The following is a 72,089-nucleotide window of genomic DNA, read 5'->3' on the forward strand; positions in this document are numbered from 1 at the left end:
CTGACACGGTAGCACCGCCGGACCAATGGGGGCAGATCCTCACCTATATCAGGCCACCCTCCCTTAGGGGAGGCGCCTGATCGTTGTATCTTCAGCCTTAGGCCCCCGTGCCTTGTCTGTGCACGGCTCCTGCTCTCACCCCTCTGTGCTTCCTTGCAGTCCCACTTCGTTCCTGCCAGCCTGTGCCTTCCTGTGCCTGTTCCTTGCAGTCCTGCTTCTTTCCTGCCAGCCTCTGCCTTCCTGTACCTGTTCCAGCTGTCCTGCTCCTGTCCTACCTGCCTGTGCCTTCCCGTGCCTGTTCCTTGCAGTCCTGTTTCGTTCCTGCCAGCCTCTGCCTTCCTGTACCTGTTCCAGCAGTCCTGCTCCGGTCCTGCCTGTGCCTTCCCGTGCCTGTTCCAGCAGTCCTGCTCCGGTCCTGCCAGCCTGTGCCTGCCTGTACCTGTTCCAGCAGTTCTTCTCCGGTCCTGCCAGCCTGTGCCTTCCTGTACCTGCTCCGGCAGTCCTACTCCACTCCGCCTGCCTGTGCCTGGTTTCTGCAGTCTGGTTCCGGTCCTGTTTACCCGCGTTTCAGCTTCCTGCCTATCTCACTCCAGTCCACTCCGAGCCGCCCCTCTTGGTTCCGGCTAGTGTGGTATTCGAACCCCTGGACTTGCGCCTAACGCTCCCTGTATAGGGGCGGTTCCACCAGGTTGCTCGTCCGGGGTCCCTCGGTGCCACGGTTCAGAGGGTCCACTCCGGGAAAACCCCTAGTCAAGCGCCTCGCTAACAGTACTTATTTTTCCACGATGCGATTCTGCCGTGGAAAAATATGCAGCATTAGCACAGCATGTGCAGAATGCTATTGTATTCAATGGGTTGCTTTGTGTATGCGTTTTCACGGCGAAAAAATGCGGCAAAAAAGCATAAAATCCGCAACGTGTGCACATAGCCTCACCGTATAGTGAACATGGAATTTTCCCGTTTACCAATGCATCACATGATAAAATTAATGTCATTCAAAAGTACAACTTGTCCTGCAAAAACCAAGCCCTCAGATGGGTATGTGGATAGAAAAAATAAATAAGCTATGGCTCTTGGAAGATGGTGAGATAAGAAAAAAAAAACGGAAAAAAGTAGCATATCGCGGTCGTGAAAGAATCATAGAATCATAGAATCGTAGAGTTGGAAGGGACCTCCTGGGCCATCTGGTCCAACCCCCTGCTCAAAGCAGGATTCACTAAATCATCCCAGACAGATGTCTGTCCAGCCTCTGTTTGAAGACTTCTATTGTGTTAGGGTCGGCGGAACGCACCAGATATAAATAATAGGAGGTGCGTTCGCCACCCGGGGTCCACCGTGCAGTTGGTGACAAGACTGCTGCTGAGTAATGGCGGATGCACCGAAAGGTGAGGTACTGCGCTCGGGTTAACGTCACCCGAACGCTAAGTACGGCTCTGTTCACACACAGAGTCGCTAAGACAACAGAGTTGTATGAGGACGCTGGCCCTGTTTACTTCACAGGATACCCAGCGAATGACGCTGCAACCGCAGACGCCAAGAACGCTGCAACCGCAGCGCGGCAATAACTATCGCTGCTGAGCGACGGCGCCGGAACGACCGAGCACCGTCGGAAGCTAGTGTGTCGTGCAGGAGGCACAGTGGCGTGTAGCTGGCCACAACCTGGAGCTGACTACCCAACAATCTGTCACCATTCGTAATAACCGAGGGAAGGGGTTTCAAATGAGTCAGTCACCAGTCCATGCATCCATCACCATACACACACAGCATAATATGCTACACTAGCGCATGGCCGAGCCGCCATGCGGGCTTTTTATAGCCATGCGCTTCCGGGACCTTCCAGTACTATAGGAAGGACCAATCAGATCCGACATAGGACCTGCACATGTGACCCCTGCTCTCCACTGAGAGGACAAGTTGTGGGCATGCCTAGTAGCACGGCATGAGGACTTAGCCTCGGGAGCAGTTCCCTGCAAAGCAGGTTGCATCACCATTGCTGCACCAGAGGTGGCAGCAACATCCAGGCTCACAGAACAAGTCAGAGGGAGATGCCTGGCCAGCCGAGATTGCTGAGCATGAGTCCGAGCGGTCAGAGCGGAATGGGAGACCGCAGGATGTCTGTCTCTGGATTCCTGCTGTGCAGTGTCAGGAATCCAAAGCCTAACATATTGTAGGAGAACTCACCATGTCTCGTGGCAGCCTCTTCCACTCATTGATCACTCTAACTGTCAAAAAGTTTTTTCTAATATCTAATTTGTGTCTCCTCCCATTCAGTTTCATCCCATTGCTTCTAGTCTTTCCTTGTGCAAATGAGAATAAAGATGATCCTTCTACAATGTGACAGCCCTTGAGATATTTGTAGACAGCTATTAAGTCTCCTCTCAGTCTTCTCTTCTGCAAGCTAAACATTCACAAATCCTGCAACCTTTCCTCATAATACAGGGTTTGCAGACCGGTCACCATTCTGGTCGCTCTTTTCTGAACTTGCTCCAGTTTGTTGATGTCTTTTTAAAATGTGGTGCCCAAAACTGGACACAGTATTCCAGATGAGGTCTGACCAAAGAGGAGTAGAGGGCAATAATGACTTCACGTGATCTAGACTGTATGCTTCTGTTAATACATCTTAGAATTGCATTTGCCTTTTTTGCTGCTGCATCACACTGTTGACTCATATTCAGTCTGTGATCTATTAGTATACCCAAGTCTTTTTCACATGTGCTGTTGCTTAGCCCTATTCCTCTCATTCTGTATTTGCTTTTTTCATTTTTATTGCCCAGATGTAGTACTTTGCATTTTTCCCTGTTAAAAACCATTCTGTTAGTTGCTGCCCACTGCTCCAGTTTATTTATATCTTTTTGAATCCTCTCTCTCTTCTCTAGTATTAGCTATCCCTCCTAGCTTTGTGTCATCAGCAAATTTAATCAGTTTACCCTCAAATCCTTCATCTAAATTGTTGATAAAGATGTTGAACAATACAGGGCCCAGGACAGAGCCCTGTGGTACCACACTTGAGACATTCTTCCAACTGGATGTGCAGCCATTTACCATCAATCACTCTTTGGGTCTGATCACTAAGCCAGTTATGAATCCACCTAACAGTTGCCTTGTCCATTCCATACTTAGCCATTTTTTCAATAAGGATTGTGTGAGATACTTTGTCAATTGCTTTGCTGAAGTCAAGATATACTATATCTACAGCATTTCCCTGATCCACCCAGTCAGTGATTCTGTCATAGAAGGAAATTAAGTTAGTCTGACATGACTTATTAGTTACAAACCCATGCTGACTCTGTTTAATCACTTCATTCTTGTCCATATAGCTCCTTTTGGATAAAATATTTAGGCTTACTGTGCGCTGCTGAGACCAGGATAAAGTCACCACATGAGAAACTTTTTAACTCTTTATTCCCTGGGAATAAAGAGTTAAAAAGTTTCTCATGTGGTGACTTTATCCTGGTCTCAGCAGCGCACAGTAAGCCTAAATATTTTATCCAAAAGGAGCTATATTGGCGGTCACGGTTGTGAACCTCGGGCGTGCAGCAGGCTGACATTGATTTACATGCTTTTATCCGCTCTGGGAAAGGTGAGTAGATTCCATTTGAGTTTATTCCATCTTCCACCCAGATAAGACCCTATTGCGCTTTTTCTTTCCTTAGTTTTATTCATTCTTGTCCAGGTACTTACATACATGTTGTTTAATAATTTGTTCAAAGATCTTTCCTGGTATAGAAGTCAGACTCACCGGCCTATAGTTGCCTGGGTCCACCTTCTTCCCCTTTTTGAAGATAGGAACAACATTTGCTCTTCTCCAATCTTCTGGGACTTCTCCTGTTCTCCAAGAATTTTCAAAGATTAAGGAGAGGGGTTCAAAAATTTCTTCTGCTATCTCCTTCAGTACTCTGGGGTGTAATTCATCTGGACCTGGAGACTTGAATTCATTTAGGTTAGCTAAGTGTTTCCTCACTATCTTTCTGTTTATAGATATCCTGGATTCTTCTATTCCCTTAATAGGACAGTGAAGGACAGTTGATGTTACATTTCCTTTCTGAGAGAAAACAGATGCAAAATAGGAATTTAAAAGTTCGGCCTTCTCAACATCCTGTCTTACCATTTCATCATTTTCATCCTGTAAAAATTCGATAACATCTTTCTTTTTTTTCAATCTAACATGATGAATACATCACTGATATTTCATTTAATCCTCAATAACCTCTGAAAAGCTCTAAGGATTTCACTGCTTCTTAGACTGTATATGAGCGGGTTGACCATGGGCACCACTGTGGTGTAAAGCGCTGATAAAATCTGTTTAATGGTCACTGTGCCATCTGAGAACGGCATCATGTAATCCACTGTACCTGTGGAGTAGTAAGTTATCATGACAATGAGATGGGACAAGCAGGTGGAGAAGGTTTTTCTTCTTCCTTCCTTTGACTTCATGCGTAAAATAGCACGGATTATTCTTACATATGACAAAAAGTTGCAGAAAAGCGGGAAAAATCCAAACAACACAAGCTCAACATACAGTAAGATATAAAAGTCACCGGAGTCACCACCGGATGTATTAAATACGTCTACGGAGTCACAGAAGATGTTTTTAATAGTAACAATCGTATTAAAGGTCATTTTAATTAGAAAACATACAAATAGTGAAGAATTTACAAAGGCAGAGATCCAAATAGCAACAACAATCAGAACACAGGTTTTCTTGTTCAATATCCGGTGGTAGGACAGAGGATGACAAATCGCAACGTATCGGTCAAATCCCATGACGAACAAAAGTATTTCTTCCACGCTGGCTCCTGTAAAGTAAAAATACATCTGCGTGAAGCACTGGGTGAAGGATATCACGCCGTTCCCAGATAATAATATATGGAGAAGTTTTGGGATAATGACTGTGGTGTAGCAGATGTCTATGATGGATAAGTTACAGAAGAATAGATACATGGGGGTGTGTAGATGGACGTCCAGACATATCAACGCAATAACCAGTGAATTCAAAGTGATTCCCATCAAATAAATGGCTGAAAAAATCCCGGCAATCAGCGGCTTATTAATGGTATTTGATGAGAAAGGCAGAATATGAAATGTTGTATATGTGTTGTTGTCCATGAGATGCTCACATAAATCTAGAAAGAAAAAAAGTCACAGAATAAATCCAATCACTTTCTACTTACAATGCTTCAAAAATTGAAAGTAAAATTGATAATTTTCTGAATAAAATGTTAACATAAGGGTTGAAATCGGCAGAAATAGCAACATATTTGAAAATGTAACAATAATACCAGAAAAAGAACATAAAAAATCAAGAATATTAAAAATAATATGACCAGATATACTCACTAGATTCAAGAAGTTGACTCAAAATCAGCTTTTTGGCTTATCAGTCAGATGTATGAAGTTCTGATTCCGAGTGATATAATTTCCTTTCGTTACAATACTGGGTTTCCAGTGCTGCAGACACCGACCGATCCGACCTCAGTGACTTTTTTTTGCAGAACTCAAGTAAGATCCCCGGTTACTTCCTAGACAATATGAAGACAGTAAGATGGATCGCAGCGCTCTGTGGCACACACCTGTTTGTTTGCTGGGAAGGAGCTCTTTATACTCGGCTTATATAATATGTGATTCTAAAATGCAGGGAGAAAAAAATATAGAAATAAGTGATTATGTCCCACAGGGAAATGTCCCTTTGGTTGTGATTGAAATAATGACTTCAGACTTATAAGGAAATTAGATTTACTTTTAATTTAATCATCTTTAAATTAAATTTAATTAAATTTTACCTGAAATAAAATTTTAGTGTTTTCAAGGTGCAATGTTGCTCTCCAGGACAGGGACGTGTCCATGAAGTAGGAGTTGGAAGAGGTTTGTGAAAGTGCACCACCTGATGTTGGAAGCTGTGAAGACATGGGATCAGCGGCCCTTATCCGCTAGTCGAAACTGCATGGACCAAGGATCATTCCACTGAACGCCCGTTTTTGTTTTTTACCGTGTGCTTAATACTACTCAAACAACACAGGGTGCGGGTAAAATAGTGTGGCAATACTTTATTGAACCACAAAAAAGGCAGATTACACATAGAACAGTCCCAGCAAAATACCCAAGATGGTGCAAATTAGAGAGTTTCACCCTTCTGCTGACTCGCTGGGATAAAAGCGAACTGTAACTACAGAGCTTTTAGGGCCAACTACCCCATCTGTCCTTCGCACAGAGAAGAGGTAACAACAAGCTTATAGCCATGAAATAGCCAACCATTACTATGTAATTTACTATAAGAGATGGGTTCCCTGGCTTAGCTTTACCTCTTGATATCGAGTAATATTAATTCTCTCCAATTATGAAAAGTGTTTTATTATACCGAAATGGAAGTGTAAATCCCTACCCACATTTAAAAGATTGTAAATGCTACTATTAAGTTATAGTATTGTTCCTTTTCCTTTTTTTTTGTGTCTTTCTTTTCCTCTAATTATTTTATTTCTGTCAACAAGAAGCGAATGTACAGTATATTGTATTCACCCCCTATAAATTTGTGTCAAAAATTTTAATAAAGTTTGTTTGAAAAAGGAATCTGACAGTCCATTGAGGTACAAGGCCAGGTGATCGGAGGGTCACAACCTGGCTTCTCTGAACATCTCCATGCAGCCAAGTGACCGGGGGGTCACATTCCTGGCTTTCACAAAAGTATTCATGGGGCTCAGTGATGGTCAGTGGAGCAAATCTATATTGTTTCAGCCAGAGCCATGGTCTCCTAAGCTAACATCCTGTAGAATGATAAATCTGTGTCTATGGTAATGGAGCCACGATGTGTTTGTCTGCTGTCCTGTAGAGCGTTCCTGGCTGTGGTTTTGTAAAGAGTCTCTGGTTCTTTGGATCTTTGGATCTCTTGCTACAGAGGCATACATCCCCTTTTTATAGTAAAGGGGAAGAAGTGATGAAATTAACTAGCATTGTTTAATTATTTAATCTATTTGCATATTTTTCCTCCTCAGATTTGCAAGTAAACAAACTGCCTGGCCTGGCATAACGTGTAATCAACAAATCAGCAAACATCATTGTGCAGCAACCCTGCATCCCTGTTTTGCAAAGTAACAGTACAATAGACAGTAGGAATTGATATAAGAGGAAAATAACAACCATTCCTCAATTTACAAATATCAGTTTAACCTACATGAACAGTCAACATTTCAGACTCTTGACCAACGGGATAGAAACACATAAATTAAAAAGTCAATATATAGATAACAGTCCGCCTGGCTTACTCAAAACAGATGTCTGGTTAAATAAGCCATCCAGGGTTCCATGGTTGTGGAACCCTGGATGGTGTCTGAAAACACCAGTCCCCTGCAGCTCCTCCAGTTTCATTTGACTGAGTAGTATCCCACCTCTGCCACTAAGTGTGTAGAAACGGGGTCAGGGGGTGCTCTAGTCCGGTAGCCAAAACCACATGGACCAGGGATCACACCACTTAGCGCCAGCTCTCCCTTTATCGTGGGCTTAATACTACTCAGACAACACAAGGTGAGGGTAAAAAAGTGTGGCAATCCTTTATTGAACCACAAAACAGGCAAATAACACTTAGAAACATCTCAGCAAAATACCCAAGATGGTGCAAATTACAGAGTCTCACTCTTACTCTGAATCGTCCTGGATAAAAGTAGCTCTGATTCCAGATCTTCCAGGGCCAACTACCCCCCTCCTGTCCCATGCACAGAAAAGATGTTACGACAAGCTTAGGAAGCTGACAGTCCATTGAGGTACAAGGCCTGGTGACTGGAGGTTAACAACCTGACTTCCCCGAACATCTCAATGGAACCAGGTGACCTGTGGGTCTCATTCCTAGTTTTCATAAATGTATCAATGGGGTTCAGCAATGGTTAATGGAGCAAATCTGTTTTCTGTCCCCTAAGCTGACATTCTGTAAAATGACAAATCTGTGTCCCTCATGATGGAGTCATGATGTCTTTGGCTTCTGTCTTGTAGAGTGTTCCTAACTGAGGTTTTGTAAAGAGTCTCTTGTTATGATTGAGTCACCGTAGGAGGCAAAAACAGAAATGCTAGCTAAGTCCAGAAAACCAGAGAAGTTGGCAGCTATCGGATTGCAGACCCCTGAACCTAACAACACAACTAGCAGTAGCCGTGGGGGGTTCCTACGATGCCCTAGACCCATCGATCACAGCCGGAGAATTAAATAGGCCTAAGGAAAGAAAGGTGAAATCTAAACTGCCCCAGAGCAGACCCCAAAGCAATAGGCAGTCCCCAACATATAATGACGGTGAAGCAAGACGAAAATACTAAGACAGAAAGATAGACTGAGCAAAGAGGGGCCCAAGCTAACTAAATAGAAAAGGACAGGAAGGCTGCTGTCTGCAATCCGTGAAAAACCCTATGAAAATAAGAGCCAACAGACTGACAGTGAAAAAGGCCCTGAAGACGCTAGGCTTCAAAAAAGCTATGTCAGTACTCAGGAATATACTTAAGACAGAGCTACAGGCAAAAGGAGATTCAGCTCACCCCAGCAGGGAATAGCAGAATACTGAAAAGCAAGGAAAACAAAAAACAAAACAAAAGCTAACAGGCAAAACAGAAACAGCTTTAGAGGAGCAGGAATCAGACTGGTGTCCTAGAAGTCCACAGAGAAATCACCCGCAGGGCAGAAGGGCGTCGGCAGCCTTATATCCAGTCCGTGACTCCACTCAGCCAGTCATCCTTATTAGACTCAGGTGCCTGATAACCAGGCTCATTACCTTCCTTTACCAGAATAGGGAGTTCACCAGACCCCAGTGACGAAGGGGAAAATGAACTCACAACAGTCTCTGGTTCTTTGGATCTTTGGATCTCTTGGATGTCTTGGATATCCTATTACAGAGGCAGATATATATACGTTTTTATAGATCACAACTGTTCTTTAAGACATCATTCACAGGTAAAGGGGAAGGGGTGATGAGATTAATTTGCATTGTTTTATTATTTAATCTATTTGCATTTTTTCCTCTTTTGTTTTGCAAGTCAGCAAACTACATGGCTTAGTATAATGGGTAATCAACATATCAGCAAACATCATTGTTCAGTGACCCTGCATCCCTGTTTTGCAAAGATAATAGTACAATAAACTGTAGGAACTAATATAAGAGGTAAATAACAACCATTCATCAATTTATATATATTAATTTAACCTACAAGAAGAGTCAACATTTCAGGCTCTTGACCAACGAGAAAGAAACACATAAATTCAAAAGTCAACATATAGATAACAGTCTGTTCCTCCTGGCTTACTCAAAATAAAGGTTTGGTTAATTAAGATAAAATGCTGTGTCGTCACAGAAGCATTCCTAGTACCAGTGCCCAATCATGTGTAACTAGCACCTTTCTTGTGTCAGTGGTGCATCATCAACACTGCCATGCAAAATGTTAGTGAATGGGTCATGACTTATGAAAGATATGTACCATTCTTGGCCATAATTACTGCTCCATTTGTCAATGGTAATGTACTCCTCGCCGCACTACAACAATTACAAGGATCGGCCAACAGTCATTGCCATGTAAGAATACAAAGCATAGATTGCTTTTTTTCAAGAAATGCAGCTAGGTATCCTCAAATTAGGCTGCATGCATGCCATCAGGCAGCTAGAAATATTACAATGGTGATGAGGAGGAGCAGGACAGTCTTGCTTAGTTGGCGGGGAGAAAACCAGGAGGAATTTTGCTGCTCTGTATAGAAGAGCATCTTCTATACTAAATAGCTCCTTTCACCCTTGGTGTCAGTTGTAGGAAAGCATATATTGAGTGGTAAAAGGAGATGTACAGATGTACAATTCTGGTTGACCACGCTGCAGCTGGAAAAGTAGTCTTTCAATGTTGTTTTAGTATTTTATAGTAGATATATTACGCATTTCAGTTTGTACCAAGCTCTTTTTCAAAAATAGACTAAATGCCCAGTAGTCTATTTATAAAAGAAAATTCAGTATGAACTTTAAATGAGTAATAAAGCTAATAATTAAAATATTACCTTTATTTTGCTGATATAAAAATATGTCCAAAAGACAAACAACAATTACAATAAAAAGCCTAGGGAACAATTGATGAGGTATCACAGGAACTGTTTCTATTTAAAAGTCCGGTTTGTTTATTTCAGTCCACAAAAACCGCACCTCAGGAAAGCTGAAACATAAAGTAAACAGTCCATACAATAGTGCGGGTTCTTAGTCCATTAGCAAAGGCACACAATCCTGGAGGTCTGCACACCTCCACACACAAACATGTGTGAGACAAACAAACCCCATTTTACAATGTGAAACACACCAAGGGTGGAGATATGGTGAGAAGCTGTCTTGCCCAACTTGTCAGCTGCTCACATTAAAACCTAGCCCTGTAATGGTCGATTAACCCCTTTTAGTACTATGTGTACTACAGCATTACTCCATGTTTTACATCACAGAGGACATCCACCTCTGTGATCCATATCTCCCATTCACTATGTGCCTGCCAGCCACTTTGCATACCTCCCCCTCTACCTAAATCTGTTGGTCTTAGCACCTTCTACCACTCCATACAGGATTCTCAAGAGAGGATCTGCGTTACCATGTAACTTCCACCTGGAAGCAGAAATACTGTAGGGTAAGAAACCAGGCGGTAACACAAACATTTTTCCCATTTTCCTTCCTCATCCACCTGAGTGGTGCATGGTCTGACACTAATTAAAATTTTCGCCCTTACAGTAAGTAATGCAATGTATTCACCACCCATTTCATGGCCATGCATTTCTTTTTTACAATGAAATAATTTTTCTCACATGCTGGCAGTTTCCTACTCAGGTTGAAAACAGGGTACTCCTCTCTGTGTATCTACTGAGAAAGGAACGCTCCTAATCTGACTTCTGAGGAATTCGTCTGGAGCACAAATTCCTTCTTAAAGTCCGGGGCTACCAGGACCGCCTGCTTACATAGAGCAAATTGAAGTTCTTGAAAAGCCATCTCTGCTTTAAACATCCTTTTGGCTATAACTGATTTTGTTACCTTAAACAGGTCAGTCAGGGGCGCGGTCACCATTGCAAAGTCTGGAATGAACTTACTGTAGTACCCCAAAATTCCCAGAAAGGCCCCAACTTGCTTTTTTGAGAGTAGTCTGGTCCAGTTCTGGATTGCGTCCACCTTTTTGATTTGGGGTTTTATTTTGCCTCTACCTGCTACATACAGGACTGGTTTTAGACAAAATGGGACCCTAGGCAAAAAATTAAAATAAGGACCCCGATGTTCATATATTCCACCATGACACTCAAATATTTTGGTTGTGCTTACATGCGCTGAGTTCAGGTCGTTAAATGAGTGTGATCAACAATATTGAAGTCGATTGGCTCTTGTTTCTCGACCTCTTTACACCGGCTAATGAAGAATGATGGGGACAGAACACTTGTATCTCAATCCATCCTCATACAGTATCATGTTATATGCAGCAGGGCTGTCGAGTCAGAGTCAGGGTCCATTTTGGTGGAGTCAATATCAAAAGAACAGACTCTAAACAGACTCTAGCTCCCTAAATACAGTATATGATTAGAGATGGGCGGACATCTGGATGTTCGGTCCGGCGGGTTCAGCCGAACAATTATAAAAAGTTCGGGTACCAGAACGGTACCTGAACCTGAACCCCATTCTCTTTAATGGGGGACCCAAACATCCAGGGTTTGCCAAGTTATCATGAGCATGACAGCGCGGCCAACACCGCTTCTGATCAAATCATCCCCGCCGGTTAGAGAGCCACGGTTCCCACGCTGTCAAAAGACTATGAGATCACTCAACTGTGATTGGAGGTATAAAGTTTACCTCTGGTCACTGGTGTCAGCTGATGGGACTACAGCTCCCATCATCCAACACCCGCTACTGCTAATAACAGCAAGAGCAAGAGTGGCTGATGGGTGTATTCTTTAGCTGGCTCCTGTGCTGTAAGTATATGATTTAAAAAAATGGTGTGCCCCCCCCCTTATTTTTGATAACCAGCCAGGAAAACTCTCAGCAGGGGGCTGCAACCCTCAGCTCTCAGCAAGGCTGGTTATCAAGAATAGAGGGGTCCCTATGCTGTGTTTTTAAATTATATAAATTTATATATAATATTGTCAGGTGACATCAAGCCCATGGCTTAGTAATGGAGAGGCGTCTATAAGACACCTATCCATTACCAATCCTATAGTTAGATGGTAAATAAAGATACAACCTGAATAAAGTCCCTTATTAGAAATAAGACAAAACACAGTTTTCCATTTTTATTTAAAAATAACAAACACAGTTATACTCACCTAATGCGTATTCCACCGAAGCCCTCTTTCTCCTGTAATACAACTAAAATAAAAAACAATATACCTCACCTGGCGGTCATTCTGTACCACGATCGATAGCTAAACTAATAGAAAACAGGGGTTGGAGAAGTAAACTACTAAACAGCTATGATTGCAGAACTAAACAAATTAACACCAGAACATGGAGAACTAAACTAATAGACAACAGGGGTTGGAGAACTAAATTAGTACACACCAGGGGATGGAGAACTAAAGCAGCAGACACCAAGGTGTCACTATTCACCAAGTCTTGGAATCTGCAGGGTTTGCGGAACAAACCTCTGTATATAGCAGTTCCTGAAGTGCTTGTGCCTCCTCCACCTCCTCTAGGGCCTTCGCCAGCACTCTCAACCTCTTAAACACATGTTCCAACACTGCAGATAGAATCCCACCTCTGTACTGTGCAGCCAGAGCTCACTGCAATCAGGCAGTGTTTACATTAATATGCCTTGAAAATCACAGTCATACAGATCAACAGTTGTATACAGCTATCCATGCCGAGTTTGAGCAATGGCGGTCTACACTCAACCTGGAGCCAGTGAAGGCCATGCGCGATAACGGTGCAGACCTGGTGGTGGCACTACGCTGAGCAAACCTTACACTTTTGCCTTGCATGGCTTGCATCCTCAGCCTGATGGTAGAGCAAATCTTCCGCCACTATCCCAGCCTGGATGCACTGCTGCAGAAACTACTGTAATGCTGACTTCCACCATTCCACTTCAGTTGGTATAAAGATTTTTCTGACTTCCGGTTAACCAGTTGGTATGCAATATGACCGCACCATGGAATTAAACTCTGCACATTTTGCAGCGATTGTGGCAGCAATGCCGAGACCTGGTGAGGTATGGCATTTTTCATAGCCTGGCACAATTCAGTACGGACGTGGTGCAATTCACACTTGTGTACTGGATACTGATGAAGGACCTCTGCACCCTTCTGCATGTTTTCTTAATGGCTACTAAGATGGTTAGCGGTGATGATGCTATCATCAGCATCCCTATTTACATGCTGCTGTACACTTTAAATAGTGTGGGCGAGGAGGTGGTGGTGGTTGTCCTGGGGAAAGAAGAGGAAGCAGAGGAGGATACTTTTAGAGCTAACAATATCTACAAGTTCAGGTCTTTCATTTCACCGACATTTGCCATGAGAGGAAAAAATGCAGAAGGACCATGAAAAGGACGAGAAGGAAGAGTTGATGAAGAGGTGATGAATGCGCAATAGTTAGGAGATGAAGACGATAATGATTCCCTCTATGTTGTCCGTGGTTCTCAGGAGGGGATGGAGGAAGAAAGCTTGAGTGTTATAGCACCACCAACACACTGTGAAGTTGGATCTCATGAAAGAGACCGACCTATGAGCGCCTTCTTGCAGCACTATCTGCAACATGACTTTTACCCATATAGTTATGATTCCAAATAGTGCTGACTGTTGGGTTGCCCGTGTGTTCTATCCACAATACAAAAGTAAATTTTGCCAGTTGCTTCCCCACTGGAAAGGGACGCGCCCTTGCTGTAGTATCAAAACATGCTGGAAGACAATTTTGACAGTGGTTTTCCCCAGCACAGCAGTGAGGCACACAGTTTGCATTGCAGTGATAGCCTTCCAACCACAGAAACATTCATTTGTCAACGCAAAAACATTAGCAGCCTTGCAGAGTTTGTATGTTCTACCCGTGTTTCCGAGGGTTTCCTCTCGGTAATTATTTTTCTGCCCACGCTACAAAGACATACAGATAATAAATTTAGATTGTGAGTCCCAATGGTGCCAGTGCCAGTAATGTCTGTTAATGTCTGTAAAGCGAATGTCGAATTATTAAAACCCCCTAAAATATTGAAAGTTATGCTCAGCCACATTCAGGTGGCACACATATCAGTTCTGTAGATTACTATTGTAAAAATGTAAGCATAATAACATGGGTGGTTGACTCAAATACAGTGGAGGACTGCCAGTATCAGAGGCCTATTGCTACAGGCAACACACATGAAGGAGACCCATTGCGGAATCCACACATTTACTAAAATTTATTTGCACACACCAACAAAGTGACATCAATTTCACCACAGTAGAAATAGTCTAAAGCCCCCGTTACACATAGAGATATCGCTAGCAATATCGCTGTAGCATCACCAATTTTGTGACGTTGCAGCGATATTGCTAGCGATATCGGTATGTCTGATACTTACCTCTGACCGGCTCCCCCGCTGATTATCGCTGATCGCGCAAGAACGTCCTGGATCATTTCTTGTCGGCCACTTCCTGCGGCGCTTCCTGTGGCGCCGACGAGCGACGTGTGGACGCGGGCGGGAGGACGTCAGGATCGCCTCATCTGACAGGTAAGTAACGACCCCCGACCCCTGCTATGTCGCTGGTGAGATCTGCCTGTGTGGCAGCTCACTAGCGACCACTTAGCGATGCACCAGCGATCCATATCGTTGTCGGGATCGCTGGTGCATCGCTTAGTGTAACGGTACCCTAATAGACTTTTCTGATAAGATATATTATAAAGTTTCTTATTTGCATGTGAACTATTGATTTATGAAATAAAAAATAAAAGTACTGCTACACTTTAAGTCAGTATAAAAAGAGTGATATGAAGCGATATGAGATGTGACCTCAATAAAACCTTTTTTTAAAAAAAATTAAAAATTGCTAAAAAGTAATACAACATTTTACCCATAATTAAGCAGAAACAAAATGTCTAGAAATCTTAAAATACTTAATATAAATTACATTTTACTAACATTGTTGTGAATTCGATGGCAGAAGGAATTGGTATCTACTACTGGAACTGGAGAGAATATCTATTTACACACTGGAGGATATGCTCTCACCCACCACTTGTATATCAGGGGCGGTAGACCAAACAGATTTTATAATGTGACCATCTGTCTATTCTATGGAAAGTGATAATACATGAGAGTCCCACAGGGAGATCTTACATTTTCTGCTCCGTCATTATTCTGAGGATTCTTTGTGTTCTCTACATCTATTCCCCATTTATTATTTCTTTATTATTTTATTACTTCTTATTCTCTCAGCATCTTATTTTTTTAACAACTTTTTAGAAAACCATAAAACTTAAGTGGATAGGTAATCAATATTAAATCATTGTCTAGGAGGGAGTTCCACTGCCGGCTGACGGTTGGGTTTGTCGGCTGTTGGACCTGCATTGATCTAATTTTAAAGAACATTTTGTATACCTCCCTCAGTAAGAAACAAGCCTCAAAACAGATCTATTAATGGAAAAATTAAAAAAAAAAACCTATGGTTGATACCACTTATACCATTCATACATAATTGTATTATATTCATGTTTTTCAGCAGGTCATGTTGCGGCACAGCTCTACATCATTGCTCAACTCACAGTTTCTCTCATTGGAAACACCGAGGCACAACCTAGACATCGTGGAAACCAACTTGTCCATTGCCTTTCCGTTCTTCTGCTCTGTTACTGGTAGAAATAGGAGGAGAAAACGTCATAACCTGTAAAGAAGCCATACAAACCCCCCCACTTTATTTCCAACCGATCATGCGTAGGTTGCCACACTCTCTCTGGCCGGACCGCTAATGTATTTTTCGTTACATCCTCAGCTTGGAAGCCTCCATGGTGTCCTTACTCAAAAGAGATGTCTTCTAATGCGTCGTAGGATTGAGCCATCAGCATATGTCAAGTACAAGCCAATTTACACTGGGTGCTTGACCATCTAAAATACTTTGTTGACCTAAACTGGATAAATCTCTCGTTCTTGTATGCCATGTAGGATTACTCTTGACTTGGTCCATTTAGACCATCACAAGCACAACATCACTGTAACAGAGCACACAGTTTACCTCCTACTATCACCTTACTTTCTCTTAAAAGCTCCCCAATCTAGAAGACTAAAAATATGTCTTTAAGAAGGACGTATTCTCTCTACACTTCCTACCAATTGTCTTAGCATCACCAATTTAAATGGCTTCCTGCTGTCCATCATCTTGCTCCTCTCTTCCACAAACTATTCAGGGCCTCCTATATCTTAACTGACTTAGAGGCATCAGGTTTACCCAAACCCTTAAGTAAAATGCCAAAGCAGCAAGCATCCCGGCTAGGGCAGAACTTGTTACCACACTGCAGACATGTCGCTCTACAAACTCTGAAACCAACTTCTCACCACCTTATATATATGCTAACAAAGTACCACTAAGCAAATAGTCAGAACTTGTTTCATGGTGGACAATACATACAGTGTAATACATACTGATTACTAGTTATTACTGGTAAAACGAGAAATAGCCAGTTCATATGCTGGAAAGTGGGATATTTAATCATCTACTTACAAGACATAATTGAAGACATAAAATAGAACATAAATAAGAGCTTATATTGACTCCACAGATGGAAGTTTCCCCAAAGTCTTCATCACTGTAACCACCTTCTGTAAACAGATAACAGTTTTCTATAACATTTAATCATTTTTATAATAATGGCCCTGGATATTCCTACTTTATAGCTAATTTTTTACTAACTTATTCAATACGTTTTTGCCTTTCTCGATAAATTCTTGGAAATCTTGCAAAAAATCTGACAATTTCTTTGTAACACTTTGGAATGTCCAAGTGATTCCCAAAACATTTGGAAAATCCTGGTTGATAACTTACTTAAAAAGCGTAATTTATTAAATATTTAACAGCCTTCAAGTCAATCTCGAGCTATGGTAACTTGATGGATGAATAAACTCTAGGAAGATCGTCCACTATCTTGATAGTATCAAGCCATCAGGTTGCTAGTCTTCTTCGCTTTGTTCCTTCTACTCTTTCGACCATGATGTCCTTCTTCAGTGATTGATCTCTTTGTATGGTGTGTCCGAAGTAGACAAGTCGTAGATTGATGATTGTTGCTTTGAGTGACATTTCTGGCTTGATTTGTTCTAAAATTGATTTGTCTGTTCTTCTTGCCTTCCATGGTTTTGATAACATCCTTCTCCAACACCACATTTCAAAGGCATAGATTTTTCTGTCTTTATTTTATCGCCCAGGTTTCACATCCATATGTTACCACAGAAAAGACCAAACTATGCACGAGCCAGTGAATTGTTCCTCAATGTGAAGACCTTGTCCAGTGACTTCATTGTTGATTTGCTCATAGCTATTGTCCTATTGACTTCTGGTTTCATCATTACAACTTCCAGTTAGTCGTCGTCCATCTCAAATGTGTCCCACACATACCTGGCCGTAGTCAATATCTTTATCTTCTTTGTAGTGAGCAGCAGTCCCATGTTCGAGTTTTCCATCTTGACCCTCCATAATAAGTCCTTCATTCCATCTTAGCTGGTTGCTATCAGTGTTGTATCTTCTGCATATTTAAGATTGTTGATGATTCGTCCAGCCATTTTGATTATGTGATTTTCTAAATACTTTTATCTATATTTTTTAATCAATATACAGCCATACTATCCAAGTTAACAACCACATACATTTAACCATCAATATCCTTCCCTTGGGCAGAAATTTTTACATTTGTTTTTGGTTTATGATTTTATTTTTAATTTAACATAATAAAAGTTAATGTAAATTTAAGCCTAACTTAGAATAATGCAAAATGGTGCCTAGTAGATAGAACTCATCCTACAAAAACCCCCCACAAACCTAAATCTTATAAAATAATGGTTTCATCATAAAAGTAAATAAGTTAAAGGGGCATATTTGTCAAACAGAATTCTGGCATAATTTGAGCCAAAAAATTGTCATTGCTTACTTGGATCTATATGTATTATGTGTTTTAGCTAGACACTGACTTGAAACGTTGTTGTTTAGTGGAAATGGATGTGAGTCACCAGAAAAGAGTGCGGCCTGATGTTCGGCATGGTGCAGCAAAATATGTGCCAAAACTTGTGTTGCACATTTCTGTCACAAAGTAAGATATCTGTCATGATCTCAGTGCGGGTTTGACTCACACACGTGGGGTTAATGTCTGGAACCAGTGCTGATGACTGGCATTTCTGGGGTTGAAGGTTGTGATCCTGATGCAGGCTTACCTGCACACCTGGGGCTATGATTGTGACCTCTCCCTGGTTCTGGGGGAGGTTTCTTATAGACTCAGGACGCTCCCATCCCCGTCAGTTATACTTTCGCCCTTGGCATTTTGTGGTGACCCCTGAGTGTGTTTGTGCTGTGTTCTGGTTGCTTGATTCTCTGTGTACGACTCGGTCTGTTCTCTGGATATTGCTTTGGATTCTGCTTGGTACCTTCTATGTCTGTTTGGTTTTGACCCCTGCTTGGCCCTGACTATCCGTTCTGTCTCATCCCTGGTACTTTACTGATATCTCTGTGTATGACCTCCGTTTTGCATGACTCTGAGTATTTCTGTATAGTGTCCTGCCATCTCTGAAAGCAGGATGCTAAGCCCCGCCCCCTTGCAGTCACATGACCGTAGGTCCTGTGACTGCTTGCTAAACTTCAGCGTCCACAGGTCCTGTGTATCTGTACTTTCCGGCTGTACCTGACCCCGGGCCCCCCTACAGTGCGGGTGAGTCCCTGCTCAGCGGATCCTGACAGTATCTAATAGATAGTTTAAACTTAGACTACTTAGACTAGAAATATGGCAGATTGACCAAACAAAATGAACAGCTTTGGTAAATTTGGTACATTTTAATTGTTTAGCCTAAATTTGCAATGCTTAAGAATTAAACAGTATTGATAAGTCTGCCCAATACTTGTTAGTCCTGTGACTTGTAGAGAAAGCAAGAAAATTGTGTGCATCACCGACATTTCCAATAATATAAGGATTAAACCACGCATTTTGCAACATAACGCAGAGTCCCTCATTTTTACAGTATGTTCACACATTCTGGGTTTTTCTGTTATACTTTGGTTGAAATTCATCACTCCATCAATCAAGAGCCTGCGCAATACTGGATCTAGCCCTGATGGTATGGAGGTTATGGAGTCAGAACAGAAGTTTTGGCAAGGTCACTGTCCATTGATGGTTCTTAGAATACAATGCATACGATATCCTACATAGGGATTCCTAGCTATGTGTTAAAAGGATACATACCAGTAAAATTACAGGCTATATTATTCCAAAAAGTTGGACATTGTATGCTCTTTTCTACTTGGTATATGCTTTTCTACTGTAGTAATAGGATGCCTCATGATAGGATCATGTAATGACTACCTTGATGCACCACGACGTCCTCATTGTAGACACTTCTAGAGATGAACAAATTTTTGGGAGTGGAATTGAATTCTACCTGAATATACATGTTCAATGATGACATCGCACCAGCCTGGCTAATCAAAAGCTGCAACCGGGGATCCCGGAAGGGAAGAAATTTGCGATCTTCCCGTTTAGTGGCCAGAAACTACTGACTTGGCTAATAGCTCAGAGTTCCACGAATCCATCCACCCAAGTCTAGTTAATATTTTTGTTATTGATTGAGGTCGTTGGCTTTGCTATAAGTCAAGACTAGGAAATTCAGGGATTTCACTATTGTGTAGACTGCAGAGAAATTTCTTCTCATGGTGATGTGTTGCAATTTTTTGAAAATACCATTCTTTGCTTATGACCATAGAGTTTTCTGAAACTTTTTTGAAGTAAAAATTAAGATGAAATAATTTGATGCCCTTGGTCAAGTTTTGGAGGAAAACCTAAAAGCTTAAGTCATAGGGAATTTGTATATTTAGAGATATACTATATCCAAGTTTATGTCTTTACAGAAGAGCATTAGCTGAATTTTTTTCAATTTAAAATAAGTTCCTCCTCCAATTGTCACTGCCCCACTGATTCTGGAACAGTTTTTCTTTTTCCTCTCTGACCCTCCATTCCAAAGTTATGCCCCCTGGTAACAATAGCACAAATTTTCGCTACAACTAACTGGGCGTAAACCACAGAACTTCCTTGCGGGCGTGGCTGTGTTTTGATTGGCCAATGTCAGAAGAGTAAAAGCAAACAACCACAGAAAAGTTCCGGGGGTTGTAACTTTGGAACGAAGGGGCAGAGACGAAAAAGAAAAACTGTTCCAGAATCAGTGGATCTGTGGCAATTAGAGGAGGTACTCAGTTTAAATTTACAAAAATCCAGTGTAAGGTTCCCTTTAAATATTACAGACATATTTTATAAGGGAAAAAATGTATGTTTACTGTTTGCTAGTAGATAAATAAACATTTCTCAGGGGTTGTAAAGTGTCTTTAGTCCCAATTTTTATTTTTATTTTTTCTTCACATGTCTGAAAAATTCAATAATCAGAGCACAATTTCAAAAACTATTCCCAGAGACAGGAGCACGGTCATAAAAATCAGTTTGCTGCCACCAGCCGGTCTACCTTCTGTTAAGTTTTCCCATGTGGATTCCATAAAGTGGGTTTATTACCATGGGAAGCGTTTTTAGTGATGTATTAATTTGTCTTCACATTTCGTGGTCTGTATACACTGTGATATTCAAACTAGCGGAGTGTTCGGTGACCAGAACTTGGCCGCCTCATGCATGTGTTTGAGGCCACTGACTTTGGGGTAGGAGACCCCTGTGTGGTGTGGACATTGTAGACGCCTAAAGTTGGTCTCACTACTTCCAATAGAAAACTTAATTATCTGGCTGCTCAGTTAGGAAATTTGATAAAATGGGATATTTGGATTTGAAAATGGAAAATTGTTTGCCGAATTTGATTCGGTAAATGTTTAAAAAAAATTGTAAAAATATTGGAGAGTGCGATAAATTCAAAGAGAAAATTAAAGAGTAACCGGCATTTTATTTATTATTTCATAAATCATTATTACAAATGGAAATAAACTTTGTAACATATCTTATCAGAAAAATCTGGGTTGAGCTCTCACTCTCAAATCAGAAATACAATCTGTATTAATTGAAGAGAGATTTTCCCATTACTGAGATAGGAGATGACAGTTGGTGCTCAAAAGATTCTATGAAGAAGGGAGGAAAAGGGAGGAGCTAGAGACCGAGACAGACATCCTGCTGCAAGTTCTCCTGAAACGACAGTTACACTTTTCTTTTTTTCTTACCACAGATTTAAAGTGTAACTGTGGTTTCAGGAGGACTTGCAGCAGAATGTCAATATCTGCCTCTAGCTCTTCCTCCTCCCTCCTTCCCTCTCCATAGAATGTTATGAGCACCAATGGTAATCTATCTCAGGGAGAATCTCTTTTTACTGAATACAGATTTCACATCTTTTACCCTTAAATTGAGAAGGAGAAAGAAGCAGATTTCTTTGATAAAATATATTACAAAGTTTCTTGTTTTCTTGTAAACTATTGATTTATGAAATAAAAATTTAAATGACCATCGCTTATTAACCCCTTTCCGACATTAGACATACTATTCCATTCATGTGACCTCGGACCTAAGTCCTGAGGACGGAATAGTACATCCAGCGCGATCAGCGGCGCTCACGGGGGGAGCGCCGCTAATCGCGGCCGGGTGTCAGCTGATTATCACAGCTGACACCCGGCACTATGTGTCATGGACCGCCCCCGACACATTAACCCTCAGCACACTGTGATCAAACATGATTGCAGTGTACCGGAGGATCAGGGAAGCATCGGCAGGGAGGGGGCCTTCGGGGGCCTGCAGGGAGGCCCTGAGAAAGCCTCCAGCAGTGCCTGCAGATCGCCGATCTGACACACTGCTGTGCAAGGTGTCAGATCAGCGATCGGATGATATGACATATTACAATAATGTCCCCCCCGGGACAATGTAATAAAGTAAAAAAAAAAAGTGTGTAAAAATAATTTATAAAAAATCGCTAAATAAATAAAAAAAAATTCCGTAATAAATTTATTTTTTGAAAATAAAAAAACCCCAAAACAATAAAAGTACACATATTTAGTATCACCGCATCCGTAACGACCTGCCCTATAAAACTGTCCCAGTAGTTAACCCCTTTATTGAACGCCTTAAAAAATAAAAGTAAAAAGCGAAGCAAAGAATAGTGCTTTATCATCATACCGCCGAACAAAAAGTGCAATAATGCGCGATCAAAAAGACGGATATAAATAATCATGGTACCGCTTAAAACATCATCTTGTCCCGCAAAAAACGAGCTGCCACTCAGCTTCATCAGTGAAAAAATAAAAAAGTTATAGCTCGCAGAATAATGCGATGCAAAAATAATTATTTTTTATATAAAATTGTCACATCATCAGGTGCTCTCCAAACGCAACATGGCGTCTGATCTCAATTCCAGCCAATTCTGCGTTGAAAAAGTCAAACGGTGCTCCTTCCCTTCCAAGCTCTGCCATGCGCCCAAACAGTGGTTTACCCCCACATGTGGGGTATCAGTCTACTCAGGACAAATTGGACAACAACTTTTGGGTCCAATTTCTCCTGATACCATTGGAAAAATAAAAAATTGGGAGCAAAAATATCATTTTTGTGGAAAAAAATATGATTTTTTTTATGGCTCTACGTTATAAACTTGGGGGTTCAAAGTGCTCACCACACATCTAAATAAGTTCCTTGGGGTGTCTAGTTTCCAAAATGGGGTCACTTGTGGGGGGTTTCCACAGATTTGGCGCATCAGGGGCTCTCAAAAGGCAACATGACACCCGCAGACCATTCCATCAAAGTCTGCATTCCAAAACGTCACTACTTCCCTTCCGAGCCCCGACGTGTGCCCATACAGTAGTTTTCTCCCACATATGGGAAATCAGCGTACTCAGGACAAATTGGACAACAACTTTTGGGGTCCAACTTCTCCTGTTACCCTTGGGAAAATAAAAAATTGGGGACTAAATGATCATGTTTGTGGAAAAAATATGATTTTTTTATTTTCAAGCCCGGTGTTATAAACTTCTGTGAAGCCCTTGGGGGTTCAAAGTGCTCACCACACATCTAGATAAGTTCCTTGGCATGTCTAGTTTCCAAAATGGGGTCACTTGTGGGGATTTCCACAGTTTTGGCACATCAGGAGCTCTCCAAAGGCAACATGACACCCGCAGACCATTCCATCAAAGTCTGCATTCCAAAACATCACTACTTCCCTTCTGAGCCCTGACGTGTGCCCATACAGTAGTTTTCTCCCACATATGGGATATCAGCGTACTCAGGACAAATTGGACAACAACTTTTGGGGTCCAACTTCTCTTCTTACTCTTAGGAAAATAGAAAAATTGGGGACTGAAAGATCATGTTTGTGGAAAAAATATAATTTTTTTATTTTCACGCCCGGGCGTTATAAACTTCTGTGAAGCACTTGGGGGTTCAAAGTGCTCACCACACTTCTAGATAAGTTCCGTGGGGGGTCTAGTTTCCAAAATGGTGTCATTTGTGGGGGGTTTCCACTGTTTTGTCACATCAGGGGCTTTCCAAACCCGACGTGGCGTCCGATCTTAATTCCTGCCATAAAAGTCAAAAGGCTCTGCTTCCCTTCCGAGCTCTGCCATGCGCCCAAATAGTGGTTTACCCCCACATGTGGGGTATCAGTGTACTCAGGACAAATTGCACAATAACTTTTGGGGTCCTGTTACCCTTGGGAAAATAAAAATTGAGGGTGAAAATATCATTTTTGTGGAAAAAATATGATTTTTTAATTTTACGGCTGTACGTTATAACCTTCTGTGAAGCCCTTGGGGGTTCAAAGTTCTCACCACATGTCTAGATAAGTTCCTTGGGGGGTCTAGTTTCCAAAATAGTGTATTTTGTGGGGGTTTCCACTGTTTTGGCACATCAGGGGCTTTCCAAACGCGACATGGCGTCCGATCTCAATTCCAGCCAAAAAAGTCAAATAATAATAATAATAATAAATTTTATTTTTATAGCGCCGACATATTACGCAGCACTTTACATTTCAGAGGGGATTTGTACAGACAATAGACATTACAGCATAACAATAATCACATACAGGAGATTATAACAAATACCAAGAGGAATGAGGGCCCTGCTCGCAAGCTTACAGTCTATGAGGAAAGAGGGAGACACGAAAGGTGGGTGGTAACAGGTGCCCTGATTGTATGGACCAGCCATAATGTTAAGTGTGTAACAGTACAAACACCGAGGGCTAATGGATGCATAAAGCATGTGGGAACATGATGCGTGAAATCTGGTTATGGCAAAACTTTTGGCTGTGCCACACAGGGATGGGTTAGGTTAATGTGTTGAGGCGATAGGCCAGTCTGAATAAATGTGTTTTCAGGGCACGCTTAAAATTGTGGGGATTGGGGACTAATCGTATTGACCTGGGAAGTGCATTCCAAAGAATTGGTGCGGCACGTGTAAAGTCTTGGAGACGGGAATGGGAGGTTCTGACTATTGAGGATGCTATCCTCAGGTCATCAGCAGAACGGAGGGCGCGGGTAGGGTGGTATACTGAAACAAGGGAGGAGATGTAAGGTGGTGCTGAGCTATGGAGGGCTTTGTGGGTGAGGGTAATAAGTTTATACTGAATTCTGGAGTGGATGGGTAGCCAGTGTAATGACTGGCACAAGGTAGAGGCATCGGCGTAACGATTGGTGAGGAATATGATCCTGGCTGCAGCATTCAAGACAGATTGGAGAGGGGAGAGTTTGGTAAGAGGGAGACCGATTAGAAGAGAGTTACAATAGTCGAGACAAGAATGAATAAGAGAAACAGTAAGAGATTTTGCAGAGTCAAAAGTAAGAAAAGGTCAAATTCTAGAAATGTATTTGAGGTGCAGATGACAAGAGCGAGCCAGTGATCGAATGTGGGGGGAAAAGGAAAGCTCGGAATCAAGTATGACCCCACGACAGCGGGCCTGTTGCTGGGGAGTAATAGTGGAACCACACACAGAAATGGCAATGTCGGGTATAGGTACATTAGTAGAGGGAGGAAACACCAGGAGTTCAGTCTTTGACAGGTTCAGTTTCAGATATAGTGAGGACATGATATTAGACACAGCGTTTAGACAATCGCCGGTGTTTTCTAGAAAGGCTGGCGTGATGTCAGGAGAAGAAGCGTATAATTGGGTGTCATCAGCATAGAGATGGTGCTGGAAACCAAATCTACCGATTGTTTGACCAATAGGGGCAGTGTACAAGGATGCTTCCTTTCCGAGCTCTGCCATGCGCCCAGATGGCAGTTTACCCCACATGTGGGGTATCAGCGTACTCAAGACAAATTGCACAATAACTTTTGGGGTCCTGTTACCCTTGGGAAAATAAAAATTGGGGGTGAAAAGATCATTTTTGTGGAAAAAATATGATTTTTTAATTGTACAGCTGTTCGTTATAAACTTCTGTGAAGCCATTGGGGGTTCAAAGTGCTCACCACATATCTAGATAAGTTCCTTGGGGGGTCTAGTTTCCAAAATGGGGTCAGTTGTGGGGGGTTTCCACTGTTTAGGTACATCAGGGGCTCTCCAAACGTGACATGGCATCCGATCTAAATTCCAGCCAATTTTGCAGTGAAAAAGTCAAACGGCGCTCCTTCCCTTCCGAGCTCTGCCATGTGCCGAAACAGTGGTTCCCCTCCACATATCAGGTATCAGCGTACTCAGGACAAATTGCACAATAGCTTCTGCAGTCTAATTTCTCCTGTTACCCTTGGTAAAATAAAAAAATTGAACGTGAAGTAATTTTTTTTGTGAATAAAAAGTTAAATGTTTATTTTTTTAAACATTCAAAAAATTCCTGCGAAGCACCTGAAGGGTTAATAAACTTCTTGAATCTGTTTTTGAGTACCTTGAGGGGTGCAGTTTTTAGAATGGTGTCACTTTTGGGTATTTTCTATCATATAGACCCCTCAAAGTGACTTCAAATGTGACGTGGTCCCTAAAAATAAAATGGTGTTGTAAAAATGAGAAATCGCTGGTCAACTTTTAACCCTTATAACGTCCTAACAAAAAAAAAATGTTGGTTCCCAAATTGTGCTGATGTAAAGTAAACATGTGGGAAATGTTACTTATCAAGTTTTTTGAGTGCCATATCTCTGAGATTTAAGAGCATAAAAATTCAAAGTTGGAAAATTGCAAAATTTTCAAAATTTTTGCAAAATTTCCATTTTTTCCCAAATAAACGCATTATATCAATGAAATTTTACCACTAACATGAAATACAATATGTCACGAGAAAACGATGTCAGAATCACCGGGATCCATGGAAGCGTTCCAGAGTTATGACCTCATAAAGGGACAGTGGTCAGAATTGTAAAAATTGGCCCGGTCATGAACGTGCAAACTACCCTTGGGAGTGTAGGGGTTAAGGTTAAAGTTCTTTTTATGTAACCTATATCACAATGATGTCAAAATGTGAAATTAGCCAGGTAAATGCAAAATAAACCTAAATACCTAAATACGAAGCCCTTAATTTCTGCAAGAATGTGGCACATATTTATTGCTTGTTGACACAATATCAAAAGTACAAGAATTATTTAACCATGAAATTGGAAGAAAGTTCTTAATAAGAAATAAGTAATTTGCATTGGGTACATTTATAAATAGGGCGTAATAAAAAGGCAGAACATAAGAAAATGGCACAAATTTCAAAGCAGGTTACCCCCTTCCCTCTCCATTATATCAATCATAATACTATACAACAATTGTAAGAATTAATACACCCACGTGCAGTATAACAATAATGATAATACAAAAAAACTCAACATTTCCTGTTTGTATCGTCCTGCATTCTGCAAAGATTAACATAGTTTAGGAAAAGAAGAAGTTAAAATAGTGGATGTTGTAGCCACTGGTAGATTTCTAGGTTTAGAGACCTAACATATTCTGTCCACTGTCGGGTCCAACAAGTCTGAATTAGACACGTCATCCTTCAGTGCAGAATGTGCCTGAATTCAATCATTATGTGAGATCGTTTTTTCAGCTATTTTGGTTTTCCCAGACCAGTTATTTCGTAAGTTCAACCGGAATAGATTGAAAATCTGCTTTTAGAGACCTGAGCACCTTTTTCCTTCGAGTAAGATATCTACTGACTCACCACTATTTTCAAGGCCTGATCGCTCTGGTGCTTTTCCTCGTCAAGAAGTCATCTGACGAGGAAGGCGCAATCTGACATGGTCTTCTAGAGAAGAACTTGGTCTATTTCAATGAGGAATCCTGTTTTTGGAAATCCCAACACAACTGGGTTGTTGGTGAACAATTGGAGCCAAGTTAGTTCTAGCTGCAGGAAATGGGAGACCCATGATTGAGATTAAGATCAAGTAGCCGACACCATGAGTGGTCACGCCATTCCCACTCAGAAATACAAAATGTTGATCTAATCATTTTATTTTTTTAATTTCCCACTTTATTAGAGTAGTATGTCACTGTTGGTCCTTTGATCTTCAATAACTTTCGACAAGCTCTCAGGATTTCACTGCTGCGTAGACTATATATGAGCGGGTTGATCATGGGCACTAATATAACATAAACCACTGATAAGATCTGCTTGGGGATCCCTGTAGGATCTTGGTTCGACATCAAGTACTCCACTGAACCTGCTGAGTAGTATATTGACATGACAATGAGATGAGGCAAGCAGGTGGAGAAAGCTTTTTTCCTTCCATCTTTAGACTTAATTTGTAGTATGACACGGATTATTTTTCCATAGGACCAAAAGTTAAAAAAGACCGGGGAAAATCCCAGGAAAACAATCTCGATAGAGATTATAATGTTGAACTCCCGAGAGACTCCATAGGATGTATTGAACACATCTGTGGCATCGCAGAAGAAGCTATGAATTATAACAACCCTGTCGAAGGGCAAGGTGATGAGAGAATTTAGGATTATTAAAGAATTTAGAAAGGCAAAGATCCAGATAATGGCCGAAATCAAGAGACAGATTTTCCTGTTCAAGATTCGGTGGTAGGACAAAGGATGACAAATCGCAACGTATCGGTCAAGTCCAAGCGCTAAGAACAGTAAATACTCGGCACTGTTACACACAACGAAGAAATAAACCTGTATGAAGCACTGGGTGAAAGAAATGAGACCGTTCCCAGATAATAATATATGGAGCAGTTTAGGGATGACGTATGTGGCGTAGCAGATGTCTATGACGGATAAGTTACAGAGGAATAGATACATGGGGGTGTGTAGTTGCGCATGCAGACATATCACTGTAATAACCAGTAAATTCAGAGTAATTGAAGTTAAGAAAATGGACAAAAATGTCGCAAAAATCAGCTCATTATCTTTGGCTTTTGAGAAAAATGGCAAAAGGTAGAATGCTATATGCGTCTGGTTGTCCATGGAATGTTGTCTTGCTTAGATATTGGATGTTTTATTTTGAGAAAAACTTAAATTAATCAAAATTATTTTCCACTTTTAATCCATTTGATTCTTGAGGCTCAATGTTATAGTTAATAACAATATACAAAATAAAGAACATTAGGAATAAGAGCATTTGACTATCGAAGGGTTTATCCAAAACGTCACTGCTCTCCCAATCAGGAGCATCCACCAATGAGACCTGTGCAAAAATATATAAATTAATTTATAAAATTATGCTTATACTTTTTTTTAAGGGAACCTGCCAGGTCCACCATGGCCTCCAACCAAGCAGCAGATGTATGACTAAATTCCCTGCCTAACCAGCCCTGTATAATGTTATTCAATGAAATCGATATTTAAAACAAGAATTTATAAGGTCTGCTTTTCCTAGGCTAATTAAGGCTTGACTAGTCTATGGGGCACTAGTTTCCCCAGCCTAGTTGGCCCTCTTTCCATGTTATCACAAGTTCCTTTGGGCGTGATAACATAATTTACTCAAATCGGCTTCACCGACAGCCCCTGCAGATATCATGCTCATGATGTCCCTTCTGAATGTCCGGTCATGCACAGTGACATTGGGGACCTGACAATTTCCCTTTAAGTCTTTTTCATGGACAATATCATCAATAAATTGTGTTTCTATTAAATTCTGTACTTAACATAAAAAAGTAAAATGCGTATAATAATAGTTCATTGAACGTGCACATACGGGTAGGATGGATCTCAGCGCTCAATGTCACGTCCTTTGTTGTGTGCTACAGACGGGTTCTTTATCTTCTGCTTATTTAGTAAATTATTCCCATTGAAACCTATTTAATTTCAAGACAATTTCCCTGTGGGTCTGATTATTGTAATTACCGTAGCAGAGTCATTATTTTATGTTCATTATATTTCTCTACCTTTAATTGAACTTCGGTATTTTCTGTTTAATCGTGGATATTGAATATATATCAATGTGGTCAAGTCTAGTTCAGAGGACTTCCAAAATAGATCAAAAACAATTTTCAATTTAAACAAATTTTGTAGGCCTGACTCCTTATGCATTTTGGTGGATTTCATCCTGTACCCACAGAAAATGTAAAGTCTTTGTTCTCATGATCCGGCTTTTAGAGCAGCACTTACAGTCTGTTGTTTGACAACGTTGGGGAGTTTGTGAACTAGTTTCCTCTACATCTTGCTCTATATGTCAGCCTTGGGATTGACAAGGCTACTGTTAGGTGGATTCATAACTGGCTCAGTGATTGTACTCCAAGACTGGTAATAAATGGTGGCACATCTAATTGGAAAAGTATTTCAAGTGAGGTACCACAGGGCTCCGTCCTGGCCCCAGTGTTGTTCAACATTTTTATAAATGATCTAGATAAGGGAACTGAAGGTAAACTAATGAAATTTGCAGATGATGCAAAGCTAGGAGGGATAGCTAATACTAGAGAAGAGAGAGAGAGGATTCAGAAGGATCTAGAGACACTTGAACAATGGGCAGTGACTAATAGAATGGTATTTAACAGGGAGAAATTCAAGACTCTATATCTGGGCAAGAAAAATGAAAATTACAACTACAGAATGGGAGGAATAGAACTAAGCAGCAGCACGTGTGAAAAAGACTTGGGTATACTAATATATCACAGACTGCACATTGTCACGTCACCGTCAGACTCGGGGCCTGCTGTTCCGCCCTCAGCCACTAGGAGGCGACGGACTGTCACGCCGCTCTCGGGGCCTGCTGTCCAGGCCTCGGCTACCAGGAGGCGCCGGACTGACATGTCATCGTCGAATTCAGGGCCTGCTGTTCCGCCCTCAGCCACTGTGAGGCGCCGTGGCTCGCGCCCGAGTAATGGCGGCAACAGTGAAAGGGCTTCTGCGCAGGCGTCTAGTGGACTCAGACTCCGCTCCTCTGTCAGTCATGAAGGGGTTGGTGCATCGTCATCAGGTCTGGTCCTGGGGGCGGTCCTGATGACATCATCAGCCCGGGAGCCTGTGAGGGATGACCTGATCCCTCAAATACCTTTGGACTGGGCTTGCAAGCCGCCGGATATATTCTTGGTTCCCCTGCGTGTTACTGTGTGAATTGCTGTTGACTGACTCTGACTTTTGCCTGGACTTCTGACTCTGCTTCTGCCTAACGATTCTGTACCTCTGCGACTCTCCTGGTTTATGACTCTGACTTTGGCCTGGATTCTGACTCTGCTTCTGCCTAACGATTCTGTACCTCTGCGACTCTCCTGGTTTATGACTCTGGCTTCGGCCTGGAATCTGACTCTGCTACTGTCTACTGTTTTTGTACCATTGCTGCCTGACTGGTTTAGTCTCGGATATCATTGCCTGAGACCATGTATCCTAAGAACTGTACCTCTTCAGCAAAAAAAACACATTTTTCTAATTTCGCATACAAGGAGTTTTTTCGCAGTCTCTGCAATACCGAACGGACGTGTTGAGCATGTGTCACAGGGTCAGCCGAATAAATCAAAATGTCATCCAGATACACGACGACATACACCCCACAAATGTCCCTGAAAATGTCATTGACAAAGTGTTGAAATACGGCAGGTGCGTTACTGAGTCCGAACGGCATTACAAGGTACTCAAAGTGACCAAGAGGTGTATTAAAGGCCGTTTTCCTTACCTTTTTTTTTTCTTCCTCCTGACTGAGCTGATTCCTGGCCCAAACACCTGTTACATTGCACAGCCTGGAAGGTCACTCTCAGGCTCAAGCATGCTGCAGCCTGGAAGCTTCAAAGAAAATGCTGGCTGTTGGAAATCCACATTCCTGGAGCATCGCCCCCTGGACAGCGCTGGGGGTCAGGTATTGCCCGCAAAAGCGGCCAAACTGTTGTTACCAGTTTCCCTTTCTTTTGCTAAGAAACGTCTGTGTGTGAAGGCTTATGTGGATTGTGGTGCTGCCGGCAACCTTATGGATTTTTTATTTGCTAAGAGTCTGGGTGTACCTCTGCTAAAGCTTAAGGTGCCAAACACAAGGTCACTGTTATTACAGACCACAAAAACCTAACCTACCTAGAGTCAGCCAAAAGACTAAATCCCAGGCAGGCTAGGTGGGCCTTGTTTTTCTCCAGGTTTGATTTTATAATCACCTTCCGCCCCGGGACTAAAAATGTGAGGGCAGATGCCCTCTCTCGCAGTTTCTGCCCCACACAGACCGAGGACTGTGAACCAGTCCCAATATTGGCTAATGGAATCGTCGTGTCGGCAGTGTCTTTGGACCTTCTGGAGGAGATCCGTAGGTCTTCAGAGCAAGTTCCGGACACTACGCCCCCCAAAAAATTGTTCGTTCCGGCTAACCTTCGTCTGCAGGTTCTAAAAGAATCACACGACTCTGTCCTGGCAGGCCATCCGGGTCTCAATAATACCACCAGGTTGGTAACTAGGAACTTTTGGTGGCCGACGGTGGTCAAGGACTGTAAGGACTATGTTTCAGCGTGTGAAGTCTGTGCCCGTGCCAAGTCCCTCCATAGTCGCCCTGCCGGCTGGCTTCAGTCCTTGCCCACCCCTGAGAGTCCATGGACCCACATCTCCATGGATTTCATTACAGACCTGCCGCCATCAGATGGGAAAACTTGTATCTGGGTGGTGGTAGACAGGTTCAGCAAGCAGGGACATTTTATTCCCCTGTCTGGGTTGCCTAACTCTGAGACTTTAAGTAAGTTGTTTATCCTGCACATTGTACGTCTGCACGGCATTCCGGCAAATATTGTGTCCGACAGGGGTACCCAGTTTGTCTCGAAGTTCTGGAGGGCATTCTGTAGACGCATTGGTGTGGAGTTGTCCTTTTCTTCGGCATACCATCCCGAAACTAATGGTCAAACTGAGCGTACTAACCAAGCTCTGGAACAATACCTCCGCTGTTATGTGTCAGGACATCAGACCGATTGGGTGGAACATCTGCCATTGGCTGAGTTCGCCCTCAATAATCGATATCAAGACTCCATTAAAACTACCCCTTTCTTTTGTAACCTTGGACTACATCCACGCTTTGGGTCGTTTTCGGCCAGGATGTCGGAGCTCCCTGGGGTGGAGCAAAATATACATCGGCTAAAAACGATTTGGTCTGAGGTTAATTCAAATTTGAAAGGGGCTCAGGTTAGACAGGCTTCGGCTGCAAATAGACGACGATCTAAGGGGCCGCACCTGGGAGTTGGCGACAAGGTTTGGCTCTCTACAAAAAATATCAAGCTTAAGGTACCGTCCGCCAAACTAGGTCCCAGGTTCATCGGCCCATACGAAATTATCGAGGTGGTTAACCCAGTAGCCTTCCGCTTAAAACTTCCACAGTCATTCAAATTGCCTAACGTATTCCACAGGTCTCTCCTCAAACCTTATCGTTCTCCCATTCACCCTGTTCAGTCCCCTCCTCCTCCTGTTTCGGTCGGGGGAGCTCTGGAGTATGAAGTCCAGGGTATCCTTGACTCCCGCCTTGTGAGGGGCTCAGTACAGTATCTGGTACACTGGAAGGGCTACGGCCCAGAAGAAAGGTCCTGGGTTCCTGCGGGGAACGTCCATGCCAAGGCATTAATTAGGAGATTTCATCTTCTTCACCCTGACAAACCGGGTTTTGAGGGTCCGGAGGCCCCTCCTGGAGAGGGGGGTACTGTCACGTCACCGTCAGACTCGGGGCCTGCTGTTCCGCCCTCAGCCACTAGGAGGCGACGGACTGTCACGCCGCTCTCGGGCTCGGGGCCTGCTGTCCAGGCCTCGGCTACCAGGAGGCGCCGGACTGACGTGTCATCGTCGAATTCAGGGCCTGCTGTTCCGCCCTCAGCCACTGTTCGCGCCCGAGTAATGGCGGCAACAGTGAAAGGGCTTCTGCGCAGGCGTCTAGTGGACTCAGACTCCGCTCCTCTGTCAGTCATGAAGGGGTTGGTGCATCGTCATCAGGTCTGGTCCTGGGGGCGGTCCTGATGACATCATCAGCCCGGGAGCCTGTGAGGGATGACCTGATCCCTCAAATACCTTTGGACTGGGCTTGCAAGCCGCCGGATATATTCTTGGTTCCCCTGCGTGTTACTGTGTGAATTGCTGTTGACTGACTCTGACTTTTGCCTGGACTTCTGACTCTGCTTCTGCCTAACGATTCTGTACCTCTGCGACTCTCCTGGTTTATGACTCTGACTTTGGCCTGGATTCTGACTCTGCTTCTGCCTAACGATTCTGTACCTCTGCGACTCTCCTGGTTTATGACTGGCTTCGGCCTGGAATCTGACTCTGCTACTGTCTACTGTTTTTGTACCGTTGCTGCCTGACTGGTTTAGTCTCGGATATCATTGCCTCTGTGTCCTGTATTGGAACACCTTTCTGGCGACCGTCCTGCTCTGGTCATTGCTCCTATTCAGACAGTGCATCCTGGGCTCTGCTATAAATCCAGATCCCTGTATAGGGGTAAAGGGTATCAGTGTTTCTCGGGGTGCTGTCTGGCTGCAGTCCAGACCGCAGGCAGATGTCACACACATGAGTCAACAGTGTGATGCAGCAGCAAAAAAGGCAAACACAGTTCTAGGATGTACTAAGTGAAGAGCCTAGATCAGTAATTATCCCCTCTATTCCTCCTTGGTCAGGCTTTATCTGGCATACTGTGTCCAATTGTGGGCACCACATTTTAAAAAAGACATTGAAAAACTGGGGAAAAGTTCAGAGAAGTGCTACCGGGATGGTGAACGGACTGCAATGTATGTCCTACGAGGAATTGTTAAAGATCTGTGAATGTTTAGCTTGCCAAAAAGAAGGCTAAGAGTAGACTTAATATCTGTCTACAAGTATCTGAAGGGCTGTCACAGTGTAGAGGAATCATCATTATTCTCATTTGCTTATGGAAACATGAGAAGCAATAGAATGAAACTGAAAGGGAGAAAATACAGATTAGATGTTAGAAAATTTTTTTGGACAGTAAGGGTGATCAATGAGTGGAACAGGAGGCCATGAGAGGTGGTGAGTTCTCCTTCAATGGAATTGTTCAAACAGTGGTTGGACAGACATCTGTCTGGGATGGTTTAGTTAATCCTGCATTGAGCAGGGGGTTGGACACGAGAACCCTGAAGGTCCCTTCCAACTCTAACATTCTATGATTCTAAGTAGAGTTGAGCGATACCGTCCGATACTTCAAAGTATCGTATCGGATGGTATCGGACGATCTTTAAAAAAAGTATCGGTATCGCCGATTCCGATACCGGAAGTCCCATTCAAGTCTATGGGACTTCCGGTATCGGAATAAGAAAAACCCTTTCCTGCCCTTGTACAGCCTCTCTGGGGTCTGTACGGGCCTTTCGGGGGGCTGTGCCGGCCTGCCAGGGGGTCTGTGCAGGCTCCGGTGGTCTGTGCCGGCCTGCCGGGGGGCTGTGCCGGCCTGCCGGGGGGCTGTGCCGGCCTGCCGGGGGGCTGTGCAGGCTCCGGTGGGCTGTGCCGGCCTGCCGGGGGGCTGTGCCGGCCTGCCGGGGGGCTGTGCAGGCTCCGGGGGGCTGTGCCGGCCTGCCGGGGGGCTGTGCCGGCCTGCCGGTGGTCTGTGCAGGCATCGTCCGATGGGACTACAAGTCCCATCGGGCGATGCCTGCTACCATGACAGTGATTGACACATTAGCCAATGATGGGACAGTAGTAGTCCCATCATCCGGCTAATGTGTTAAATGTAAAAAAAAAAAAAAAAAAATTACATGCTACATACATACAACATGCATACTACATACATGCTACATTCATACTACATACTACATACATGCTACATTCATACTACATAAATACTACATGCAACATACATACTACATACATACTACATACATGCTACATTCATACTACATAAATACTACATGCAACATACATACTACATATATACTACATGCATGCTACATACATACTGCATGCTACATACATACCACATATATACTACATACATACTACATACATACTACATGCTACATACATACCACATACATACTACATACATACTACATGCTACATACATACCACATACATACTACATACATACTACATACATACTACATGCTACATACATACTACATATATACTACATGCATGCTACATACATACTACATACATACTACATATATACTACATGCATGCTACATACATACTACATATATACTACATGCATGCTACATACATACTGCATGCTACATGCATGCTACATACATACTACATACATACTACATGCTACATACATACCACATATATACTACATACATACAATACATTCATACAATACATACATAGACATACAGTACATATAACATAGAGTAACATACTTACCAATACTTGTCACATTGTTCCCCGAAGCCATTGTCGTCTACGGAATAAATATTAACATAACAAACCACAAAAATACTCACCGACGATCCGAAGCAGTCCACGAGTGTGTCCCACGACGATCTTGGGTAGAGAACTGCAGCATCAGCTGTTGCTGCCGTTCTCTACGGGCTGCAGGAATCCAATGACGGAAGGTAGGTATCCTTCCGCACTGTATTCCTCCGCCACTTAAAAAAAAAAAAAGTCCCTAGTCTCACTTTATGCCATTGCTGTGTGGGAATTTCCCACGCAGCAATGGCATAAAGTGAGACTAGGGACTTTTTTTTTTTTAAGTGGCGGAGGAATACAGTGCGGAAGGATACCTACCTTCCGTCATTGGATTCCTGCAGCCCGTAGAGAACGGCAGCATCATCTGATGCTGCAGTTCTCTACCCAAGATCGTCGTGGGACACACTCGTGGACTGCTTCGGATCGTGGGTGAGTATTTTTGTGTTTTGTTATGTTAATATTTATTCCGTAGACGACAATGGCTTCGGGGAACAATGTGACAAGTATTGGTAAGTATGTTACTCTATGTTATATGTACTGTATGTCTATGTATGTATTGTATGAATGTATTGTATGTATGTAGTATATATGTGGTATGTATGTAGCATGTAGTATGTATGTAGTATGTATGTAGCATGCATGTAGCATGCAGTATGTATGTAGCATGCATGTAGTATATATGTAGTATGTATGTAGCATGCATGTAGTATATATGTAGTATGTATGTAGTATGTATGTAGCATGCATGTAGTATGTATGTAGTATGTATGTAGTATGTATGTGGTATGTATGTAGCATGTAGTATGTATGTAGCATGCATGTAGTATGTATGTAGCATGCATGTAGTATGTATGTAGTATGTATGTAGCATGTATGTAGTATGTATGTAGCATGTATGTAGTATGTATGTGGTATGTATGTAGCATGTATGTAGTATATATGTGGTATGTATGTAGCATGTAGTATGTATGTAGTATGTATGTAGCATGCATGTAGCATGCAGTATGTATGTAGCATGCATGTAGTATATATGCAGTATGTATGTAGCATGCATGTAGTATGTATGTAGCATGCATGTAGTATATATGTAGTATGTATGTAGTATGTATGTAGCATGCATGTAGTATATATGTAGTATGTATGTAGCATGTAGTATGTATGTAGTATGTATGTAGCATGCATGTAGTATATATGTAGTATGTATGTAGTATGTATGTAGCATGCATGTAGCATGCATGTAGTATGTATGTAGTATGTATGTAGCATGCATGTAGTATGTATGTAGTATGTATGTAGGATGTATGTAGCATGCATGTAGTATATATGTAGTATGTAGCATGTAGTATGTATGTAGCATGTAGTATGCATGTAGCATGCATGTAGTATATATGTGTTATGTATGTAGCATGTAGCATGCATGTAGCATGCATGTAGTATGTATGTAGTATGTATGTAGTATATATGTGGTATGTATGTAGCATGCAGTATGTATGTAGCATGCAGTATGTATGTAGCATGTAGTATGTATGTAGTATGTATGTAGTATTTTTTTTTTTTTTTTAACATTTAACACATTAGCCGGATGATGGGACTACTACTGTCCCATCATTGGCTAATGTGTCAATCACTGTCATGGTAGCAGGCATCGCCCGATGGGACTTGTAGTCCCATCGGACGATGCTTGCACAGACCCCCGGACATCGGCACAGCCCCCCGGCAGGCCGGTACAGACCCCCACAGGGTGCACAGCCCCCCGGCAGGCCGGCACAGCCCCCCGGCAGGCCGGTACAGACCCCCACAGGGTGCACAGACCACCGGCAGGCCGGCACAGCCCCCCGGCAGGCCGGTACAGACCCCCACAGGGTGCACAGACCACCGGCAGGCCGGCACAGCCCCCCGGCAGGCCGGTACAGACCCCGGGCAGTCCACACAGCCCCCCGGCAGGCCGGCACAGCCCCCCGGCAGGCCGGCAGAGACCCCCGGAAGGCCCGAAATGACGGCGCATCATGATGCGCACACACCGCGCATCATGATGACGTCAGTCTGTCAATCAACTTTGAACTTCCGATTCCGATGCCGAATTCCGATATTGAAAAAATATCGGAAGTCGGTATCGGAATTCCGATACAGCAAGTATCGGCCGATACCCGATACTTGCGGTATCGGAATGCTCAACACTAATTCTAAGTGTTTGTGCTCAGTCGTACTGTTGGCTTCCGCCACAGTTAGGTGACTGATTCCTTTTCTGGCACTTAGCCTCTGATAGAATTCAAAGTGAACAGTTTGGTTTTAGTGCACTGCTACTGACTTCCAATCAGCCTCAATTTCCCTCCTTGGATCCTAATCACTCAGTCTCCTCTGCTACACCCAGAGGCACTATCTTAGAACAGGCATTTACTGCTTTTCTAATTCCACTCTGTCCGCCAAGGTGTCACCTCTATCATTCACTGCATTCCTCTTACTAGGTTCTCCAGAAGGTCATGGTGGCCAAGAGTGTAGTCCTTCTCCTGTTTTTGTAGAAGAAACCACAGCTCAGCATATTACCCTTACGCTTCTCATGTGTGAGAATTGCTCCCCCCCCTTCCATAGGAGAGACATCCACGTCTAGAAAGGCTACCTGGGAATGGGGCAGAGGAGAAAGCCCTCTTTAATTACAGAAAGACTTTTTTTCCTCAGAAGTTAAATTCATTACATTGACTTGGCAGAAATAGGAGACACTAGGGTAGAGAAACAAGAAATAAATTGTCAGGAACTGCTGTCAAAACTCAGAACATATTGTACAACCTTAGGCCATCTGAGTACAACAGAAAACATGCCTACAGTTGTGGCCAAAAGTATTGACACCCCTGCAATTCTGTCAGATAATACTCAGTTTCTTCCTGAAAATAATTGCAAACACAAATTCTTTGGTATTATCTTCATTTAATTTGTCTTAAATGAAAAAACACAAAAGAGAATGAAGCAAAAAGCAAAACATTGATCATTTCACACAAAACTCTAAAAATGGGCCAGACAAAAGTATTGGCATCCTCAGCCTAATACTTGGTTGCACAACCTTTAGCCAAAATAACTGCGACCAACCGCTTCCGGTAACCATCAATGAGTTTCTTACAATGCTCTGCTGGAATTTTAGACCATTCTTCTTTGGCAAACTGCTCCAGGTCCCTGATATTTGAAGGGTGCCTTCTCCAAACTGCCATTTTTAGATCTCTCCACAGGTGTTCTATGGGATTCAGGTCTGGACTCATTGCTGGCCACCTTAGAAGTCTCCAGTGCTTTCTCTCAAACCATTTTCTAGTGCTTTTTGAAGTGTGTTTCGGGTCATTGTCCTGCTGGAAGACCCATGACCTCTGAGGGAGACCCAGCTTTCTCACACTCGGCCCTACATTATGCTGCAAAATTTGTTGGTAGTCTTCAGACTTCATAATGCCATGCACACGGTCAAGCAGTCCAGTGCCAGAGGCAGCAAAGCAACCCCAAAACATCAGGGAACCTCCCCCATGTTTGACTGTAGGGACCGTGTTCTTTTCTTTGAATGCCTCTTTTTTTCTCCTGTAAACTCTATGTTGGTGCTTTTGCCCAAAAAGCTCTACTTTTGTCTCATCTGACCAGAGAACAGTCTTCCAAAATGTTTTAGGCTTTTTCAGGTAAGTTTTGGCAAACTCCAGCCTGGCTTTTTTATGTCTCGGGGTAAGAAGTGGGGTCTTCCTGGGTCTCCTACCATACAGTCCCTTTTCATTCAGACGCCGACGGATAGTACGGGTTGACACTGTTGTACCCTCGGACTGCAGGGCAGCTTGGACTTGTTTGATGTTAGTCGAGGTTCTTTATCCAACATCTGCACAATCTTGCGTTGAAATCTCTTGTCAATTTTTCTTTTCCGTCCACATCTAGGGAGGTTAGCCACAGTGCCATGGGCTTTAAACTTCTTGATGACACTGCGCACGGTAGACACAGGAACATTCAGGTCTTTGGAGATGGACTTGTAGCCTTGAGATTGCTCATGCTTCCTCACAATTTGGTTTCTCAAGTCCTCAGACAGTTCTTTGGTCTTCTTTCTTTTCTCCATGCTCAATGTGGTACACACAAGGACACAGGACAGAGGTTGAGTCAACTTTAATCCATGTCAACTGGCTGCAAGTGTGATTTAGTTATTGCCAACACCTGTTAGGTGCCACAGGTAAGTTACAGGTGCTGTTAATTACACAAATTAGAGAAGCATCACATGATTTTTCGAACAGTGCCAATACTTTTGTCCACCCTCTTTTTATGTTTGGTGTGGAATTATATCCAATTTGGCTTTAGGACAATTCTTTTTGTGTTTTTTCATTTAAGACAAATTAAATGAAGATAATAATACCAAAGAATTTGTGTTTGCAATCATTTTCAGGAAGAAACTGAGTATTATCTGACGGAATTGCAGGGGTGTCAATACTTTTGGGCACAACTGTAGTTCCATATGGGGTCCTTGTTGGAGAGGTCTTTTCAAAAAGCCATCTCTCTAATTTAGCATTGGGGGATCTCTCTGGATATAGGTGTGGATCAGTTCTTAGTGAGAGTTTAGATCTGGGGAGAACATTTGTGTACCATCAAGCTACATCACTAAAAAGAAATAAAGGAGATCTCGAAAAAAAACTCAACAAATGGTGGAAGACAGAAGGAACATTTCTGATTCCATAGGGCATAATAAGATACTCAAAGTGACAATGACGAGCATAGAAAGCTGCCTTGCGTTCATTGCCATCATGGCTCGGTAGTCAAATTATAGCCTCCTCTTCGTTTCAGCTCAATGGTGAATACCCATCTCCTTTGTAACCTCATAAAAAGTTCTGAAATCGAAACCAAGGGGTTTTCATTGTTATTTTTACAGTGACCTTGTTAGGCTCATGGCAATCTAAGTCAAAGAGTAGAGTTCTACCTTTATTCTTTACGAAGATGAAGCCTGAACCAGCAGGAAATAAAGACTTGCTTATGAAGTGATAAAGAATATTGTGCACCTTCTGGTGGGGTGGCATTAAGGAACAAGTTCTTGTAGGGAGATATCATGGGATCTGTGTGTCGGCAAAGTTTAGACATTTTGCTTCTAGAAGTCATCAGCAAACTCAAAACTAGGTTCAAAAAAGCTATTTGTTGTCTTTTCACGCTAACAACCTGCACAGTAAATTGATCATTTTTAGTTTTTGGGGAATGTTACAACAATATGAGAAAATAACGTTAGAAAAATGTGTGTTTTTACAAAGGACATTGACTTCTTCCCCTATGTTACACATACTATGAAAAATGTCATATACCACACAGTGCTGCATACAAATCACCATATAACAGGATGAGTGCTTGCATATTAAAATGTATTTCTGCTCATTATTGTTTTCTTTCCTTGCAGTCATTTTCTATTTCAAGAAAACTTGACATTGACTTTCCCAGCATCACTGAATGGCGGAGAGACATCATCCACTTGCATGCACTTATAAGACGCTGTGTTTGGAGGGATCGGGGCGGTGCTGATCATAATGTGGGGACACCGATCGGACCACACCACACAGTTTACACACAGCACGGGGCATGTATAAAACCTTTTTCTGATGTATGCAGGGGGGCACCTCTGAGTACATAAAGGGCTGGCAGGAACCCCATTTTTATTATCTTAAAGTTGATGGGCAGTGTTTACAGAAAAGAGCAAAAGGATAACAATGTTTTTAACTTTTGACTTTCATGCTCCGTATCTCACAATCCACTTCTGCTTTGAACGTGAGACTGCCATCATTTTATAGACAATCATCTTGGATATCGCATACATAAATTTGACTTGCAACTATTTAGCATATGATTAGTTATGCAGATTCTCATCATGTCACTGCATTGTTACCGATTTGCTCCTAAAAATCTAAATTTTCATTTTTATTATTTTGTTAGTATTTTGAAAATCCACCTTTGGCCTTCACCGCTGCCTGAATTCTTCTAGGCTGCTCTCGATCAGATTTAAACAGGTGTGGACTGAAATCTGGTCCCAGCTCTCTTCTACACGTTACCAGAGTTGGTGAATACTGGTCACGTCACTCGGATAGGTATACAGCTTTTCCTTCAATTCTATCTGTGTTTGATTGGGTTGAGGTCAGGGACTGTGGGGGACAATCCAGCCCCTCTACTTCTTTGTCATTGAACCATTTCTTTGCCAATGTTGGCATATGTTTTGTGTTGTGGTCCTGTTGGAACACGTTGTCCTTTTCATACCCACAGCACTAGAGTGTATGATGTAACTCATTTTAAGGATACTCATATATAGATCAGCATTGAGACCACCATTGATCCAGGTCAAGAATCAAATGTCTTTGGCTGTGAAACAACCCCATAGCATCAGGCTTCCTCCGCCGAACTTGACATTTCCTTCAAATTCTTGGTCTGTTAGCCCCCTTTTCTTTTTCTTTCAAACCCACTTGCACATATCCGAGCCGTCGACTTTTGTGCCATCGCTCCAAATCATCCATTTCCAATGTTTAAATGTCCACTTTTCGTACTTGCTTGCAATCTCGAGCAGATGCTTCTTATGAAGATATTAAAGTCAAGACTTGTTCTTTTTTGAGCAACCATTCCAGACTTTTGTAATGAGCGTCGCATGGTGATTGCGACCTCACTATTATGAAGCATGCAAGCCTCTTCCACTGCTGTGTTTGTCGCGCCAGAACTGATAGACCTTGGGCTGATCCAACTTGTTGAATCTGATATTTTGCCTAAACGTCCACCTTTTGGCTTCTGAATGGATAAACAGACTTCATTTTGTATTATTCCAACTGTCATGGCGCTCACCTGTTGCAGTTTGGCAATTTTATTGGCCAAGAGATGGCTATCGAGCTGGATGCTGCTTCTCTTTTCTTGTGAAATTGTCTTCATGGCTGGTCCTCAATTTGAACCAGTGACCTTGTGCTTGGCAATCAACCTAATAACACACTGAGCTATTAGGGAATCTGAGAACAGGTTCTATTTTGTAGTATTCAGGAAGGAAATTATTTTTCCACCACCAGGTGCAAAACAGTAACAATGCAGTGACACGACAAGAATCTTCAGAACTAATCATAGGCTAAATTGCTGCAAGTTACATCCATGTATGAGATATTCAAGATGATTGTCTATGAAATGATGGTGGTCTTACGAGCAATGCAGAAATGGATGGTGAGATATGGAGCCTGAAAGTCAAAAGTACAAAACATTGTTATCCTTTTGCTTTTCACTGTATAAGCAGAAAAGTCGGTGGCAGCGTCCCTTTAATCCACTAATTAAGCAGTGCTTATAAATATGCTGTCATAGAAATGGCACAGATTATGGGAAGGGGAGCACTCTATTTAGAAAATGATACAGTCCTTAGAGACGCTGTATCTCCCAACACTGGACATGGGTTCTAGATCAGAACTTGCTTTTACCAGGTACCAGTCACTCCCACCTAACTTCCCTGGTGAACTCAGATGGGGTCCGTAAATAAAATACAGGCTCAGATACCAAAAATTATGAGACCTCTGGTTTCAATGATTTCTGCTCCCCTCGAAGTCCCAGGTGGGAGATATTAGTGCCATATTTCCTATCACAAGTTTAGCTTTCTATACACAAGAGACATGACATATACAACTTAATATTAATTCTGGGCTGATATGCAGGCTGAACAGCAATGTGAGTGAATACATTGCGTTCAGAAGTGCGCCATGATGCCAAAAATATGTCTCCCATATCTATTGAACCTACACCTGCCACAAAGAAATAACAATACTTATAACTTATACGTGGCTCTGCCAAGAATGTAACATTGCCCTGATGTTGCTTAGAAATGCAGAAGCTGAATTACACCCGGACAGGAAAGTATCACCACAACAGCCTGTTGTTTCATATTCGTACTGACCACTTCAAAATATTTGTCTGCATATGAGACCATCTACTGAGTCTAAAATTATTTTTGACTTTCTCTTTTTTTTAAACACAATTTGATAAATAGATTTTCATCTCTTCTTTGCATGGCCCTGATTCATAGTTCATAGAGACGCCACTCTTCTAGGGTTGATATGACGGTGACGGCTCTTCTTCCCATTGCAATGATTCACAATTCATAGCAAAGCCATGCTTCTACAGTTGATATGAGGGTGAAATATTAATCATACAAAACAGTCCATAACTTGAAAAGAAAGAAAAGATGAAGAAGGGATGATTGGTTTTGGAAAACATACTGTATATAGCAAATATATCATCAGGGAACGATTGATGAAGCATGGCCAAATAAGAGCTATTCTTCTATAACAAAAAGGTTAATCCCATGAGTTACTGTAAATTCATCTTCGTCAATCTTAAATGATGAAAACATAACAGATTTTTCATTTAATCCTCAATAACCTCTGAAGAGCCTTCAGGATTTCACTGCTGCGTAGACTGTATATCAGCGGGTTGATCATGGGCACCACCGTGGTGTAAAATACTGATAAGATCTGCTTAGTGATCACTGTTTGGTCTGAGAACGGCATCATGTACTCCACTGCACCTGAGGAATAGAATATTATCATGACAATGAGATGGGACAAACAGGCGGAGAAGGTTTTTCTTCTTCCTTCCTTTGACTTAATGCGTAAAATCACACGGATTATTCTTACATAGGACAAAAAATTGCAGAAAAGAGGGAAAAATCCAAACAACACAATCTCAACATAGACTAAGATATAAAAGTCACCGGAGCCACCACCGGATGCATAGAATACGTCTACTGCGTCACAGAAGATATTATGAACAGTAACAACCTCACTGAAGGATATCTTAAGGAGAAAACTTATAAATAGTGAAGAATTTACAAAGGCAGAGACCCAGAGAGCAACAACAATCAGGACACAGGTTTTCTTGTTCAAGATCCGGTGGTAGGACAGAGGATGACAAATCGCAACGTATCGGTCAAATCCCATGACGAAGAAAAGAATTTCCTCAGCAATGGCTCCTGTAAAGAAAAAGAACATCTGGGTGAAGCACTGGGTGAAGGATATCAGGCCATTCCCTGATAATAATATATGGAGAAGTTTTGGGATAATGACTGTGGTGTAGCAGATGTCTATGACGGATAAGTTACAGAAGAATAGATACATGGGGGTGTGTAGACGGACGTCCAGACATATCAACGCAATAACCACTGAATTCAAAGTGATTGCAATCAAATAAATGGCTGAAAAAATCCCGGCAATCAGCGGCTTATCATTGGCTATTGATGAGAAAGGCAGAATATGAAATGTTGTATATGTGTTGTTGTCCATGAGATGTTCACATAAATCTAGAGAGAGAAAAAAAAGTGTCAGAGAATAAATCCAATAATTTTCTATTGTTGGTTCATTAAAAAATTGAAACTAAATTTGATAATTCTCCAAATAAATATATGAAGTTCTGATTCTGAAATATAGAAATGTTAGGACTGACGTAACCTCCCTTGATTACAACACTGATACTCTGTACCTGTTATTGGGAGCTTTGGTCTCCAGTCCTGCAGACACTGACTGATCCGACCTTGGTGACTTTTTCTGGCAGATCACAAGTGAGATCCCTGGTAATGTCTAAGACAATATGAAGAGAGTAAGATGGATCGCAGCGCTCTGTGGCACACACCTGTTTGTGTGCTGGGAATGAGCTCTTTATACTCGGCTTATATAATATATGATTATAAAACATAGAGGAAATAAATATCGAAATATGTAATATTATCCCAAGAGGAAGTTTCCCTGTGGTTCTGATTACAATAATTACTTCCAACAAATAGAGACATTTGCTTTTTTTTAGCTTGTTCAAATTTAACCCCATCACCCAGAAGCCTGTTTTCACCTTCCTGACCAGACAATTGTTTCATTTCTGACCACTGTCACTTTATGAGATAATATGAGATGCTTCAATGGATCCCATCAATTCTGAGGCTGTTTTCTCGTGAAATATTATACTTCATGATAGTGGTAAATTTCATGACTTGCGTTTCGTTGTGGAAATATCAGAAATCCGGCACTTTTTTGGGGGAAAAGTTTGCAATTTTTCAAACTTTTCATTTTAATGCCCTCAAATCAGTAAGATAGGTGACACAAAACAGTTAATAAATAACATTTCCCACAAGTCTACTTTACATAAGCACAATTTTTGAAACAAATTTTTTAGTTAGAAAGTTATAAGGGTTAAAATTAGACCAGAAATTTATCATTTTTACAACAAAATTTACAAAACCAGTTTTTAGGGACCACATTACATTTGAAGTGACTTTAAGGGTCTATGTCACAGAAAATACCCAAAATTGACACCATTCTGAAAACTGCACTCTTCAAGGTGCTGAAAACAATATTCACGAAGTTTATTAACCCTTCAGCTACTTCACAGGAATTAATGGAATGTGGATGGAAAAAATTAATAGTTATGTTTTTTCACAAAAATCTTACTTTAGACCCCAATTTTTTTATTTTCACAATAGTAACAGGAAAATTTGGCCCCCTAAGTTTGTTGTGCAATTTCATCTGAGCATGTCAATACCCCATATGTGGGAGAAAAATCACTGTTTGGGTTCACGGCAGTGCTTGGAAGGGAAGGAGCGCCATTTGAGTTTTTGAATACAAAATTTGTTGGTATGATTATTTCACTTTTTATTGATGAACTGAAATAAATTAACTTTTTGATGATGTTCTAATTTTGTGAGATGCACCTGTACATTATGAGCTCTTAAATAGTCCCTCTAAATAAAATATGAACCCTCACATAGCCTCCTATATTCAGTATGTGCCCCCACATACAGTTGTGCTGAAAAGTTTACATACCTCAGCAGAATTTTTGCTTTCTTGGCCTTTTTCCAGAGAATATGAATAACATCAAACCTTTTTCTCCACTCATGGTTACTGGTTGGGCGAAGACATTTATTGTCATACTACTGTGTTTTCTCTTTTTACATCATAATCACAACCCAAAACATCCAAATGATCCTGATCAAAAGTTCACATACCCTGGTGATTGTGGCCTGATAACATGCACAGAAACTGACACAAATGGGGTTGAATGGCTACTAAATGTAACATCCTCACCTCTGACCTGTTTGCTTTAATCAGTGTCTTCATAAAAGCTGAGTGAGTTTCTGGGATCCAGGCAGACTCTGGCATCTTTCATCCAGTCACTGACGTGTCTGGATTGAGAGTCATGAAGAAAGCAAAAGAATTGTCAACAGATCTACGGGAAAAGGTAGTTGAACTGTATAAAACAGGAAAGGGATACAAAACGATATCCAAGGAATTGATAAAGCCAGTCGGCAGCGTTCAAACTGTGATTAACAAATGGAAAATCAGGGGCTCTGTAAAAACAAAACCACGGTCAGCTAGACCAACAAAAATTTTTTCCACAACTGCCAGGAAAATTGTTCGGGAGGCAAAGAAAAACCCACAGATAACATCAGCTGAAATGCTGGAGTCTCTGAAAACTAGCGGTGTGGCTGTTTCAAGATGCACAATAAGGAGACACTTGAAGAAAAATGTGCTGCATGGTCGAGTCGCCAGAAGAAAGCCATTACTGCGCAAATGCCACAAAGTATCTCGCCTATAATACACAAAACATCACAGAGACAAGCCTCAAAACTTCTGGAACAAAGTAATTTGGAGTGATGAGACCAAAATGGAAGTTTTTGGCCACAACCATAAACGTTACATTTGGAGAGAGGTGCGCTAACCTCATCATCACCTACAAAAAACGTCTGACTGCTGTGCATGCCAACAAGGGTTTTGCCATGAAGTATTAAGTCTTGTTTGCCAGAGGGATCAAATACTTATTTCTCACTGCAAAATGCAAATAAATTTATATAATTTATACAGTGTGATTTTCTGGATTTTATTTTTGATATTATATCAATGTTAAAATTAACCTACCATTAAAATTATAGACTGTTCATGTCTTCGTCAGCGGGCAAACTTACAAAATCAGCAAGGGATCAAATGCTTATTGCCTCCACTGTATAGCAATGTGTATCTTTTTTAACACATCTGATGTCTATATCCTGGTAGGTCATACACTAATCTGTATATTGGATGTGATATACAGTATTATATACACAGATATACACTGCACTAATCATACCTGGACTTGCCCACATGACCTCACATATTATATATGAAGCCATATGCTGTAGGTAGTAGTGTGATCAAGGGGCGGACATACCGCCGATTCAACCGGTGCACCTGCATTCGGGCCCTGAAGGAGGAGGAGCCAAAAACAGCTACCGACCATGCTTGATCCATCATAGAGACAGCGGTAGCAGGAACACTATGAGGAGAGGCCGAGGGTTGTCATTAGCAGAAGGAGGGGGCACTCTCTGCTTCACTCTGTAATGACAGCTTCAAGGGCCCCTGCATCTCCTGTTGCTCTTGGAACCACGGCTGACAGGAGTGCTGCAGGAGATGAGCGGTGCTGCAGGGAGAGCACGGTCACACTGAGCAACAGCCCATCTGCTCCTCCTGCTGGGATCTCTGTGGAGTCGGGGCTACTCCGCACTCTATCAGCCTCCATACATACTGTACTGCAGGTGAGGGGGACTTTTTGGACTCCTGTCATCATCATCTGCAAAGTAAGTGACTAGCCAGTAGGGTGGAAAATTGTGCTTAGTGAGGACATTAGCCACAACCACTATAAAGGGGGTGAATGGCGAGGGGCCCTTATACAGTGCTGCAGTGACTCATGCGCCTCACCCCTTCAGCCAATCACAGACTCCGCTTTATTTGCACACCTGAGATTGGCTGATACTTGATAATGGACAGATGTCTGTTATGATTGAGTCACCGTAGGAGGCAGACACAAAAATAGAAGCTACGTCCAGACCAGAGAAAGTTGGCAACTATCAGATTGCAGACCCCTGAACCTATCAATAACACTAGCAGTAGCCGTGGGGGGTTCCTACGATGCCCTAGACCCCTCGATCACAGCCGGAGAGCTAAATAGCCTAAAGACAGAAAAGGAAATCTAAAGTGCCCCAGAGCAGACCCCAAAGTAAAAGGCAGCCCCCAACATATAATGACAGTGAAGCAAGATGAAAAAACACTCACACAGATAGAAAGATAGGCTGAGCAAACGATGGGGCCCAAGCTAACTAAACAGACAGGAAAGGAAGGTTGCTGTCTGCAATCTGCCAAAACCCTATCAAAGACATAAGCCAACAAGCTGATATGGAAAAAGACCCTGAAGAAGCTAGGCTTCAAAAACTAAATCAGCACTCAGGTATTTTCAGAAGACAGAGCTAAAGGAATTCAGCACACCCCAGCAGGGAATGGCAGAAATCCAGAAAAACAAAGCAAAACAAAGTCAAAGCACAAATGCAAAAAGCCGAGCAGAAAACTTAGCTTTAGAAGAGCAGGAATTCAGACTGGTCTCCAAGGATCCCACAGAGAAATCACCCGCAGGGCAGAAGGGCGTCGGCAGTCTTATATCCAGTCAGTAACTCCACTCAGCCAGTCATCATCATCAGGCTCAGGTGTTTGATAATCAGGCTCACTATCTTTCTTTACCAGAAGAGGGAGTTCATCGGGCCTCAGTAGTGAAGGGGAAAATGAACTCACAACAGTACCTCCCCCTTAAGGAGGGGTCACCGAACCCTCAACCACGCCACCAGGGCGATCAGGGTGAGCCCGATGAAAGGCACGCACCAATCTTTTGGCATGAATATCAGAGGCAGAGACCCAGGAATTATCCTCCTGAAGATAACCCTTCCACTTAACCAAATACTGGAGTCTCCGTCTAGCCAGACGGGAATCCAGTACTTTCTCTACCTCATATTCCATGTTACCTTCAACCAATACAGGGTCTGGAGGTGCCACCCCCGGAACAACAGGTTCAACAAACCTCTTCAACAAAGATTTATGGAACACATTATGGATTTTAAATGTGACAGGAAGAGCCAAACGAAAAGAGACTGGATTAATAATCTCCAAAATCTTGTAAGGTCCAATAAATCTAGGCTTAAACTTAGGAGAAGCCACCTTCATAGCAATATTTTTTGATGATAACCACACCATATCACCAACCTTAAACTGGAGACCAATGGTCCTATGTCGGTTGGAAAACCGCCTGGCCTTTTCCTGGGAGAGAGATAACTTATCCACCACTTGGTCCCAGATCTGGTGCATTCTCTCCACCACAGTGTCAACACCTGGGCAGGCAGAGGGCTCCACCTGCCCTGAAGAAAATCGAGGATGAAACCCAAAGTTACAAAAAAAGGTGACATCAAAGTGGCAGAACTAGCTCTATTATTTAAAGCAAATTCGTCCAAGGGCAAAAATGAAACCCAATCATCCTGATCAGCAGAAATAAAACATCTCAAATATGACTCCAAGGTCTGGTTTGTTCTCTCTGTCTGCCCATTGGTCTGAGGGTGAAAAGCAGAGGAGAAGGACAACTGAATTCCCAGCTTGGAACAGAAAGTTCTCCAAAATCTAGACACAAACTGGACTCCTCTGTCAGATACAATGTTCTCAGGAATCCCGTGCAAGCGAACCACCTGTTGTAAAAACAGGGGCACCAACTCAGAGGAAGACGGCAACTTAGGGAGTGGTACAAGATGAACCATCTTAGAGAACCTATCACAAATCACCCAAATAACAATCATCCTTTGAGAGACAAGCATATCAGAGATGAAATCCATTGAAATATGGGTCCATGGCCTCTTGGGGACAGGCAAAGGCATCAACAACCCACTAGAGCGAGAACACGATTTAGACCGGGAGCACGTCCCACAGGACTGCACAAAATTCCTGACATCACGAGACAAGGAGGGCCACCAAAAAAAACCGACTCACCAGATCTCTAGTACCAAAAATACCTGGAATACCAGCCAAAGCAGAGCAATGAACTTCAGACATCACTCTCTTCTTCCACTGGTCAGGAACATACAACTTTCCACTGGGACAACGCTCAGGTTTGTCCTCCTGGAACTCTTCCAGAGCACGTCTCAAATCGGGCGAGATGGCAGAAAGAACTACCCCTTCGCTTAAGATGGTAGCAGACTTGGTCACCACAGGAGAATCAGCAAAGAACCTCCTAGAGAGGGCATCTGCCTTGACATTCTTAGTTCCAGGAAGAAAAGAAACCACAAAATCAAAACGTGTAAAAAACAAGGCCCACCTAGCCTGTCTAGGGTTCAAGCGCTTAGCCGACTCTAGGTAAATCAAATTCTTGTGGTCAGTGAGGACCACGACTTGATGTTTAGCCCCCTCCAACCAATGTCTCCACTCCTCAAATGCCCATTTCATGGCTAACAGTTCCCGATTCCCCACATCATAGTTACGTTCAGATGGAGAGAACTTTCGGGAAAAGAAAGCACAGGGATTCATTTTAGATGTTACAGGATCCTTTTGGGACAAAACAGCTCCTGCCCCAATCTCAGAAGCATCCACCTCTACCTGGAACGGAAGTGAGACATCAGGTTGCCGCAAAACCGGGGCGGAGGTGAATCTTCGCTTCAGCTCCTGAAAGGAAGAAACAGCCTCCGGAGACCAATTTAACACATCAGCACCCTTCTTAGTCAAATCAGTCAATGGCTTGGCAATACTAGAAAATTTTGCTATAAATTTCCGATAAAAATTAGCAAAACCCAAAAACTTCTGGAGGGCCTTCAAAGAAGTGGGCTGAACCCAATCGTAAATGGCCTGTACCTTGGCCGGGTCCATTTCAATAGTTGACGGGGACAAAATAAATCCCAAAAAAGAAATCCTCTGTACTCCAAAAAGGCATTTAGATCCTTTGACATACAGGGAATTCTCCCTCAAGATCCGGAACACAGTCCGAATATGTTCCACATGAGAATCCCAATCCTTGGAGAAGATCAAAATATCATCCAGATAGATAATCAAAAATTTATCGACAAAATTTCGGAAAATATCGTTCATGAAGCACTGGAAGACAGAAGGGGCATTAGTGAGCCCAAAAGGCATCACCAGGTACTCAAAATGTCCCTCCGGAGTATTAAACGCCGTCTTCCATTCATCCCCATGCTTAATGCGAATAAGATTATACGCCCCCCTGAGGTCAAGCTTGGTAAACCAGCAAGCACCTTTAACTCTGGAGAATAGATCAGAAATCAGGGGTAACGGATACTGATATTTAACAGTAATTTTGTTGAGGGCACGATAATCAATACAAGGTCTTAATGATCCATCCTTTTTGGCTACAAAAAAAAACCGGCACCTAAGGGTGACGAGGATGGTCTAATATGACCCTTCTCCAACGCCTCCTTAATATAATATCGCATAGCCTCGTGCTCGGGTACAGATAAATTGAAGAGCCGACCCTTGGGAAATTTGCACCCCGGGCTCAGTTCAATTGCACAGTCATAACTCCTATGAGGAGGCAGAGACGCAGACTCATTCTCACTAAATACATCATAAAAGTCCGCCAAATAATCAGGAACATCATGCGACTGAGGAGAGGTGGAAAACACCGGAGCCTCACTAAAGGCACACCGACAACCCCAACTCACCACAGACACAGATTTCCAATCCAAAACTGGATTATGAATTTGTAACCAGGGAAACCCCAGAACAATAGTATCATGCAGATTATGCAACACCAAAAATCTGAAATTTTCTTGATGGTCTGGGGCGACCCACATTACCACCTGGGTCCAAAACTGAGGTTTATTTTTAGCCAAAGGAGTAGCATCAATCCCCCTCAAAGGGATAGGCGTCTGCAGAGGTCTCATCGGTAATCCACAACCTTTAGCAAAATCCAAGTCCATTAGGTTTAGGGCTGCTCCCGAATCTACAAAAACCTTGGCGGAAAATGTGGACAGGGAGCAGATCAGAGTAATAGCCAGAAGAAACTTAGGTTGAACACCACCAACAGAAAACGTGTGTGCAAAGCGTTTCTCTCGTTTAGGACAGACAGAAATAATATGCGAGGCATCTCCACAGAAAAAACACAACTTATTACACCTTCTGAACTCCTGACGCTGCTCTCTGGAAAAAACACTATCACATTGCATAAGTTCAGACATTTGTTCAACAGGTGGCAACACCACTTGTGCAGCTTTGTGTTCGCGCAAACGCCGATCAACCTGAATGGCTAATGACATAGAATCGTCAAGACCAGAGGGAACAGGAAATCCCACCATAGTATCTTTTACGGCTTCTGACAACCCCTTCCGAAAGAGAGCAGCCATGGCATTATCATTCCAGGTAGTAAGTACTGCCCACTTTCGGAATTTCTGACAGTACAATTCTGCAGAATCACGACCCTGGTTCAATGCCAGCAGGGTCTTTTCAGCCTGATCAATGGCATTAGGTTCGTCATACAACAACCCCAAGGCCTGAAAATATGCGTTCACATTAGTCAGAATAGGATCATCTGGTTTCAAAGAAAACGCCAAATCCTGGGGATCGCCACGCAGCAAAGAGATGACAATTTTAACCTGCTGCGCGGAGCTCCCTGACGAGTTAGGCTTCAAGGCAAAAAATAATTTACAATTATTTTTGAAATTCAAAAATTTAGACTGATCCCCAAAAAATACATCAGGTGTAGGAATCTTTGGTTCAGCAGCAAGTGAATGAGCAAGGTAGGTGGAAATTCCCCGCACTTCCGCAGCGAGCTGCTCCACACGATCAGACAATTGCTTTATCTCCATTGAGAGAAAAAAAAATTCCCCCTACGGCCTCAGAGATATAGAGGAAAAAATATACACACTTTTTTTTTACAATTCTTTCCTGCTATTGAGTACCCAAGGATCTGCGGTATGGCGGGTGATTCTGTTATGATTGAGTCACCGTAGGAGGCAGACACAAAAATAGAAGCTACGTCCAGAAAACCAGAGAAGTTGGCAACTATCAGATTGCAGACCCCTGATGCCCTAGACCCCTCGATCACAGCCGGAGAGCTAAATAGCCTAAAGACAGAAAAGGAAATCTAAACTGCCCCAGAGCAGACCCCAAAGTAAAAGGCAGCACCCAACATATAATGACGGTGAAGCAAGATGAAAAAACACTCACACAGATAGAAAGATAGGCTGAGCAAACGATGGGGCCCAAGCTAACTAAACAGACAGGAAAGGAAGGTTGCTGTCTGCAATCTGCCAAAACCCTATCAAAGACATAAGCCAACAAGCTGATATGGAAAAAGACCCTGAAGCAGCTAGGCTTCAAAAACTAAATCAGCACTCAGGTACTTTCAGAAGACAGAGCTAAAGGAATTCAGCACACCCCAGCAGGGAATGGCAGAAATCCAGAAAAACAAAGCAAAACAAAGTCAAAGCACAAATGCAAAAAGCCGAGCAGAAAACTTAGCTTTAGAAGAGCAGGAATTCAGACTGGTCTCCAAGGATCCCACAGAGAAATCACCCGCAGGGCAGAAGGGCGTCGGCAGCTTATATCCAGTCAGTAACTCCACTCAGCCAGTCATCATCATCAGGCTCAGGTGTTTGATAATCAGGCTCACTACTTTTCTTTACCAGAAGAGGGAGTTCCTCGGGCCTCAGTAGTGAAGGGGAAAATGAACTCACAACAGATGTCTACCTTGCTATGTTTTCATACCAGGCCCTAGTGGACAGGTTCATGGTGGACGTTCATTTTCTGGACTTCTTGACCTGTTCCTTTACTGGCCAGGTAAACTCTGTGTCCAGGCTCAGTGTCTGGAAGCCTCAGTAATTACCGTATATCTTCTCTGAGAGAAAACATAATTCTGTCCAGCAGGTGGCGCCATCACAGATTGATGCTGCTTCCTTGTGAGACTGGACCAGTGTCGGCAGTATGGGGCACAGGAAGGTGCCCAGCTCTCCAGTACGCAGGCTCTGTGTATAAGCCATGTCCCATCCTCTCGGTCTTCACTAGGCAGGCAGTCTGGACAGAGGGAGAGGGAGGATGAACATGGCAGCTGTGTGCAGAGGTAGTGACAGGAAGCTGCTCAGCTCTCAGCCTGCTGTGTCCCCAATATCCTGATGATCACTCATGGCTGCTGTACTGGGAGGGGGCCCGTTTGTGTAGAACCCGACCGCTTCTGAAGACCAACTACAGCGAAGGTGAGTATATCTGTATACAGTGTATAGTGTATGTAAATGTATATAGAGTTTATAATAGTATGAATATGGTATATAGTGTATGTAAGTGGGTATATAATGTGTATATATAGTGTACAGAATAGAATGTGGGTCGCCCTCCTCCCAGGGCTGTGGGGTACTCGGTACCGGGCCGGTGTCAGTGGGATGTGTCTCAGCAGCGGTGACCCGGTCCGTGGCCCTGGGTGCCCATGTAATGGGGGAATGTAATTGTGTAATGGAATAGTTCATGACACCACCTGTGATGCTCGGCAAGGGAGATGTTAAGTCGACGCTGCATGCAGATCCGCTGGGACTGATGGTAGGGTGCAGCAAAGATGTAATAGCTCCCCACAGGTGAAGCTATAGTCCCAGGGCAGTGTAGAGGTGGTTGGCACGGGGATGTAGCAGTGCCGGAAAGGTAGGAAGCAGACAAGACACAGCGGGGAGCAATTTCTGTACCTTTACTTGATAACTGCAGTCCAGGGTCCTGATTACAGATGGTACCGGAGCAGGCTAGCCTGGAAGCAAGTCTGCACACTTCACCCTCGGCAGACTAACTAACTTCCCCTTCCTCCTGGCCCTCAGAGGGCACTCCTCCCCTTAATCCTGGTTCAGAGTTCCCCCTGCTGGCCTGGAGTGGAACTGTGTTGCATGTACGGATTGACTGCGAGAGAGACCCATCATTGCCTCCAAGCCTGGCATTACCCTCCCTGGAGGAAGGCAAAGCCACTGTGGCGACCATACTCCTGTGGGCGCCACACATGTAGTACTGTATACAATGTACATGTGTCACGTGGGGCTTAGTCCCACTAAGGCTGTAATACCCGGGGGCCCTGTGATGTCCCTATAACTAGGGGAAACCCTGTCTGACCCTCAACCCAGGGTTTTTGCTGATGGTGCAAATGCCTGAGCCTCCACCCTTTCCTTGTCTCCTGCTTAGCCCTGCACTTAACCCTCCACCCTCCACCCAGTGAGGAGACACACCACCAAAGCCCCCACACAAATAATGACAGACAGGGAGAACTTAAACTGCACCGCGCCGCATACACACAGGACTATACAGTAATGTGAACAGGGCACAACTAAACACAAATATGGGAAGGAGAAAGGATAACAACGGATCATACGACACCAGATACGAATCTCTCTCTCTGCAACACCTCCACTCCAGACCGGAACCACTTGGTATGAAACACAAGCTATAATCGGCGACGCCCATAGGCCAGCATGACTATTTAAAGACCGTGGGCGTGACTAACCATCCAACCTGGTCTCCAGCAGGATTAACCCCTGAGAGCCTGAAGATCAGGCCGGCGCCACTGAGGCTATAGTGGCTGGAGGTGGAACTACCTCTGCCTGCCGGACGCTGTGGTGTGAACAGCGTCCGACATGACATTACCCCGTCTTCTACGAGGGACCTCCGGACCCTCAAGGCTCATAGGACCCGGCTTGTCCGGATGACGACGGTGAAAAGAACTGACCAGCCGATCTGCATGTATGTCTGAGGCTGGAACCCAAGACCTCTCCTCCGGACAATACCCCCGCCAGTGCACCAAATACTGAAGAGTACGGCGTACTACTCGAGAGTCCACTACCTTGGCGACCTCAAACTCTAAATCGCCATCCACCATGACTGGAGGTGGCATCGGCGTCATGTCCACAGAGCCTACCACCTTTTTCAATAAAGCTCTGTGAAACACATTGTGTATCTTGTACACCGCAGGAAGTTCCAACCGATACGCCACTGGGTTAATGATGGCAGAAATCCTAAAAGGCCCAATAAACCTTGGACCCAGTTTTAAAGATGGAATTTTGAGTCTTATGTTCTTCGTAGCTAACCACACCCATTCACCCACACACAGGTCCGGACCTGGCACACGTCTACTGTCAGCCACCCGTTTGTACCTGGCACTCATGCTCAACAAACGCTGTTTCACCCGCCTCCAGACTGATGACAATTGGGCTCCTAGCTGATCCTCCTCCGGGACACCCCCCGAGTCACCCTGACGTAAGGTACAAAACTGAGGATGTTGACCGTACACACAAAAGAATGGAGACTCTCCTGATGACTCTTGGCGGTGATTATTTAACGCGAATTCGGCCAGAGGAAGGAAAGTAGACCACTCCTCCTGGTTGTCGGACACAAAGCATCGTAAATATTGTTCTAGATTTTGGTTCATGAGCTCAGTTTGTCCATTAGACTGTGGATGAAACGCCGATGAATGTGACAACTTGATCCCCAAACGTGAGCAAAAAGCTTTCCAAAACCTCGCCATAAATTGCGTACCCCTATCAGATACTATGTCCGACGGTACTCCGTGGAGTCTGACCACCTCCTTCACAAATACCTGAGCCAACGTCTTAGCATTGGGCAATGAAGACAACGCCACAAAATGCGCCATCTTTGAAAAACGGTCAACCACCACCAGGATGACCGTGTTCCCCGCCGAGGCTGGCAAGTCAGTGATGAAATCCATGGAGATTTCTGTCCATGGCCTATTGGGTACCCCCAGAGGCTGTAGCGTGCCAGCAGGACGGGTACGGGGTGACTTAGCCCTAGAGCACGTGATGCAATCTGCCACGTATGAGACCACGTCCTGCCGGATTTTGGGCCACCAGAAAAGACGAGATACCAGCTCTAAGGTGCCCCTCACCCCTGGATGACCAGCCAGTACCGAGTCGTGGTGTTCCTTCAACACCTTAAACCGAAGATGCAGGGGTACAAATGATTTGTTGGCGGGAAGTCCTGGTGGTACCTCCTCTTGGGCCTCGGCAATCTCCGCCTCTACCTCCGTCGTGAGAGCCGAGACCACTACCCCTTTCTGGAGGATGGGTACCGGCTCTTCCCGAGGTTCTCCCCCCGGAAAACACCTAGACAAAGCATCCGCCTTGGTGTTTTTAGCCCCGGGACGGTAACTCACTAGAAAATTGAAACGAGTAAAAAACAATGCCCAGCGAGCCTGCCTAGGAGACAGACGCTTAGCCGACTACAGATAGAGCAGATTCTTATGGTCGGTGATGACTGTGACCTGGTGAGCCGCCCCCTCCAAGAAGTGTCGCCATTCCTCAAAAGCCAGTTTGATGGCCAACAACTCCCTGTTGCCGATATCATAATTCCGTTCGGCCGGCGACAGCTTCTTGGAGAAGTAGGCGCATGGATGCATCTCGCTCAAGGACGAGCCTTGAGACAGTACTGCCCCCACTCCCACCTCCGACGCATCAACCTCCACCACAAAAGGTTTAGACACGTCTGGTTGCACCAGAATGTGGGCTGAAGCAAAACTATTCTTCAGACGCTCAAAGGCACGTATAGCCACCTCAGGCCAGTTCGCCAGATCGGCACCCTTTTTTGTCATGTCCGTGAGCGGTTTGGCGATAGTCAAAAAGTGTTTTATAAATTTCCTATAATAATTCGCAAACCCAAGGAACCGCTGGAGTGCTTTCAGACTCTCCGGCCTCTCCCATTGCAGCACCGCTTGCACCTTAGCGGTTTCCATTTTAAAGCTGGCTGCGGACACAATATATCCCAAAAAGGGCAACTCCTGGACAAAAAATAAACATTTTTCCAGCTTAGCATAGAGCTGGTTCTCCCAGAGCAACTGTAACACCTGCCTGACATGCTCCAAATGAGTGTCCCGATCGCTAGAATAAATGAGGATATCATCCAGGTATACAATCACAAATCTCCCCAGGACATGAGCAAATACATCATTAATAAAATGTTGGAAAACGGCAGGCGCTGTGGTCAACCCAAACGGCATAACCAGACTCTCAAAATGACCCTCAGGAGTGTTAAACGCCGTCTTCCACTCATCCCCCTGACGGACCCTTATGAGGTTATACGCCCCCCTGAGGTCCAGTTTGGAAAACCATTTCGCCCCCGCTACCTGGTTGAACAAATTCGGGATTAACGGCATAGGGTAAGGATCACGGATAGTAATCTGGTTTAACTCTCGGAAATCCAGACACGGGCGTAACCCCCCATCTTTCTTCTTAATGAAGAAAAACCCCGCGGCTACAGGCGAGGACGAAGGCCGGATGTGTCCTTTGCTCAGACTCTCCGCGATGTAGTCTTTCAGAGCTTGTCTCTCAGGACCAGAAATATTAAACATCCTGGCCTTAGGTAATTTGGCCCCGGGTTTTAACCTGATCGCACAGTCATAGGCTCTATGTGGAGGCAGTTCTGAGCAACCCTTCTCAGAGAAAACATCTGCGAAATCCTGCAAAGCCTCCGGCAGGCTGGGCGTCACGGCGGACACACATGTGGCCAAGCAATTGTCTTGGCAAAAACCACTCCATTGGACTATGTCCTGAGTTTTCCAATCAATTACCGGGTTGTGTCTGGACAACCATGGAAAACCCAGGACCATTTGTGCTGGGAGATTACGGAGGACCCTACATGTAACCGACTCAGAATGTAGGACCCCAATGTGGAGTTTCACCTCTGCCACAAACTCCGTAATCTCCCCTTGAAAGAGGGGAACAGCATTAATGGTCACCACCTGTATGGGGTGAGGAAGTTTTTCAATCTTAAACCCGGCGGTGTGTGCAAACTCCTCATCTATGAGATTGGTGGCAGAACCGCTATCCACAAACACTGATATTGGTAGCTCTCTGCCCACGATAATAACCTTGGCAGGGAGCATACATTGAGATACCATCATGGAGGATATGCATACGCTCAGTTGGGTCTCCTCCATACCCTCTGAGCTTAACAGTTTTCCGCCGAAGTGACCCTCTTAGGTAGTACCGGGCAAACGTTAATATAATGACCTCTTTTACCACAGTAGAAACATGCTCCGGGCTTCCGGAATCCCGGAGCGTAACGCTTAACCTGTGCCACGCCAGCAATCTGCATAAGTTCAGGGGACTCATCTACTTCAACCACACTTGCACCTCTGCTTTCCCCCAGAGGTAGCGTCTCCTGTGCCCCCTGACGAAAACGGCGATCAATACGTATCACCAAACTCATGGCAGACTCCAACGATGCCGGAGACTCATACATCAGGAGGGCTTGTTTAACCCTCCCTGACACCCCATGCATAAACTGGCTCCGCAGCGCTGGGTCATTCCACTGTGTGTCTACGGCCCAGCGGCGAAATTCCGAACAATAGTCCTCTGCCAAGCGCTCCCCCTGGCGGAGGGCGCGGATTTTAGATTCCGCTAGAGCCAGTCGGTCAGGATCATCGTAAATGAGTCCGAGGGCAGAAAAAACATTATCAACAGAAAGAAATGTAGCAGAGTCAGCTGGTAAGGAAAATGCCCATGCTTGGGGGTCACCACTCAGTAATGACAACACCAGCCCTACCCGCTGGGCCTCATTACCTGAGGAGATTGGCCGCATGCGGAAGTATAACTTGCAGGCCTCCTGAAATACGACAAATTTGCTGCGATCCCCTGAAAAACGTTCTGGCAGCGGAAACTTCGGCTCTGCACCGATACCTGCAGATGCCGTTTGCACTTTCGCTACTACCAGGCCCCGCTGCTGAACTGCCCCTTTCAACTCGGAGACCTGTAAGGACAGCACCGCCAACTGGCGGGTTATGGAATCTAATGGATCCATGGACTCCTGAAAAAATGTGGGCCGATTATAATGTCACGTGGGGCTTAGTCCCACTAAGGCTGTAATACCCGGGGGCCCTGTGATGTCCCTATAACTAGGGGAAACCCTGTCTGACCCTCAACCCAGGGTTTTTGCTGATGGTGCAAATGCCTGAGCCTCCACCCTTTCCTTGTCTCCTGCTCAGCCCTGCACTTAACCCTCCACCCTCCACCCAGTGAGGAGACACACCACCAAAGCCCCCACACAAATAATGACAGACAGGGAGAACTTAAACTGCACCGCGCCGCATACACACAGGACTATACAGTAATGTGAACAGGGCACAACTAAACACAAATATGGGAAGGAGAAAGGATAACAACGGATCATACGACACCAGATACGAATCTCTCTCTCTGCAACACCTCCACTCCAGACCGGAACCACTTGGTATGAAACACAAGCTATAATCGGCGACCCCCATAGGTCAGCATGACTATTTAAAGACCGTGGGCGTGACTAACCATCCAACCTGGTCTCCAGCAGGATTAACCCCCGAGAGCCTGAAGATCAGGCCGGCGCCACTGAGGCTATAGTGGCTGGAGGTGGAACTACCTCTGCCTGCCGGACGCTGTGGTGTGAACAGCGTCCGACATGACAACATGATGGTGTAATGGTATATAGAATATGTACGGTAATATTGTGTACATAGTGTATTACACATGCTACAGTGTGTGTGTGTGTGTGTATGTCTGGTCAGGCCTGGTTTCATGAGCTGCTCTACATGGCAGATTACAGTGGGCCACTCCTGTCGCCAGACCACCCTGTGAAATAATGCTTTACATATGACATGATTTAAAATGCATTCAGGACATTGTGGGCCGAGGCAGCAGCTTCGGACCCCATAAGAGTGGGCACTAGTGATGAGCGAACGTGCTCGGATAACATCTTATCCGATCATGCTCGGGTGTTATCCCAGTATCTTGGGCATGCTCATTAGTGATGAGCAAACGTGCTCGCCACTACTCGTTACTCGCCCGAGTATCACGGTACTCGGTGAGCACTGAGCATTTCCGGGATTACTCGGCGGGAACTCGGGTCTCCACCCAGCATTTTTGGCGGACTTTAGAGTCCCAATCACGCTGCAGGGATTGTCTGCCAGGCAAAGAAATGCTGCAGCCTTCTTTGTTGTGGTCGTGCAGTGATTGGCTGGCCACACAGCATCATCAGGGTTATAAGAGACTGGACGCCGCCCTGCTCGTCGCATTCAGCTCTGGATTGAAATAGTGTAGAGAGAGGTGCTGCCAACATAGGGTCAGAATTGGGGATTTAATAGTGTGTCTACCATCCTAAACTACTCACATCCAGCTAAAACAACAGTCCTTCTAAGTACTAATTCTGGAGTATATAGGTTCCAGTGTTAGGTAGGCAGGGGAGTGTACGTCACTCTATACCCATCAGTGCAAGGCCTGCAGGCAGTGTATATGTGTATATAGAGCCTTGCATACATCAAGAGGGTCCATTCCTTTCCTGTTTTCTGGTGCTGCTGCTGCTTCCTGTGGGATATATTAGCCGTATATAGCTAGCCCCAGGTGTAATTGGAATACAGGCCACACATTTTTTGGTGTGGTATCTCCTTGCCAGCTCATATCTGTGCATGCTCAAAGTTTGGTCAGTTTATGGCAGTTTTCTTTTTTTGGCCTGGGTGCAACCGTACTTATATACAGCACTATGTTGCATTATTTTAAAAAACAGGCCACATTTTACAGTGGGGTCTATCTGTGACACACCTCATACATCCATGTGCCAAAAATTGAGGCATTTTAGGCCTAAATTCCTTTTTGTTCGGCAGTCTGTCACTCTCGTTATATCCAGCACTCTTTTACATCCACCAAAAAACAAAACATATTTTACAGTGTGGTATATCTGTGACACTCCTCATACGTCTGTGTGATAATAATTTGTTAATTTTAGGCCGGTACCCCAGTGCTTTCCTGTCTGGTACTCAAGTTATATACAGCACTATGTTGCATTTTTTTTAAAATAACAGGCCACATTTTACAATGGGGTCTAGATCTGACGCGCCTCATACATCCATGCAGAGTTGAACTGGGGTGTCTGGGGCCAACCAGGGGAATGGACTGTAGGGGCCCACCCTACAGTCAGGCCCGGATTGGTAATATGCCCAATCAGGCATTTTCCCGCTGGGCCGCTGTCATGTGGGCCGCGGGCGGCAGCGCCCGCTCATCTGGCTGCTTGCCAGCTGATGCGACCACTGGCCTTGCTGTTGTTCCTGCCACCTGCTCTCTGCACGCACTGCAGAGAGATAAGCCGCCACGCACCAGATCCTCGCCCTAGCTTGAGACCCCCCCGCAGCCACTCACAGCGTCGCTTGCCTGCTCTCTTCTCTGTACACAGGACCTGTGATGAGGTCACAGGAAGATAGAAGTCAGGGGTCACATGATCAGGAGCCTTTGCCCACACCTCTGATCATGTGACCCCTGACTCCGCCCCTCCTGTGACCTCATCACAGGTCCTGTGCGCACAGCCCTGACTCTTGGTGTCTGCCGGACTCTGCTGTGCTGGTTGTCATGGTGCTGGATGAGGTAAGTATGTGTGGGGTCAGGAGGGGTTTACAGGGTAGATGTAGCAGAGCTGTGTGTGTAGGAGGTGGACGGAGTGGAGCCGTGTGTGTACGAGGTGTACGTAGCGGAGCCGTGTGTGTACAAGATGTACGGAGCGGAGCCGTGTGTGTACAAGGTGTACGGAGCGGAGCCGTGTGTATACGAGATTTATGGAGCGGAGCCGTGTGTGTACGGGGTGTACGGAGAGGAGCCGTGTGTGTACGAGGTGTACAGACCGGAGCCGTGTGTGTACTTGGTGTACGGAGTGGAGCCGCGTGTGTACGGAGTGGAGCCATATGTGTACGGGATGTACGGAGCGGAGGCAAGTGTGTATGAAGCATACAAAGCGGGCTTTTCCCACAGACACAGGAGCACACGGCAGAGCCCCGAGGAGCATTTTAAAACTCACACATGATGTTCGACCGGAAGTGATGTGCTGCAAGCTGACCGGAAATGAAGTAATTTCATGAGGAGATTGTGACGGAACTAGGAATGCTTCAGTTCAATCACCATGTCCTCCTCCGACAGCGCAAACAGCAGGATCGCCTTGGAATCAGGGATGCCTGCCATGTGAGCGGATCATGATATGTCCTGCATGGGGAGGCTCAGGTGGGCACTACAATGGGAGCTGGGCTGCTATAGTATCTTTATAAAATCTTTCTTTATTTCTTTCTCTCTTTTTCTTTCTTTCTCTGTTCTTTCTTTCTCATTCTCTGTTCTCTTTCCCTCATTTTCTTTCTCTCTCTGTTCTTTCTTTCTCTCTCTAATCTTTCTTTTTTCTTTCTCTCTCTCTCTGTTCTTTCTTTCCCCTTTCTTTCTTTTTCTTTCCTCTCTTTCTTTCTCTCTGTTCTTTCTTTGTTTTCTTTACTTCTTTCTCTCTCTGTTCTTTCTCTGTCTCTCTCTGTTCTTTCCCCTCTTTCTTTCTCTCTCTGTTCTTTCTTCTTTCTCTCTCTGTTCTTTCTTTCTCTCTTGCTCTCCTTTCTTTCTCTCTATGTTTTCTTTTTTCTCTCTCTCTGTTTTCTCTCTTCCTTAGTGCCAGTCAGTGTGCCCATAATGCCAGCCACTGTGCCCTCAGTACCAGTCAGTGTGATCAGCAGTGCTAAATGGGTGTGGTTGGGCGTGGACATGGGTGTGACTAGTTGCAAAATGGATGTGGCTGGGGCGTGGCCTAAAATTTGCAGCGGTGCGCACAGCGCGCCGCTGTCTTTCTCCCTCTTTCCCTTATTCAAAGTTGGGAGGTATGATAGGGGCGGCTGTGACCGGGGGGTCTGGTTGCCCAATGGATAGCAGTTCTGCCAGGAATTCTGTCGCCGTGAGTACAAAAGGGGACAGAGCTTTGGGAGGAGTACTGTACCTAAAAGCAATAAATAGGACTGAGCTGAAATACTGGGCACAGCTGTGACTACATGTTATATAGTCGTGTTAATCTCCTCTCACTTCTTGTAACCTACAAGTGTACAAAGATATTATATAGTCACCATGTGACTAGTGGGCCTGTGTAACTTCAAATGCCAGGGCTGAATTTTAGTCCCTGTCCGGCCCTGCCTACAGTTATATGCAAATATCTGTCAGTCGTTATCCCCATTACAGTGGAGCATCGGCTGTAAAACACAGGCGGCTCCTGCACATCTACTGTGCGCCCCCATAACTTGGATGTATAATTATGGCAGTTTACATTAATGGGGTTCTTTGGTTAAAGCAAGTTATCAGAGATCCATGGGCTCCACAGGATAGGTGATCACTTAGGTCCAACCATTAGAAACTGCACCGATTGGAAGAATGTGGAAGTTTTATCCCTGATTGGACACTTATCCCCATTTTAAAATGGAGCGGCAGGTGGGATATCTGACCGAAGCTCCATTCATTCTATTTGGGGCTTCTATAAAAAAAACAAGTTCAGCCACTGAGGGTATGAATGGATCAGTGATCAAGTCAGACATGCCACTCTAGTCTAATGGGGATAAAAGCTCCACATTCTGACGATTGGGTCCAAATAGTCTGCCATACAATATTAGGGGCAACCACATAGTTCGCCATACAATATTATGGGCAACCACATAGTCCGTCATACAATATTATGGGCAACCACATAGTCCTCCATACAGTATTATGGGAAACCACATTGTCTGCCATATAGTATGTTTAGCACCCACATAGTCCATCATACAGTATTATGAGCACCCACATAGTCCGCCATACAGTATTATGGGCACCTCATAGTCCTCCATACAGTATTATGGGCACCACATAGTCCGCCATACAGTATTATGGGCAACCACATAGTCCTCCATACAGTATTATGAGCACCCACATTGTCCACCATACAGTGTCAATTTCTCGATCCGTTTGCCCCTTTTCCCCTTGTTTCTTTCAGACCCACTTGCACCCATTAGAGCCGTCTATTGACTTTTGTGTCATCGCTCCAAATCACCCGTTTCAAATCTTTAAACGTCCACTTTTCGTACTTGTTTGCAATCTCTAGCTGATGGCTTCTGAATGGATGGTCGGAGTTCATTCTCTATTCTTCCAGGTGTCATGGCGCTCACCTGTTGTAATTGGCAACTTTATTGACCAAGAGACAGCCATCGATGAGCTGGATGCTGCTACTTCTATTTTCTTGTGAAATCATCTTCATGGCTGGTCCCTGATTGATTTGAACCAGTGACCTTTCGCTTGGGAATAAACCTAATAACACACTGAGCTATTAGGGAATGTGAGAACAGGTTGTATTTTGTAATATTCAGGAAAGAAAATATTTTTCCACCACCAGGAGCAAAACTGTAATAATGCAGTGACATGACAAGAATCTGAATAACTAATCATATACTAAATAGTTGCAAGTCACGTTAATGAATGAGATATACAAGATGATTGTCTATGAAATGATGGTAGTCTCATGAGCAAAGTGGAAACGGATGTTGAGATATGGAGCCTGAAAGTCAAAAGTTCAAAACATTCTGTTACCCTTATGCTCTTCACTGTATAAGCAAATAAATTGGTGGCAGGTTCCCTTTAATCCAACAATTAAGCAATGCTTATAAAAATGTTGTCATAGAAATGGCACAGATCTTGTGAAGGGGAGCACTCCATTTAGAAAATGACACAGTCCTTAGAGCACGCTGTATCTCTCAACACTGGACATGGGTTCTAGGTCAGAACGTGCTTTTACCAGGTACCAGTCACTCCCACCTAACTTCCCTGGTGAACTCAGATGGGGTCCGTAAATAAAATACAGGCTCAGATACCAAAAATTATGAGACCTCTGGTTTCAATGATTTCTGCTCCCCTCGAGGTCCCAGGTGGGAGATATTAATGCCATATTTCCTATCACAAGTTTATCCTTCTAAACACATGAGACATGGCATATACAACTTTATCCATCTGACCTATATTAATTCTGGGCTGATATGCAGGCTGAACAGCAATGCGAGTGAATACATTGCGTTCAGAAGTGCGCCATGATGCCAAAAACATGGCTCCCATATCTATTAAACCTGCCACAAAGAAATAACAATACTTATAACTGATATGTAGCTGGCTAGCATGTAACATTGCCCTGATGTTGCTTTGAAATGCAGAAGCCGAATTACACCCGGACAGGAAAGTATCACCACAACAGCCTATTGTTTCATATTCGTACTGACCACTTAAAAATATTTGTCTGCATATGAGACCATCTACTGAGTCTAAAATTATTTTTAGCTTTCTCTTTTTTTTAAACACAATTTGATAAATAGATTTTCATCTCTTCTTTGCATGGCCCTGATTCATAGTTCATAGAGAAGCCACTCTTCTAGGGTTGATATGACGGTGACGGCTCTTCTTCCCATTGCAATGATTCACAATTCATAGCAAAGCCATGCTTTTACAGTTGATATGAGGGTGACATATAAATAATACAAAACAGTCCATAACTTGAAAAGAAAGAAAAGATGAAGAAGGGCTGATTGGTTTTGGAAAACATATATAGCAAATATATCATCAGGGAACGATTGATGAAGCATGGCCAAATAAGAGCTATTCTTCTATAACAAAAATGCTAATCCCATGAGTTACTGTAAATTCGTCTTCGTCAATCTTAAATGATGAAAACATAACAGATTTTTAATTTAGTCCTCAATAACTTCTGAAGAGCCTTCAGGATTTCACTGCTGCGTAGACTGTATATCAGCGGGTTGATCATGGGCACCACCATGGTATAAAATACTGATAAGATCTGCTTGGTGATCATTGTTTGCCCTGAGAACGGCATCATGTACTCCACTGCACCTGAGGAATAGAAAATTATCATGACAATGAGATGGGACAAGCAGGCGGAGAAGGTTTTTCTTCTTCCTTCCTTTGACTTAATGCATAAAATCACACGGATTATTCTTACATAGGACAAAAAATTGCAGAAAAGAGGGAAAAATCCAAGCAACACAAGCTCAATATAGACTAAGATATAAAAGTCACCGGAGCCACCACTGGATGCATAAAATACGTCTACTGCGTCACAGAAGATATTATGAATAGTAACAACCTCACTGAAGGACATCTTAAGGAGAAAACTTATAAATAGTGAAGAATTTACAAAGGCAGAGATCCAGAGAGCAACAACAATCAGGACACAGGTTCTCTTGCTTAAGATCCGGTGGTAGGACAGAGGATGACAAATCGCAACGTATCGGTCAAATCCCATGACGAAGAAAAGTATGTCCTCTACACCGACTCCTGTAAAGAAAAAGAACATCTGGGTGAAGCACTGGGTGAAGGATATCAGGCCATTCCCTGATAATAATATATGGAGAAGCTTTGGGCTAATGACTGTGGTGTAGCAGATGTCTATGACGGATAAGTTACAGAAGAATAGATACATGGGGGTGTGTAGACGGACGTCCAGACATATCAACGCAATAACCACTGAATTCAAAGTGATTCCCATCAAATAAATGGCTGAAAAAATCCCGGCAATCAGCGGCTTATCATTGGCTATTGATGAGAAAGGCAGAATATGAAATGTTGTATATGTGTTGTTGTCCATGAGATGTTCTCATAAATCTGTAAAGAAGAAAGATTTCAGAGAATAAATACAATCATTTTCTATTTTTGGTTCATTAAAAAATTGAAAGTAAATTTGATAATTCTCCAAATAAATTGCTAACATAAGGGTTGAAAACTGCAAAAGTAGCAAATTTTGCTAAAATTCAACAGCACAAGAACGACCCACTAAAATAAAGAATATTAATAAAAATGAGTACGTTATACTCACTGGATCCAAGAGGTTGTCTCAAAATAAACCTTTTTTTGGCATATCAGTCAGATATATAAAGTTCTGGTTCTGAAATATAGAAATGTTAGTACTGACGTAACCTCCCTTGATTACAACACTGATACTCTGAGCTGGTCCTGTAGTTGGGAGCTTTGGGTTTCCAGTCCTGCAGACACACATTGATCCGACCTTGGTGACTTTTTCTAGCAGATCACACGTGAGATCCCCGGTAACGTCTAAGACAATATGAAGAGAATGAGATGGATCGCAGCGCTCTGTGGCACACACCTGTTTGTGTGCTGGGAATGAGCTCTTTATACTTGGCTTATATAATATATGATTCTAAAACATAGAGGAAATAAATATCGAAATATGTAATATTATCCCAAGAGGAAATTTCCCTGTGGTTCTGATTACAATAATTACTTCCAACAAATAAAGAAATTAGGTTTACTTTTAAGTTGTTCAAATTTAACTCCATCACCCAGAAGCCTGTTTTCACCTTCCTGACCAAACAATTGTTTCAATTCTGACCACTGTCACTTTATGAGATAATAACTCTGGAATGCTTCAACAGATCCCATCAATTCTGAGGCTGTTTTCTCATGAAATACTGTAGTGACAGTGGTAAAATTTGTTCGATATGACTTGCATTTCGTTGTGAAAATATCAGTAATTTCGCAAATTTTTTTGAAAATTTTGCAATTTTTCAAACTTTTCATTTTAATGCCCTCAAATCAGAAAAATATATCACACAAAACAGTTAATAAATAACATTTCCCACAAGTCTACTTTACATAAGCACAATTTTTGAAACAAATTTTTTGGTTAGAAAGTTATAAGGGTTAAAATTAGACCCGAAATGTATCATTTTTACAACAAAATTAACAAAACCATTTTTTAGGGGCCACATTACATTTGAAGTGACTTTAAGGGCCTATGTCACAGAAAATACCCAAAATTGACACCATTCTGAAAACTGCACTCTTCAAGGTGCTGAAAACAATATTCAAGAAGTTTATTAACCCTTCAGCTGCTTCACAGGAATTAATGGAATGTGAATGGAAAAAATTAATAGTTATGTTTTTTCACAAAAATCTTACTTTAGACCCCAATTTTTTTATTTTCACATTAGTAACAGGAAAATGTGGCCCCCTAAGTTTGTTGTTCAATTTCTTCTGAGCATGTCAATACCCCATATGTGGGAGAAAAATCACTGTTTGGGTTCACGGCAGTGCTTGGAAGGGAAGGAGCACCATTTGAGTTTTTGAATACAAAATTTGTTGGTATGATTATTTCACTTTTTAATGATGAACTGAAATAAATTAACTTTTTGATGATGTTCTAATTTCGTGAGATGCACCTGTACATTATGAGCTCCTAAATAGTCCCTCTTAGAGTTGAGCGACTTTTTTAGGCTCGAGTTTCGTTTCATGAAACCCGACTTTTCCAAAAGTCGGGTCCAGCAAAATCGGCCAACTATAGGGAAAAGTCGGGGTTCCGACAGAAACGCGAAACCCAATGTAAGACAATGGGGAATTAAAGTCGGCAGTGAGAGGAGGACAGGAAACACACCTACAGTGCCCATTTGAATGCCAAAAGCATCAATTCTTATTACTTAAGCTTGTCAACCTTAATTTACTTCATAATACTAGTTACGCACTGAAAAATGGGGGTTGTTTGGCTACAGTTGTGGGGGGGGTAGGGCTGGCTCCAGGTTTTTGTGGGCCCAGGGCCAAAGAGCGCCCCTTTAACACATACCACAACTCATGATGCTCCGATACGGCAGAGAAATAGCAGTATAGTACAATGAAAAATACTTCACTTCTTACATCTCATGACTGATATCCATTTTAAATTCTCCAATACCTCCAAAAACGGACATACAGTATTATGGCCAGCGCTTAGTGCGCTATACAGAGTAATGAGGCCCATATATTTCTCCATATGGAATCATTGATCCCATAAAATGTTTCAAACCGTATATGATGAGCTCCACATAATGCTATAGTTTATGTTCGTCCCAATGGATGAAGCTCCACTGTCTTATGGGCCCAAATAATGCTCCATATATAATGGGCCCCATTTCTACTGCTCTAGTGTATAATGGGCCCTCTAAATGCTGCTCCAGTGTCTGATGTCCACCTTTGGAATGCTCCAGTGTATGGTGGGCCCCATATATCATTCACCAGAGTATAGTGCTCCCCAAAAATTGCTGTACCAACATTGAAAACAATTACATAAGTCTCCTTGCTAGGGAATCCCAGCACTACTCTGAACTCCTTGTCGTCCCCATCTTCCATCTCACTGCACTTGGCTGTTAAGGCCCTCCCACTGGCAGAGACACTTTTCCGTACTATGCTGTGCCCTGTGCCAGTGCCATCGCCCATGAGTATGCCCCCCCCACCTGCTCAAGGAACCTGCACTTGCATCTGCACCTTCCTCTTTGTCACCGTTTAAGGTGGTATAGTATGTGGGAAGGGGAACCTGAGTTTCCTCTGGGTCAGATTCTGGCAGTGTAGAGTGCGAGGGGAATGTAGTGGTCTGGGTCAATGTACCAGCAGCATCATCCAGCAGTGGCTGGGCCTCAGTGCACTTGTGGCGTCCCCAAGAGTACGGTCGCCACTGTGGCATTACCTTCCTCCTAGGGAGTGTGTTGTCAAGCTTGGGAGCAACGAAGGATCTCTCTAGCAGTGAAACCAACACACAACACATTTCCCACTCCAGGCTAGCAGGGAGACCTCTGAACCTGACTGCTGAGGAGCTGCTCTCTGTGGTCGGGAGGAGGTAAGTTAGGGCACTCTGTGCAGGGAAGGGGAAGTGTGTGGATGTGAGAAGGGGAGCCGGAGGATGAGCAGAGTTAAGGCTCACTCCAAGCTGGAGCGCATGGTCCGGATTCCGGTCTCCGAGTTTGTAGGGACACTGATGTTCCGGCAGCAGAAACCGGAGGAAGTAGCAGCTATAAATGCTCTGTACCCAACTAAGGCTCGGAGGCCCCAGCATCGACGTGTGGGAGCCAGAAAGAAAAGGCTACAGCTGTCTGCCATACAAGTAAAGTCTGAGGAACATCTGTTAGACAGGAGGCGCTTCAGTGAACCACGGTCCTGTGAGTGCTTCCCCCACAAGCGCTAGAAAGGAGACGTTCAGGAAGGTACATGTTGGCGGAGTGTTGGAAGGGAGCTTTCCATTTTGGTCCCGGAGGTTGGCTGAGGTCCTGACCCGGAGGACACAGCAGGCAGGCATCTGTGTAACCTGCAGACTGTGAGTAAAGCTTTGGAACTGCACGCTCTGGTGTCCTACAGTTATTCCAGCACCGCTACATCTGGGTACCAGCACCTACACCGCCTGTGCCTTTCCCCCATCACTACATCTACACTTCCCTGGGACTCCAGCTCCACCTGTGGGGAGCTTCACCATCTTTGCTGCACAGCACCATCAGTCCCAGAGGATCTGCATGCAGCGTCGGCCTAACATCTATGTTGCCGAACACCACAGGTGGCGTCAAACTATCTATATAAACTCTTTACCATTATACCACGCCATTTACATGGGTGCCCAGGGCCACTGTCTGGGTCACCGCTGCTGTGACACATCCCACTGACACCGGCCCGGTACCGAGTACCCCACAGCCCTGGGAGGGCGACCCATATGCCGACTGCTGATCGGGTGGCGTTATTCCCACGAACCTCCAAACAGCATCCATGAAGGCAAAGTTTTTGGTTTCCGGGGCAGTATGATTGCAAAGCTGAACCTTAAAGGAATGTCCAAAAGGGCACCACCAGGAGTGGAGCCTGTGGCTTAATTGGACTCCACCCGGGAAACCACAACCATGCCACCTAAAGAAAAGATGCACACTTT

The 72,089-nt window shown here is 43.6% G+C and overlaps 2 protein-coding genes across 2 annotated transcripts; both read right to left on the minus strand.

Annotated features, from left to right (window-relative positions):
• Positions 1-4,188: 4,188 nt before the first annotated feature.
• LOC141069258 (olfactory receptor 2A14-like) lies at positions 4,189-17,605 on the minus strand. Its single transcript, XM_073558711.1, has 4 exons — positions 17,528-17,605; positions 5,571-5,624; positions 5,172-5,175; positions 4,189-5,123 (listed from the first exon to the last, which is right to left on the minus strand). The coding sequence occupies exons 1-4, from the start codon at positions 17,603-17,605 to the stop codon at positions 4,189-4,191; spliced, it is 1,071 nt and encodes a 356-aa protein (XP_073414812.1).
• Positions 17,606-67,058: 49,453 nt separating this feature from the next.
• LOC141069259 (olfactory receptor 8A1-like) lies at positions 67,059-68,003 on the minus strand. Its single transcript, XM_073558712.1, has one exon. It carries the CDS (start codon positions 68,001-68,003, stop codon positions 67,059-67,061), a length of 945 nt encoding a protein of 314 aa, XP_073414813.1.
• Positions 68,004-72,089: the final 4,086 nt, after the last annotated feature.

Source organism: Dendrobates tinctorius, unplaced genomic scaffold (assembly GCF_039654945.1).
Source record: "Dendrobates tinctorius isolate UK_male_01 unplaced genomic scaffold, ASM3965494v1 ptg000257l, whole genome shotgun sequence".
Lineage (NCBI taxonomy): Eukaryota > Metazoa > Chordata > Amphibia > Anura > Dendrobatidae > Dendrobates > Dendrobates tinctorius.

Excerpts from the sequence above, each read along its gene's own strand:
- LOC141069258 (XM_073558711.1), bottom strand. The coding sequence starts at position 17,605 with ATGGAGGGTCAAGATGGAAAACTCGAACATGGGACTGCTGCTCACTAC. Across the intron at positions 5,625-17,527 it reads AAGATATTGACTACGGCCAG|AATCACATATTATATAAGCC; the intron begins GTATGTGTGGGA and ends CCTGCATTTTAG.
- LOC141069259 (XM_073558712.1), bottom strand. The coding sequence starts at position 68,003 with ATGGACAACAACACATATACAACATTTCATATTCTGCCTTTCTCATCA.